The following is a 72089-nucleotide window of genomic DNA, read 5'->3' as shown; positions in this document are numbered from 1 at the left end:
GTGATCCCCTTCCGTTACAACCTGTATAACGTCTCTAAGGTACGTAAAAACAACAGCTTCAAAATAAATAAGCTATTTCAACAAAGCAAACGCAGCATGCAAATAAATAGCTGTACCAGCATAGTACAGGGGATGCCAAAGCGAACACAAAGGATTGCACGCGTCAGCGAGCGGACAACTTTGCCCTACGTGGAACTGCTACATCACCCTGTATATTGCCGTACAGACGTTCCTCAGTACACGTGTCGGGTTTAGCATTTTAGGTATTCTAGATATTCCCTAGTGCTAAACGCCCTTCGTGCGAAAAGTAATCACATAGATACTTACATAATATGCTGTATTTGTACATAGTAGTAATAGTAGTAGTATAACTTTATTGTACATAAAACACTTAAATAACATTTAATACTTAAAATCTATAATACAATAAGGGCGGCCTTATCGCTAAAAGCGATCTCTTCCAGGCAACCCTAAGAGCTAAGAGAGTCAATTTTGAATATAAATGAGGAAGTTGTACAAAAATATAAACACTAAAGACAAAAGAAATTTAAACCTACTTATTTTATTAATAAATACTTAAATACAAACATATAAATAAAATAAAAATATATATTGTATAAAATAGATACACATGATAATATTTATCATTTTATGGAATAGAAGAATGATAGTGTTCTTTAACCTGTCTTTTGAAAGCATACATAAGACACAATTTCAGAACTTTTGTCAACAAAGGCGTAAAAAGCTGCCATATAGATAAAAGCGATTTCTTTCAGACTACCAGTTGAACGGACCAGTGAAAATACACGAAAGTCGCAGAACAAAAGTTGTTGGGGATGACCCCGTTTTCGGCTTTCTATTCCACTATAACATCCCTATTATAATTTGCGTCAAAGTAAATTCCAAATTCAATATTTTACTGTCAAATGTGCACTTAATAAGTAGTCATCAAATGTTATTATAAGTACACCACTTATTTATACTCTCACGAACTCACAAGCAATGAAAAAGTTCCACTTTCAAAATTCATCAAATAGCATTTAATTTTAGAACATTTCAATTAAACGACACAATATTTATATTTTAAGTATGCAATAAACTACTGTTAAATATACTTCAATATAGCATTTCCGTTTATGAGTAATCTGGTGCTATCTCGCAGTAACTTCTTAATTTCTCGCGAGTGTAGTTGTAAAACACCACTAAACATCTGACCGCTACGGAATCCTTCAAATTCCCAGCTGTACCCTGAAAATAATTAAAACACAGGTCACGCCCCAATTACCAGGGTAACATAAAACAAGTGGCGTGCAAATGTTTCGAGAAGTCATTACTTCGTAATAACAAGACGGAATAGTCTAGATTTTATGGCTTCGGCGCAGAGTTTGAATGTTTTACACCCATGCCATGTAAAAACGGCTTTATTTCATTGTAGGCCAAGGGATACTTAGTAAAGCCCTTATAGTGGCCATGAAGCGGCAAACATAGCGTGGGAAGCATCAGGCTATATATGACGAAAAACTTAAGTTTCGGAGTGCTATGGTGCGAGAAACGACTCTATTTCGTAGTATAAAACGTGCCGACTGCACGACAGCTCTCGTTCGTTCGTTTTTCGTCAGTATAGAGTAGCCCTCCTGTAATGCTTCTATGATAAGCAGATGCACTCAATGACCAACTCTTTCACGCCAAAACTACTGAACGGATTTGAATGAATTTTGGCACAGTCACTTATATATATATATATATATATATATATATATATATATATATATAACTGTAAAGAAACACTGAAAATTGACTGTTCTATGAATTGGGGGGTAGGTACAAAATAATGTAAACATAGCATAAGACCTTATTCTAAATTTGTGTTTTACTACTGCCTAACCAGCCAAATAAAGAGCTTTTGAAGAAAATTACCATAAAAATTGTACAAATAAAGCCTCGGCCCAAGGGTTGTCCAATTTAATTTCCAACCTCATTTCAAATTAGTTATTTTGTTTCTAATGTTAATAAGGGTTGTAAAGACATTCTATCATTCTGCAGACTCGCAGAAAAAGTAAATAACGGTAGCGATTATGAAAATGCTTTCCAATTTAGCAATGTAAAAACATGAAAATCTCTGTTCGAAATTCGACTTTATGATAGGCCGCTTAAATCTAATTTTCCATACAGTTGCTCATATTATAGCAATTCTTTTAATGCTAGGAATCCTGTAGTGGATAACCACGGTCTTTATTATTATATAGGTATATAGTAAAGTAGTATCGATTTATTATTCTTCAATTCGTCTGTCTTTCATAGATCTGAAACTTTATGGACCAACCTATTTGCACATAATAATACAAAATGAGGGTGTCCGTTTACTGACAATATTATGCTAATATGCAACAACGCGGCTCTGGAGACTACAGGCCTCCACTACTAACGCATCATTTCTACTTCCCATTCAACTAAAACTGCCAAAACGGTATGAAAATTTAACGCCAACATAATACAGGGTGCTTTGGGTAATAGCGTGTGAAAGCCAGATGTTATGAGCGGAGATAAATGGCCTCTACAGGGGGAATTAAAAAGGAAAAATTTGCATATGCCCAAAACAGCGGGCTTCGCCCGTTTGTAATGTTTATTGTCGCGCCACTCGTATGTTATCGCGGCTGTGCAGAGCCGAGCGGCTGTGTTTTTGAACACCCTGTAGTGCTTTTCTAGGGTAACATAGAACTAAGTGATTCGTGATGTCTGATAGAATCTTTTTTTTCTTTAATTAAAAAAATATCCCGACGAATTAAGAACCTCCTCCTTTTTTTGAAGTCGGTTAATGAGTCAATTCAGCGCGAGCGGTGCGATTCTTAACTACACGCTTTTAAAGTAATGGGCTTAGTAGTTTCTTTGTATAGACTATTCCCATATTTTTTTTATTATACCTAATAATTTCAAGAAAGCTAAAAAAGCCCAGGATCGGGAACGGTGGTCAATTCATAAGGAGACCTTTGCCCAGCAGTGGGATACCCAGGCTACATAAAAAAAAAAAAAACTTTGTCATCAACGAGAAATCAGTAATGAGATGTTTTTGAGCAAGAGGAAATGTACCTCGATCGTTAATTATTTCCGGAATCGCAAAATTGGTTCCCTGAACTCACCATCGGCCGAATAAGTACCCACCATATTGGGGTTAGAGACCTACACAACAAGAGACTATTGTTATAATAATAATAATACTCGATTGCTACTTCAAAATAATTATAATGATTCCTGGAAGCCTGGTAGCCAATAAAGTAATGTAACATCGTGAAAATCTATACTGAGCCGCGAGTACAGGATTCGAAACCTCCGTTTATGTTGCGTATCGTCAAAAGTCACTGTCAAAATGTAAGGCAAATTTGTTACAGTGCCACAAACTTTTCTGTTCCGGTGACAGCTCACATAAATGTGTAAAATTCCTTAATTCTATAACATTTTATGTTTGCACGTGTTGTTAATTCGCTCTTGCGGTGTTAATAAACCCATCTAATCTTTTACAATATACAATTCATTAGTAAGTAATGAGATATGGATCAATTTAGTTCACTTTCACCGGAACAGATAAGTTTGTCGCACATAGTTCCAAAAGTGGCATTTGTTTTTATGTTTGTGTAGATTCGAAAATAGTATCGAATCCTGTGCTTAGACATAAACACATCATTAATTTACTCAGAAAATACACATAAAAATACAAAATAACAGAAATAGGTAGGAGAGTTACAGTAGAAAACAATAATGTAACATACAACAGTGAGGTTTTAATGATAACATTAAGATAATAATAATTGTGGTGTATTAGGGCAGCAAAATGGCTTTGACTCAGCATGTGCTGTATAGAAATTTATACAGAGCCGGTAATTTTGCGAAAACCAGCGAGTTGATCATTCAAAACAATCACAAATCGTTATCACTATATCCTTAATTTCAGAAACACTATTAAAAAAAACTAAGTACCTATGTGTGGTATTTTTTAAAATTTTATAATGGTTATCGATGATTATTTAATTATTATGACCGCATTATTTTATAAAGCTATATTTGTAGGTACAGTGAGCAAAATAGCACGAGGTATTATTTTTTTTATTTATTTTTATAAAAAAAACACAAAAAAACACGCACTCACGCTTTGTACTAATGTACTCCCTTGCGGGGTAGGCAGAGGTGCATTGCTGCACCCACTTTTCGCCAGAGTGTTATGTTAGTCCCAATGTAATAGGGGGCGGGCCTATTGCCATTTTACGGGCACATCCAAGACCCGAGAACAAATATCTGCGTTTAAACAAATATCTGCCCCAGTCGGGAATCGAACCCGGGACCATCGGCTCAGTACTGGAGCTCAATTCCGGAGGCAGGTCACTAAGCACTACGCCATTCGGTCGTCTCATTTTTATAAATACCCAAATAAATTATATTTATATTTTTCTGGTGACTCTTGTGACCACCGTCATTACCGACCTTCTCATATACGTAACCTTTTTGGACATCCTGTATACAGGTTAGAGTTTGATTAGCGACATTTCCGTTGCCAGGTTAAAGTCATACTGGGCCAATCAGAAAATGTGAGACGCGAAGTAGCATTTAATTTCTAGATCTGTTCTTAATGTATAATATACTAGCTGTTCCCGCGAGCTTTGCTCCGCCTTAAAAGTTTTCCCGTGGGAATTCCGGGATAAAAAGTAGCCCATGTTCTTTTCCAGGGTCTAGACCGTATGTATACCAAATTTCATTCAAATCCGTTCAGTAGTTTTGGCGTGAAAGAGTAACAGACAGACAGACACAGTAACTTTCGCATTTATAATATGTATATTAGTTAGGATTTTGCTGTCCATACACCAATAAAGGCAAGATCAGCCCAGCCAGACATTGAAGAAACAATTGCAAGAACAAGCGAAAAACAAAAGCAGAAAAAAATATCTGCTTGCTTCCCCGTTTCGTTTCAACTTTTTTGAATCATTTATTTCATGGATAATATGCAAAACGGAGAGAGGGCTCAGTGAAAATATGAAGATTTGTTACATTGTGTGCCCAATGATAACAAGGATTTATTGCAAAACACTCGACGCCGAAAAAGTATGGTGACTTTAAATTGTTTCGGTGTTAGCACGATTATTTGTCGTGACGTGACAGTGCCCGTATTGTTGGGAAAATAATTTTGACCAATGTCGTTGTTGGGGCGGTGGTAGCTCAGTCGGGTGAGCTGCGGGTTCGAATCCCGGTGCTGACAGTCATGTACCAACGAGTTCTTTAAATTTATGTACAACTAGCTGTTCCCGCGCGCTTCGCTTCGCCTTAAAATGTTTTCCCGTGGGAATTCCGGGATAAAAAGTAGCCTATCTTCTTTCCCAGGGTCTAAACCGTATGTATACCAAATTTCATTCAAATCCGTTCAGTAGTTTTGGCGTGAAAGAGTAAAAGACAGACAGCGCTTCGCTTCGCCTTAAAAAGTTTCCCCGTGGGAATTCCGGGATAAAAAGTAGCCTATCTTCTTTCCCAGGGTCTAGACCGTATGTATACCAAATTTCATTCAAATCCGTTCAGTAGTTTTGGCGTGAAAGAGTAAAAGACAGACAGCGCTTCGCTTCGCCTTAAAAAGTTTTCCCGTGGGAATTCCGGGATAAAAAGTAGCCTATGTTCTTTCCCAGGGTCTAGACCGTATGTATACCAAATTTCATTCAAATCCGTTCAGTAGTTTTGGCGTGAAAGAGTAACAGACAGACAGACAGACAGACAGACAGACAGACAGAAAGACACAGTTACTTTCGCATTTATAATATTAGTTAGGATGAATACCATCGCTCTTACGGTGAAGGAAAACATCGTGAGGAGACCTGCATATCTAGATTTAGCACATCTAGATATGTGAACCCACCAACCCGCATTGGACCAGCGTGGTGGGAAATGGTCCAAGCTTAGGAAGGTAGTTTAGACCTTGGGGATATGCACAAAGGTTCCATTCGAGAGAGCCAGGTGCAGGTACTGACAACCCCACAGAGAATAGAATAGAAATAGAATAATAGAGGTTTTTATTTTAACCGGGTAAAACCGGGAGAGGTTGTAAAATTATATATAATTTAAAATGAATTGAGTCTAGCCAACGGATTCCCCGCTTTTTTAAGGATAAGTAATAAGGCCGCCTTTTTGCACAGTTTATTTATAATGTTCTCATTTATTTTTAATTGTGTTACAGGAGGACTACGTGTGATTTAGTTTTGGGGAGAAAACGGTAAGTACATTTAATGCAACAGGATAGAGTTGTAGTTAGCGCGACAGTGCTCTGAACCTTCGTATTTCGTAAAGTTAGAGTAATCTGCCAGAGCCTTGATGATTTTTAACTTAAGTACTATTTGAGCTTACGAAAAACTAAGTTTGTAGCTAGCGGGTGAATTGAAAACACCTAATTAATTCCAAAGAATTTGTTGTTTATCAGATAACATCCTGTTAATAGCTGTTCACACAATGACATATTTCTGTTCCAACACCCTCACACACACACACAGACGTGCTTATTAAAAATAATGAACAGCAAACATTGTAGCACAACGGTGCGGAGAGCAAGACTATTTACTATCACTGTTGTGCATAAACAGTATCTAGTACACGTATTAATAAGAGCCAATGTTGACTGTGCGGCGCGCTTGCTCAGCTCTCGAACAGTCTCGTTCGCTGCATCTAGAGGATGTATAATATTTGCTGGACCGAACTCACGAACTAGTAGGCTCTCGCGATAGCTGGAACTCTGGGGGTTACTCTACATATGCCCACGACTGTAATCCCCGATCGTTAGGAGAGGCCTATGTCCAACAGTGGACTATAGAAGGCTGAGAGAGAGAGAGAGAGAGAGAGAGAGAGAGAGAGAAAGAGTAATCCCCGAAGGGGTTGTCAGAGGTGACAGAGTCTCTCTCAGAGACCTTAAGTTGTACATTTGTACTCACGTGATAGGCGGTGAGCCGTATCGGCGTTTTTGAATGAGTACAATGCACTTAGGGCACGCATCTAGGATCTAGGTGTGCAGATTTCCTCAGTATGTTACAAGTTCACCGTAAGAGATACGTAGTATGATTGTACTTAATACCTTTTTCAGGGTTAATTTTTACTGATTGTATATTAGACTGACGAAAAACGAACGAACGGGAGCTGTCGTGCAATCGGCACGTTTAATACAACGAGACAGAGTCGTGGCTCGCGCAGCAGCCCTTCGAATGTAATTTATATATTATAATAATATATATATATATAGAGTGACCCCCCTGTAACTACAGTTGCTGATATTGCAACGTAACTTTCGTCGTCGTTTGTCAGGGAGAGCTCGGACTTTGAGTGCCGACCATCTGAAAAAAGAGTGAAAATAATTTACATAATATGATTAAGGTGGACTTTAACCAAATTTATCAGTTCAGCCATTCAATTTTTTTTAAACTGAGCAGCCTGTATCTAAAAATTGATTGGTTTGTTACGTAATTATAATTTAAGTAAATGCGAATAAGTAAGCAAATAAAACTGTTACCTAAATGTTTTTTCGGGGTCTCGCTACCTTGTCTTTTTGTTCAAACAAGAAAATTAGGGTCAGAGACTGTAACATCGAAAATAAGGATAACAAGAGAACATTAATATTAATGTAGGCAACCCTGGCTGGCAAGTTAGTGAATTTATCAAACTCTGCCTTGTTGTGACAGGCTACTTAGCTTGGTCATTTTAATTTTCAACATTGTTTTCAACATGTTGTGGCACAATAAAAAAATAAATTAGTTACAGGTAAATAATATGGTACTGTATAAAATATATAGGTAGTATTATCTCGTAATGTTAGTCATAATTTATATGTATCGAGCGAGTGGTATAATATATATCTGATTTACTTTTGTCTAGCTTTTGTGATCACAAAAAAAAACACTTCCTAAATTAATAACTTAATGAAAAAGACTAATTACTATTATGTAAAGTAACTTCCCAGATTATCTAGTCAAACCACATAAAACCTGAGTGCGTAGGAATTCAGTTCGGGCCAACATTAAGTACGTTTACATAATGACGTAAAATTTACATTCACTTATTTGCATTTTATGCCTGTAATAAACCACAAGATACACCTCTATGGTCGTGTTAGGTAAATTAATGTCTCACTAACACTGTAAATTTGTTCACTTGAGTTTTTTAACGATAGATAAAAAAAAACATACAATTCGTTGCTAGGGGGCAATTTCCGTTTAGGGTGCTAGATAGAGAATCAGGTTCCCTGTATCTACCTGTACTGGTAACCTGGTGATTATGCGAAATTATTCGAACCTGAGTCTCTATGTAAGCACCCTTACACAATACTCCCTGGCATATGACAATGTAGAAATTAAATGAGAATATTGTATTTTAGCTCTATAGATAATATAAGTACTTGTCGCCTGTTTGAGATGATGTAGAAAACAGGAAAATTTAGCTAGTTTGAAATTTGATAAGAAATACCCAGCTAGGGAGCTGGTGTTGATGTCTATTTCAGTATTCTATAAGTTAATGTGAATAAAATATAATAGCTAAGTTGTTAATTAGTCCAACACTTCTATCAAACACATAATCCTAAGCACGACACGGTTTCACTCGCAGTACTCGCAGCGCGCCACTAAGGTCTAATATTCCATGCACAGTCGCACAGCTTTACCATCTACATACTTGGAACAACATAGTTGTAATGCAGGTAACTTTAGCCACCAAGTGGCAAGTTCGCTAGGTATGCGTCGCCGCTCGCACAGTCAATCTTACTTTGCCGCAAGGAGCATTATACGATGTCGTATATTGATGGTTTCGTATTTCGCTCAGTTTTCGAAGAGCGAATGAACCCATCAATCTACAGGGTTTTGCAAAAAGGCGAAACCTACATGTGCAGCATGGTATATCTAATCTAGGTTTCGGCTTAGTATACCCTTTTTGCAACACCCTGTATAATGCCTTTGATATTGGAATGAAAATGCTTGTTCGGTAACGTCTCTCTTAGTAAGAGTTAATGGAGATGTTAGAAGGACAGTGAAGCGGGTTTTTTAAATGGTAAAAGTAAAATATACTATTAAAGTATGCATGGATGTTCGGTACGCTTTCGCGGAAAAGCTGCCTAACCAATTTTGATGAAATTTGGCGAATATAATGCTGACACGCTGCATTAACTCATAAGCTAGTTTTTATCCTGGGATTTCCAGAAAAGGCAATAAGTATGTTATTTCTTTAACTCACACACGGCTATCCGACCAACAAAGCTAAACAGGAATTTGAAATGTCAGTATCGGACAGCTGATATATATTAATATATAAACACAATACTAATATTAAATTGAACACTCAAGACCGCCAGTACAAATATCTGCCTCGGCCGGGAATGGAACCTGGGACCTTTGGCATAGCAGTTGGGGACTCTAACTGCTATGTTAGAGTCAGAGTGTAACTACCATTACACCATTCGCATTACCAGTAGCATTCTACATATCTAAGTAATATTTCATAATACTAGTTAAGTAATAATGTTCCACCGGATTCGAACCTGCATCTCTGGTGTAAGAATCTCAATCAGGACTGAGCTATTTAGGTAATAATAATTGTGAGAGGTAAAAAAAAAACACCCTGTTTATAACTTACACTTATAAAATCGACCTACGTATGACCTTTTGTCTTACCCTATCAGAATGAAGTATAAGATGTAATAAATAAAGTACATTATCTAACATTGAGAGCCGAAACAGAAAGTTATAGTGTAAGTAAAATTAAAAGCAGTAAAATTACGCTTTCAGGTTAAATATATAAGCTCAAGTAAAATATTTTAAGTTATTTTTAACAAGTTCGTCTACTGGGACAGCAGCCTAAGCATTAATTCAAGTAATTTTTATTGATTTATTCACACACTACAAAACTAGAGTATTTGTTCGATAGTGTTCTGTGGGGTTACTGCCACCGAACATTAACAATTTAAGCAGCGTTGCTCGATTGCCAAATCTGACGACACTTGTATGGATCTGATAGATGTTTGACGGGAGAGCAACGCTGCTTAGGCCTGGGTCTCCTATTTTATGCTATATGCGGCGTCCGACTTTGGCGTAACGTAAACGCTTCGATCAACGTCCTACGACCTACCTACGGCGTCTACGCGCCAACGTCGGCGTGTGAGGGAGACCGCATCAGTACATTTCTATAGTGAGCATCGTGACGCGGCCTACGGCGTGACGCTGGACGCGACCTACGGCGTAAATAGGAGAGCCAGGCCTCATGGATTGTTAATTGCTATTGTGTCGGTGGTGGTACGGTAGCAGTTCTTCTTTCTGGGAAAGCTTTTAAGATGATTTTTTTTTGTTCATAGGCCAAAGCTCGAATACTTATCGGATGGTGTGTAGGCTGTAAGCGCCTCCTATCCCCACACGCAGGCATAAAAACGTAAACACGTTGGGGTCACTTTACGACCACATAAAAAGTTCATCATTTTTCGAATAGAAAGTAGGGTTGAGATAGTTTTCTTTCCACTTTATGTTTATGACTGATCCTTGTTAGTAGGAATACACTGTAGTTTTATTATGATTTTCTGAGTGCGACGGAAAATGAACTTTCCGCTACTACATCGGTCATATTCGTCAGAAAACTATAAGAAATGAGTTCCAAAATTATTGGAACAATTTGATAATTTGTAAAATAGTTATAATAAAAAACAATATCTGAGTCCATGCTACGCTAGGTGCTACGGGTTTGCTACGACGCGGCGTAGCAAATACTACGCGGTGGCGGCGTAGCACTTGTAAAAGTCAGTCGAACCTGTTTGTTTACTGACTGTATTACAATTTTAACGGGAACGTCTATGTTTAGAGTGTTATTTACATATATGAGGTACACGGCAATTAATACACTTAAAATTATAATTATACCTATTGCAATATTAGATAGATAGATAGAATATTCTTTATTTTTACACAATATTAATTACTCATAGTTTATATTTATAAAAAATATTTAATTCATCACATGGAGCGCCACAACACTCTGTCCTGGCGACTTTCCTCATCAAACAGGGATTGTCAAATTCAACGGTACCTATACTATACTAGGTATACGTAACCTGTATAAGAGGATATAACATAGAATTTGATCTTTACAATAGAATTCTGAAAACATACCGCCCTATCAGTTATCGAAGGGAATTTAATGACTAGAAAAGGTCTTTTAATGGCGGAAAGAACCGTTTTCTCAGAAAATATCCCCAATTTCATTTCAGTAGCTATTTTATAGGTCTTTAGGGCTATTGACGGTTAATGTCAAAGAAAAAGTAATAAATATAAGTTTTTTATAGTTGGATTTATGGAGTCACCGGAGTGATATTTATAAGTTTTTACTTTTACTTTACTTTACCACAGTTCCCGCAAAGCTGATAAATGGTAATTATTCAGCAGATATATCTCCTTCTTCTTAGGGCTATAGGTCGTCCCACAGATTTATTCATTAAAAAATAAACCATTTTTTTATCCCGCTGTGCCGTGAACGTATTAATGCTTCGAAAAGAAATAAATTATCAAGTTTTTTCAGTCATTTCGATAGTTCTCGCATTGCCATTGATTTATAGATTTCCCGTCCGTGCAAATACGGAAATTGCTTCAGTCTTTTATGTTCATAGACACAAAAAGGTGTTTTATGGATTTTTAAGCTGTCTGAGCATAATTAAAAAGTAAAGAGCCAAAAAGGCCAAGCTATCTTTAAGCCTCGTATTCACTAGGCGACAAATCTACGTGTCGCCGCGACGTCGCGCTCTGTTCTGCGACGTCGCACGCGATTAAACAGCGACATCTACGTGTCGCAGAACAGGTTCCATGTTTTGGCTCGCAAGACAGAACTTCCAGCGACATCAGTCTAGCGACCGCTGTTTCAGAGTGTGGACGCGTGCGCGACTTCTAGCACGCAGCACTAACTGCCACGACAACCTCGGGCGACATGTCGGCGGAGACTGCTGGTGTGGACAAGCAAAATGTATCACGACATGTTACCAAAATGTTCTGAGAACACGCACCGTAGATGTTCTGTAACAGTCTCAGAACTTGTGCCCTAGTAAATTCGAGGCTTTAAGATCGATAGAATAGAATATAATGGTACATCTTGCCCTTAATAGATTTAGAGCGTCTTTTACTCGTTGCAAAGCTAGCATTGTTGGATTCTAGTAGTGCCAATATGCGCCTACCCTAATTATGGCCTCTTTTCAGACAAACTAAATAAGTACCAAAATATCCTCATCTCCCTCATCTAGCCTCGTTGATTTTTATAACCTCACTTATCTGATAACTTGCTTGTCTTTCTCTGTGGCGTCACGATAAATTGATAAACGACTATTTAAGTTAAGCATCAATGTCTGGAAATTTCAATCGTGAATCCCAGCGCTTTTCTTTCAGCAGCCGGGCGGCTGTCTATTTCGGAAACCTTCAAAACCAAACAAAGCATCGACGTTGAGTTATCAAAGCCTTGGTCTTCTTTTATTTTATTTGAGACTGAAAATTATTATCTTTCTGCCTACAAAGGAGAGCCCGGAGCCGCCAAAGAATAAATAATAATTTATTAAGCAGCCAAACAATTTATTCGGCCAGAATTTGTGTTTGTTTATTATAGTTGATTGATCCTTTGTACCTATTAATTTGTCACTTTGTTTTGTCTGGTTCTTTGTTGAGGTTTTCATTGTTAACGGGTTGCTCATCATTTATTCTGATATTTCACTCTAAAGTTACAGTTAAAACGAGCTGTTATTTTATAAATGTTTAACACAAAGTTAGCCGGTAGTGGCTGGATGAGGAAGGCCGAGGACCGAGTGTCGTGGCGCTCCTTGAGAGACGGCCTATGTCCAGCAGTGGATGATTATTGGTTAATGATGAAACAAAAAGTGAGCTACATAATATGTAAAAGTGTTATTATCATCTTAGCTTGTCGTTGACAAAAACTATTATCCGACATCTAGTGTTGTCACATTGGAGACTGGTCTATAACTGTCAAACTCAAAACTTCTCCAAATCATTTGTCCTGAAATAGATTGTAACTTACCCTATTGAATCCTAAACTACGTGTTTACGCGTCCTAAATCTGCAACTGATTTTATAGTCATTCCATGGCCGAAACTAGCCTATATGGAAATGGCATGACAAATGATCACATTTCATGGTTTGCCAGTCACATTTGCTTGTCAAGCGCAGTTGGCACCAAATCGCCTGCAGATATGTGTTATTTTGACGGTAAGTGTGCTATTACTGCGGTAAGATATGGCCAGTTACCCTGTGAAGGGAAATTCAGCTGTTCCGAAACGGAGATTTATGATGCATTCGTAGATATATTGGTACCCAGCAGATAGGTAATGAGAGACTTTCTTGCAGCTCATTAAAAATCACTAAATCATAGTTGGCGTTCATGAGTACTGTGGATGAATGAAAATGAAATAATTGGCTTACATGTGTACTTTGGTATAGATTCCCACCATGCAGGAGTGATCAAAAATAAAGTTCGTGAAATTTACATATATTAGCGACCTTTTTAGGGTTCCGTAGCCAAAATGGCAAAAACGGAACCCTTATAGTTTCGTCATGTCCGTCTGTCCGTCTGTCCGTCTGTCCGTCTGTCACAGCCGATTTACTCGGAAACTATAAGTACTACAGTGATGAAATTTGATGGGAATATGTGTTGTATGAACCGCTACAAAAATATGACACTAAATAGTAAAAAAAAGAATTGGGGGTGGGGCCCCCCATACATGTAACTGAGGGATGAAATTTTTTTTTTCGATGTACATACCCGTGTGGGGTATCAATGGAAAGGTCTTTTAAAATGATATAAAGTTTTCTAAAAAACATTTTTCTTAAAGTGAACGGTTTTTGAGATATCAGCTCTCAAAGTCGTAAAAAGTATGTCCCCCCCCCCTCTATTTTTATAACTACGGGGTATAAAATTCTAAAAAAAATAGAGGTGATGCATGCTAATTAACTCTTTCAACGATTTTTGGTTTGATCAAAGTATCTCTTATAGTTTTTGAGATAGGTTGATTTAACTGTAATATTATATTTGCTGCTACGGAACCCTTTGTGCGCGAGCCCGACTCGCACTTGGCCGGTTTTTTTATAATTACATGGTATAGATTGTCAGCCCTACTTTTCCAAAACTCTTCCTTTAGAGAAATGTCGCAGACAAACATAAACTTATTATTTTATAGTTTTAATTCCGTCCTAACAGGTAATGTAAATTATTTCCCAACATTTAATTTATCCTGTTTATTAATTCTAGGCAGAAAGTGTTTACGGGTACGGGGCTTTTTCAGAGTTTTATAATCCAATTAAGATTAAAGAGTTGAGTATTAAAATTTTAACTCGACTGCAAACGAACTGAAAAGGGGAGGGTAGATAAGGTTTACGAGTGATCTCCGTTTCGGAGCTTAGGTGTATTTAAACTAGGATGGAGGAAGTTGAATAAAATTAAAAGCGTTATCTGTAATGGTAGTTAAATAAATAAAATACAACTGGGAATAGGTTCTCAAACTGTTAATAAGATTATACTTAGGTTTTTTTTTATGGTTTAAGCTTGTGTTTTGCTGCTGCACTCATTTTTTTTTGTGCGCCTATGTTTTAAAATAATAAGTTACATTAACACCTACATAAATTATAATAATTGAATCAGTAAACAGTTTTAGTTGAACGCATTTTCGGAAGGAAAAAGGGAACGTTTAAAATCATCTTCCTTGCAATTCATTGTTTCAAAACTCCACAATATTTCATTAAATTGACTTTCAAGAGTTATAATTATTAGTCTTATGACAGTTTAGAAATTTTCCTAATGCTTTTCAAGAAGTCGAAATTAATGAAATTTCTTAAGATATCCGATCCTTTGAATTTTGGCTTTTAAATAAACTTTGCACGTTGGTAAGGATGCCTCGGTCTATTGATATGAAATTTGATATAATACTTGGAAATTAGTTCGCTTTTGGTACCGAGTTTCTGGAAGTGGGAAACGATCCTGTTACAGTATTTTACCGTTTGTTTATTCGAAAACTAGCTTTACCCTCGTGCTTCGCTTATGCTTAAAACGATTTTCATGCAAAATCGAAACGGCTGTGAAAATGTCATAATATTTTATATCTATTCCTATTTCAAGAAAACTCAACTGACCTATGCTCATTAGGGACAACAATCACTGCATTTACCTCTACATACATACTCAAAAAATAATATCAAACAACAACGCAACAAACAATAATCTATCACACGCTTCACACTGAATTAATTAATGCCCTAATGCTAGTCTAATTTAGCAAAACGGGCGTTCTGACAGACAGAGAGACGCGGCACGTCACGGACACACGAGCGTGGAACAACGTAGAAGACCAACAGTGCTCCAGCCGGTTATTCCGAAAAGTGGATAACTTTCTAGAGTCTTCTTGAAAACCCTGAGTTAATGGGTAACCAAAAATAACACCCATTAAATATCAGGTATCAGTAGCTCAGCCGGGTATGCGCCCGCTTCTCACGACATGGGGCTTGAATTTCAGTATACCTAAAATGTAGGTATACCATCTCTCTAACGGAAAATATCGTGAAGAAACCTGCATAATATCTAGATTCTAGTTACGTGAACCCACCAACCCGCAGTGGACCATCGTAGTGGGAAATGGTCCAAGGGAATATGCACAAAGGTTCCGTTCGAGGGAGCCAGGTGAAAGTAGGAACTCACACCCTCACATAGAATAGAATACTTCATCATCATCATCATCAGCCATGCTATACAGTCCACTGCTGGACGTAGGCCTCTCCCAAAGCACGCCACTGGATGCGATTTTTAGCTTTCCGCATGCAATCATAACCAGCCACCTTTCGCAATTCCATGGCCCCATCTAGCCAGAGCGCGTCCCACACTACGTTTGCCTAGTCGCGGCCTCCACTCCAGAACACGGTTACCCCATGGGTCATCGGTTCTTCGACAGATGTGACCAGCCCACTGCCACTTAAGCTTACTAACTTGGTGAGCTATGTCGGTGACTTTAGTTCTCTGTCGGATTACTTCGTTCCGGATGCGAATAGAATACTTAGTACCTATAATATTCAAAGTTAAAACCTATGTATTTGCTTTGTGGTTACAACACTTTTATCGAACTACATAGAGAACGCTACAAGCACGCTTGATGCATCGTAACGTTAGTCTGATTTTAATGGCAATTGACAGTTACCCGATGTAGCGGCTAAAATACAGCCATTGGAATTAAATTCTACTCACATACCTACGTTACTAGAATACAATTCAACCATCATCATCATCAGATAATACTAATTTATGGATGCAGGCGTATCTTAAATACAATCTTTAGAACACATACAAGATAATGTACCTATGTATAATGTTTCAGATGCCAGTCACGTGATGTTTCACGTCAGGTGCCCGTTGTTTCAGGTTTGATTCCCGGCTGAGACGCAGCTTTACAAGCTCTGGCAAAAATAATATAGTAAGGCGAAACGGGGGAAATTAGGTGTTAAAAATGGGTATTGTTAGCCTACAATAAGGTATAATGTAAAAAATAGGTGACTCCTTAGATGGTCATTTAAAACTACATTACTTCCACGACTTTTAGAAATTCATTAAAAAACAACTCCCCCACGGTAAGCAATGAAGTTTAGAATGATCACCTAACTAAGGACTTACCTATTTTTGGCTAACAGTACCCATTTTTAACACCCTGTATATCATAATAATTATTCAACGTAACCATTTCCCATATTTGGCTGCCATTAGAATGTATATAAGTAATATTACAGCCGCCATATTTTTCCGCTCACGCATCGCAAAGTAGAAGTTAAAACCGACATTTATTTCTCATTTACATTTTCATTCGATCAAGCGCTCCTTTCCCAGGCACCGAGCAAACTTACTGTGGAATTATCCCTTCATCTTGAAAATCGAAAAGCGATTTAATCAAACTTATCAGTTTTCAAGTATCTTGCCGGAACTGGGTTCAAATGAATTATGACCATTTTGGGTCGTCTCCGATCATAAGTAATTTAAGTCCAGAGTGTCTATTCTCCTCCTTAATAGGCAGTCGCAAACAAACCGCAAACTTTAATTTTCCATTTAGACCTCAAATATAAATACGTGACGTTTTCGAGGATCCGTTAAAAAAATGTTTGTAGTATAGAATTTATGCGTTGAGTAGTTGATGTTCGGAAGTCAACGCTTTTAATAAAATACTCCTTTTTACCCGACTGCCGAAGGAGGAGGGTAATGTTTTCGAGTGTGTGTATGTATTTTATTCATGTTTGTTCAATTTTTGATGTTGAGAACTGGACAATATGAATTTTTTTTCTATAAAATGGCATGAGCGTCGCGTTTTAAAAAACGTTTCCAAGAAATAAATCCAGGGAATGAATCCAGTTTTACGGTTGCATAATGGTCGCACTACTGTGTTTGTGACTTGAGAATCGGGCTTCAGATTAGTCAAGTTTGATATTGACGTCATTCCAATATGGTAGAGGGCAACCTCACCCTTAGGGCGAATCCTACATATTTGTTTATTATGAAATTAAAGAAACTTTCGTGAAAGTTTGAGCTTACTAGCTTAGCATGGCCTAAGGGCTAAATTAATTTACTAATACCCTAACAGTTTTACTAATATGTGCATGTTTATATCTACGAATAATAATAGAGACCTTTTGAAGGCTGGCGGCCGCGTTGCCTCAATACATTACAATTAATGTTATAACTAATATTTGCTTATTATTTTTCTACAACTTATCCCTATTTGATCAAAAATTCTTCCACCAAAGTTTGTCTTGAAAAAAACGCTTTTATCGATAAGATCTACCTATTTTTTTGTATATAAGCTTTGTAACTTCTGTTCTTGTGTATGTACAAATAAAGTTCTATTCTAAATATTTAAAAAAACAATTAGTTCAAATCTACTGATCCATTTACCCGACTGCCGAAGGAGGAGGGTAATGTTTTCGAGTGTGTGTATGTATTTTATTCATGTTTGTTCAATTTTTGATGTTGAGAACTGGACAATATGAATTTTTTTTCTATAAAATGGCATGAGCGTCGCGTTTTAAAAAACGTTTCCAAGAAATAAATCCAGGGAATGAATCCAGTTTTACGGTTGCATAATGGTCGCACTACTGTGTTTGTGACTTGAGAATCGGGCTTCAGATTAGTCAAGTTTGATATTGACGTCATTCCAATATGGTAGAGGGCAACCTCACCCTTAGGGCGAATCCTACATATTTGTTTATTATGAAATTAAAGAAACTTTCGTGAAAGTTTGAGCTTACTAGCTTAGCATGGCCTAAGGGCTAAATTAATTTACTAATACCCTAACAGTTTTACTAATATGTGCATGTTTATATCTACGAATAATAATAGAGACCTTTTGAAGGCTGGCGGCCGCGTTGCCTCAATACATTACAATTAATGTTATAACTAATATTTGCTTATTATTTTTCTACAACTTATCCCTATTTGATCAAAAATTCTTCCACCAAAGTTTGTCTTGAAAAAAACGCTTTTATCGATAAGATCTACCTATTTTTTTGTATATAAGCTTTGTAACTTCTGTTCTTGTGTATGTACAAATAAAGTTCTATTCTAAATATTTAAAAAAACAATTAGTTCAAATCTACTGATCCAGTGCGTCGTTAACGAAAGACGCAAGGCGCATTCCGAAATGGGTTCATAAAGAGATACCCAAGTACAAAACACTTTAGAAAGTAAAAATGTGAGCAGCAAAAATATGAATGGGCAAAAAAGGCGTTCTTACTGAAAAAGTATCGTCGGAGCGGCGCAGTGGGATTATTCGCGTAGTTAACTCCGAATAGGATAAACGTGCGTGTAGCGGGATTAGCAACGCGGTAGGGTACGCAAAAAATATATCATATAAATGTTCCCGCGAGCTTCGTTTCGCCTTAAAAAGTTTTCTCGTGGGAATTCGGGATTAAAAAGTTACCTATGTTCTTTTTAGGGTCTCGACCATAATTATGTATACCAAATTTCATTCAAATCCGTTCAGTAGTTTTGGCATGAAAGAGTAACAGACAGACACAGTTACTTTCGAATTTATAATATTAGTTAGGATTTTATTTTTACCGCGCGGGCATGAAAGTAGACTTTTAGTTAATCTGCTGATGCAGTTTGGTGGGCCTAGTTGGATCTTCTTGAGTGTGTCGCATGTCGCCTATTTGCCCTAACTGGTCATACATACAACAACCATTCATCTTCGCACAGTAAATTTCATCCGTCAGTCGTCAGTCTTCTTTCATCCTTTATGGATGTGTCCAATCTCCAAACCATATCTGATACCTGTACCTATATATGTATATTGAATCATTTGTATAATTTTAAGTAAAATAAATCCTCCTTGGCAAAGGCCTTTACTAATAGAGAGTTTGAAATATTATGACAAATGGGTACTCAAAATCTTTCATTTCATTCATTGATTTGAGATTGACATAAAAAACAACAAAAATATCTTAGTTTACACAATGCGAGCTAGCGTACGAGTCAGCCTTCCGAGTAGCTGCACTGCAGTAACTCGCACTGTTTGGACGTAACTTACGAGTAACTCGTACGTGCGAGTTGGTCAGTAGCTCGCATCCGAGTTACTTCATAATTTTTTGTTTTCACTCGCCTGCTCGCCGGCAGCAACTCGCCCATGACAGCGGCTCGGCCGTCGCTCGCATCGTTTGGACGCGTTCGGCAGTAGCTCGCCAGTCCCAGCTGGACAGTAGCGTGATTTTGTGTACTACGCTGTGACTCGACTCGCACTGGGACTGGGTGTCGTGTAGACAGCAGAGGCAAGCCGAGCTACTAGCGTACGAGTACACAAACCGAGTAGCTGTCTACTGGCCAGGCAGCAGCTCGCACTGTGTCAACGAGCCATAAGTACTTACGGGTTACACAATAATAGACCTTGTACCTAATGCACACAAATACATCATCCGTATTTAAACGAATATGAAACCTGCCAGAACTCACTAATTATTAGTTTAGTAGCCATTTTATCTGCGTTTTAAACTTTATGCACAATATAATATACTTTATGGCGGTAAGCCCGTCTTTGTGTAGTTACTTACTTTTTCTAATTTCATATTTCTCTGTTTTAGTTTTTTTATAAGTACAAGTGTGTATACATAAATAAATACTTCTTACTTAATATATGTTGATACTGCTGACCGTACAAAGTTCTTTAATGAAAATTAATTATAGGGCCGAAGTGATATAACTCTGTGACGAGGCCCACATTACTCGCCGCGATTTGTATTAATGCTCTTCAGTCTCTTTACGGAACCAGTGTACGGCAATCTGGCGCGGAACCCTGATATATTCTAGTAGACTCCGACAACGCTAACTTTGCAATAGAAATAATACTTGAGGACAAAAAATTGTTGGTAAAAGTGACCCTAAAGTGTGTGAAATAAAATCATGGAAGTATAGTCATAGTACCTACATTGCCACAACTTGTTATTTTCTAACCTTTACCTTTAAGCATAATATAATAAATATAATTAAAGACAATTGATTCCACGAAGGAAAACCGTCAGTATTGTCTATACAATAGTGTTCACAATTAAGCAGACCGCCACTGTTGCCGAGTGGTTTGGTTAACTAGGATGAGAACGAAACTATGGATATGATTAAAAAACACTTCAGTACTTCAGTTGAAGGATTTTACAGGAAAACATTTACAAGTAAGGGCGAGGCCTCAATGCTGCGGTGTATCACCGCACTGTTGTTTTTCAACATATTTTTCAGGGTTATGTGATGAAAAATATATATGGAGTGACTCAGGGGTCATTCCGAACATCTTTTGATAAAAGACTTTGGGAATCTCTAATAAAGAAAAGTTTTCTTATTAATAAATCATTGCATGTAAGTATGTACCATCGCTCTTACGGTGTAGGAAAACATCGTGAGGAAACCTGCATATTTAGATATGTTTACCCACCAACCCGCAGTGGACCAGCGTGGTGGGAAATGGTCCAAGTTTAGGAAGACAGTTTAGACCTTGGGGATATGCACAAAGGTTCCACTCGAGAGAGCCAGGTGCAGCTCCCTTACACCCTCACAGAGAATAGTATAGAATAGAATAGAATCATAGCATGTAGGTAAGTATGTAAGTAAGTACTTCATTGGAAGGAGACCCGTGCCCCAACAGTGGGGACGTGATGGGTCGTGATGATGTAAGTATGCAGCAAATCACTTTCGTAGTTCCCCGATTCAGTTAGTCGCCGCCATCGAAAAGGCACTGATTTCGTTCGAACATTTGTAATGAGTTTGTGGTTTTGTTAACACTGGCGTGGCTAATTGTTTATTCGCCGAATATTTGCCTGTTTCGATGGCGCTCTTTGATGCTGGTTCAATGTGGCGTTTTCTATGTTGTAGGTACCTACTCGTGTGTACCTATGGTGAACTTGTTTTGACAACGATTTTCGGATTCAAAATGTATGGAATTTTACATTAATTACTTCGTTAATGATTACATCGCGATATGGCTCCTAAAATTTTGTTAAGTACCTAAGTGCCAATTTCTCCATAGTCGGTTATCTAACCGACAGGTACCTATTGATTTATTAATACGTCATCTCCATATAAAATACATGACAGATGTGTCAAAAGTCAACCACTACTCCCTGGTTATGCTCTAACCGACTATGGAAAATTGGCACTAAGACCTGGTTTCTCATGATTCTGTTAGTTACAGTCTAAATCACGGATTTTCTGACGACTTGTTTAAGGATTAATACCCTTGTTAATTGGATGAGTCCCATGATGATATGGCTAACAGACCATAAATCATAAATCAAGCATTATGTGAATCATTCAGTCACACTTCATTCAATATTCTGTCATATTCATTGAAATTGGTCTCTGTGATGTCAAACAACCTCAAACAACCAAACTTTTTGGTTTTGAGGTTGCCATGGTTACTATTTCTACCGAGGTTGCTTTTTGACGTGCGTCGTTGAAAATAATATTATTACGCCATGCCCTTTGAAAAACAATACAACGAACTAGATGGAGTGTCAGTGCAAAAGAAACGACTCAACAAATAACACCTCAATTTCTAAGTAAGATCTTATTTTAAAATATTTTGTTAGAAGATTTTTCACTTAATTCAATAGTTGTCATTAAGCTCGGGTTCGATTTCCAGGTAGGGCCATCAATTTTTGTTTCTATATTGCGGTTCCAAGTTAGGTTAAACTTTTATCTCGGTTTGACAATATATAAAACCCAGACAGTGTTTTGCTTCATTTTTTAGGTCACACGACATCTAGTTCGTATATTGTTTATCAAAGGCTCTGTTCATTTTTCCATCTTGAATTCTTGAAAGATGTGTCAAAAGTCAACAACTCGTTGTCTGGTTACCGGTCTTAACCAAGTCTTAACGGAACCGCCACAGCAGCATTAAGTTAATCAACCGATTAAAGGAGTTAACCTCTTGATTTAGCATGGTGGGACAGTCACTAACCTTAACAGTCTATCATGTAACCAAACCGAGATATTTTTAACCTAACCGAATGGTGTGAAATTAGGCCTAAATCAAACTTCGATAATTAATTTTGTAACCAGTTGTAACCTTCTCATCAAGGTCAAGTCCAAACATTCTCAATTTATCGACTGCAATTTAAATACCTATTGAGAACTGGTATTTTAACACTCAATGTCATGTCCCGTATGGTCTAGTGGCTAGGATACCTGGCTTTCACCCAGGAGGCTCGGGTTCGATTCCCGGTACGGGAAATTATTTTTGTTTATTTTAATATTTTACTTACTTTTCATATTTTAAATCGAATCTTTATTGTTTTTAACATGAATAAAACCCATTATTACTTTAAGAGCCTGTTTCAAAATGTCTGTATAATGGCTACCTGTAATTATTTATTAGACAGTAACAGCATGTCTAGTATCCCACACCACAGGTAGCCATTAATCAGACATTGTGAAACATGCCCTAAAAATACTTATATATATTTTACAACACGTCCTAGCACAGACAGATATGTACACGGTTCAAAATTATAACACATTTGGTCTTGGGTTTGGTTACCGGCAAATTATGTATTTTCTACATTATTACCTACTTAGTTGGGCTAAAATGTAGTCCCCTGCAATTAGCATTGTAAATAATGATCATAAATAATTAATAACATTTTAATTTAGGATTTAGGGATTAATTTTCAGACACGAGTAGGTGTTTTGTATGAAATTTATAGTAGGTATCTTTGGATCAAATTAAATCTCATGAATCATTTTATTGGTAATCTAAAGCCCCCAACATTTAACACTAAAAGTTGCATGACTTTTGAACACCTAAGTCTAAGAATGTGTCTAAGAACACTCGGGTTATTAGTATGAGTATCTATGACCCTAAAAAACAAACCTAACTTATAACACCCCTCTTTTAAAAATACTCGTACGTTGATCCTTGACTTAAACGGTAAGCATGAGTGCTGCACCCAAATTACGCCAGAGTTGAAATGGTATGTAATATTATACAAGAAAATTATAATGCATCGAGTACTACAAGTTTTGATGGCGTTGAACGTGTTAAAAGCCCCCGACAGCTAAGTCAATTTTGGTAAAATATGGCTAAGATATTAGCTAGGGCCCTAAAAACAAAACTGCGCTACCGCAGACAGATACCTACACTGACACGTTAAAATTACAACACCCCTCTTTTCCCGTCCGGGGTTAAAACCAATCATATATTATACATCCTTGCATCCTTTACAAGTTTACAGTAAGCATAAGTGCATTGCTGTACCCAAATTAATACTATATAAAAAAAATGTATCACAGAGTACCTATATACCTACTCGAATAATGCAAAAAATTACAACTCTAAAACCAAATAGAAGTTTGCGAGGCATACAACAGGTCACAGGTGCCTCTATACTAGGTTATCAGGTCATCATTGGAAATTGACATTGATTCACATTCATCGTTGACTTATCGATGAATTCCTAAGGGTGAGGCCACACGAGCGTAATTTTGTGAGTTGTGAGTCGTGCAATTTCGGTCGCAGAAATTCTGGCCAGCAGAAATTTTGTTGGGCTGCCAAACGGGCGCATTTTATTCATTAGCTTTCCAACGTTTATGGGTGAGGCCACACGAGCGTAATTTTGTGAGTTGCCTCGAGTTGTCGAATTCTGTCGGAATTGTGCATGTGAGTCGGCAGAGAACTCATTTTGCGTCGCCGTGTGAATCAAATAGGACTTTTCTATAAAACTGAACGCGGCAGATATTACGCGACCAAAAATGCGCGACTCACAACTCATAAAACTACGCTCGTGTGGCATCACCCTAACAGAGCCACCCCTCGTACCGGCACAACTTGATGGCTAGGATGGCACGTATTGAAATGTCTGTCAAATGACAAACGCACACGACGCTTTCAGTGTATTCTGCAATACGAGAAGACCTCGACGACCGAATGGCGTATTGGTTAGCGACCCTGACTACTGAGACGAAGGTCCCGGGTTCGATTCCCGGCTGGGGCAGATATTTGTTTAAACACAGATATTTGTTCTCGGGTCTTGGATGTGCCCGTAAAATGGCAATAGGCCCGCCCCCTATTACATTGGGACTAACATAACACTCTGGCGAAAAGTGGGTGCAGCAATGCACCTCTGCCTACCCCGCAAGGGAATACATTAGTACAAGGCGTGAGTGTGTGTGTGTGTGTGAGAAGACCTCTAACTACTGCGTATCGGAATCAAAATGGCTGAATATCGTGAAATCTACACTACAGTGCTGGTTTAAGGGTCGGCAATAGGGAATCGAGGGTTGGCATTGTCATAGAATTATATAGTAAATGATGCTCTACAGCCTTGAAAAAAATCACACAGGTAGCCGAAGAGTCTAGCTAGGTGCTGAATCATTCGAATTTAAGTAAATGCTTATGGATAACTGTAAATTAATTTCAGAAAACCAGTAAATCACACTCCCGTATTGTAACAACTGTGTCGTAATTATCAAGAATTTTCATATGATTCTTATCAAATTATAAAGATAAATACTTGGACTAGGCGATAAATACCTTGTTTTTAAATAAACACACACCTATTTTGTGTAAATTAATAACAAACTTGGGCAATTTTTTTCCCTCAAATCTTCATACAAATATCTATGGCGGCTTTCTGTGTTATAAAATCATAAACACAAGCGACGTTTGACTCAGTCGGCCGCTGGCCTCCAAAGAAGGGTCACGTCGGTTTAGGCAGCACTGACAGCTCGCGATCTTTTCGTGTACAGATACAAAATCTCTGCACATTGGTTGTCATTGCACTTTTTCAACTTTTATGACACCAACATAATTTGATTTGAAATTGAGGAAGCATAATTCTTACACTATATTCAATACATTAAATTAAATTAGATAGTGGGCAATATTCTCGCGTGACATTACAGTCTCGTAAAGGTCCGATGAGGAGCAGGAATATAGCGAATGGATCTAAGTGATGACAATACGTAGGAACATTAGGTTAGGATTCATCAAAAACACAGTCTCATGGTACTGGTTGAGGAATGGTCTCGTGAGGATCTGATGAGGGCAGTAACAAGGTGGTGACTGAATTTTATTTCAAAGATGTTAGCTAAAAGCATCGAGTTTGGGCTATTAAGTATGTTTTTCAGAGAGACAAAAAGATATTTTAGGCTTCCTCTGGATTAGTTAGGTTTACTGGGTTTACTAAATTCATTCGTAACGTAAAATTGATAATGACGCAATTTCTTCTATAGACAGTAGTTACTACTCGTAAAAAAACCAACGATAGATGGCGTAATTTGTAGAAGTACCTATCTAGTCACCCTGTCACGGGGTGACTTCGGTTGGTAACTCAGAAAAAATACTATATGTTATTGCATCAATAATAAAAAAATCAAGAAAATATTCAAAGTTTCCATCCTCGCACACAAATCACAAACTCATGCCCTGTTCTAGGAGCAGGGTCTACCCTAGTGCATTTTCATGACCACTTTTCGGTTATACCTTTTTTGGCCCAAGATTTATTTGCCTAATCTCGTATTGCATAGTAACGTTTGGTCAAAGTCTCGTTTCGCCGAAAATCGTATGGCATAAATCTCGATTAGTAAAAAGTTTTTTCGCATTATCTTGTTTAGCCTAATAATGGTATGGCCAAATCTTGAATAGCCTAATAATAGGTTTATACAAAGTAATAATATTTGTTTGGCTTTAACTTTGACGGAGCGTCTCTCTATAGCGCAAACTGGTGCCTTGTATTGTTTCCGCTGTTTGGAAAACGCTCCGCTCCGCTTCGCTGCGCTCCGCTTTGGTTTTGATGAACATATGCACCTAACACGCTCCTCCTCGCTTTGCTCGTCGTCGCACCTATCTTTAGGTTTCGATCTCATGGGGTTTGTAATAATTATTGTATGTGTATTATAAATGTATGTTGTATTGCTCGTTAACTTTCGATTTTTTAATCATTCAATATCGTGATTTTCGGGATGTATGAGAAAAAATACCACAATTTGTACATTTACTACATACTTAATATATTATTTATTAAGATAACATTAGGAGAAACAAGATTATACATAGGTATAGACGAACATACATTTGAGCAAACGAAACTTAGGTGTTTAAAGATTGTGCCTAAAGAGTTTTAGACGAAACGAGCCTTATGCCACATAATTCTTGGCAAAGTGATGGTTCGGCCAAAAAAGTTTAGACCATACGAGTTATGCGAAATGAGTTTTGGTCAATAAAGATTATGCGAGATGAGGGGAACCGCCACTTTTCACTTGTGTCCTACCGGTTTCTGTGCTCAGCGGAATAGCACCATTAACCATTATTATTCTGAGATATCATCACTTCTTATTCTGAGTTACCCAACATAAAAACACGCCATCTATTGAAATCATTTTTAATTAGGATTTTTCTATGGTGTGGTTCCCAAATTTAAGGGTAAAAGCAAAATAATTATATTTTAACCTTTTTTTAAACCTATTATATTAAAAGACCAATTCAACGATACCCTACCTACACCATCAAAATAACCGGAAAAAATATCAGCCCCAATTTACTTGTATGGGAGAGGGAGTACCCCAATATTTTTTTGGGGTACTCCCCATATCTATGCGAAATATCAGCTTGATATCTTTACCCGTTTCTGAGAAAAAGGGCGGTGACAGACAGTCAGTCAGACAGACGGACAACAAAGACATCTTATAACGGTTGCTTTTTTCCTTTTGAGGTACGAAACCCTAAAAATAAGAAAAAATATTATTCTGCTACCAAAAAATATACTTATAAAACATACAAACATACAATCGAAAAATATTACCCTCCTCCTTCGGCAGTCGGGTAAAAACAAGTGAGACAGGGGGTCATTCTGAACTTTTGTTCTACGAGTTTTAAAAATGAACAAAAAAAAAACCTTTTTCATAGAAACTTTGATGACACGTGACTTTTTACCATGGAAAACGAATATTTTTTTTCGCGAATTTGCAAAACTCGTAGAACAAAAGTTGTTCAGAATGACCCCTTGAGTTGAGTCATCCCCTTTCGGCTTAGCATACCCTTAGTATCTACACTTTAATACCTGTAGTTACCTTTCTACAAGTAAGTAAATACTACATTTGCTTAGAAAGCTAATCGGGTTCCGAGTATGGAGAAAAGTGGCACCCCTATTAATTTCTACTCTTTCCTTGTGCTTACCAGTGTAATTAAAAATTATACTTACCCTCAAATCACTACTTGAAAATAATTGTCAATAAAGTTGGCGAGTAAAAGTTTATGACCCACTGTGCAAACTTACATGTGTGCGTGTCACTGCGTGTGCTGTGTGAAGAGCATTGAAAACCCAAATTTGGCGGGGCACGTCACCCTGTACGGGCCCTTAAAAATAACGGGCTATCTTAAATATTTCAGAAATGGTTGAGTTTCGATAAGGCATTACTTATAGGGTTCAACCGAGTGCAAATACTTTCCTCTATCACCCATTTAAAGGAATACATCGACTTAGCAATTATCTTGTATACTTAACTTAAAATTTTGTTTTGTGTTATTTATTATAGAATTAGAGAGAGCTAGATTTCGCAGTTCAGAGATAGACGAGTCAAATCGTTTATGCTCAGGTGACTTTGTGATTCTGAAACCTTAAATTAAAATATACTACAGGTACTAAATACCTCTATAACCTTATCATCAAAAACGTTTACAAACGCTTTATGATACTCTTTGTTTCGGGTTTTCTTTTGTATAGCGGTTCAATGTCATGTGAAACCTTTGTTGTGTTTGATAAGCTCTTGAGGTATTTGTTTCTTTGTTACAATAATAATTATTACATTACTAGCATTTCCCGCGAGCGCCGCTTCGCCTTAAAAGGTATTACATCTAAATAAGTTGTTTAGTTTAAAAAAAATAATCATACCTAGGTTCATTTCACACATAGGTAGATACACACCGATGTGAAAAGCATTGCTTTACACCCATACTTTTTACTCATTGTACCTCCTGCAGGTTGACTGGCAGAAAATGATTTTAGCATTAAGTCCACCTGATTGTACATTATTACTGTATTAAATTGTGCAATAAAGTATAAATAAATAAATTGCTTTATACCTATTATGTAGTAATAACATCAGAATATATATTATGTACTTACTGTACACGTTTTCATTTATTTTACAAATTTCCATACGTTCTTATCCTCAGTCACCCCTCTGTTGGCTCACTTTACCTACTTACCTCTTTTAGAACATCCTGTATTTATTATTTACTGATTTTCTTTATATTAAAACTCATTCTTCCATTACCATACCATTGACAATAACAGCTGCACACACATTAAAATTTCAACAAAACGCCCAAGAAGTCTCGTACGAATGACTAACTCGAGCGCTCATGGGTAATAATTTATCCAACGCATTATCATACATCAAAAGTTTAACAAAAGCCATTTACATTTATAAAGCTCAAGTTCCTATTATTTTGTATGCTCTGCTAACAGTTTTAATCTTCAGTTCAACCCGTGTCTATCTGTAATGGGTAAATATTGCTCAGTCACATGGAAGGATTCAAATAAACAATGTTTGAACAGCATGTAGTTCGAATCAAATGAGATTTAGAATAAAAAAAACTGAATCAGCTGAAAAGAAATTAGACAAATTATAGATTCCATCATTCTCTATAAAAAATAGTCGGTAACGTGACTTTTTGTTTTTACAATGGATTTTTTTTTGCGAATTTCTAAACGTCGTAGCAAAAAAGTTTTTCAGAATGATCCCCCGAGTCACTCCCTTTTGGCTAACTGCTTTTGCAACTCCATGTGTATTGTGTATATTACATAATATAGATAGATAAATAGAGTACTCTATTAAATACAAAAGGTGGTCTTATTGCTTATGGTGACCCAGGGACACACTGTGTATACTATATAAAATTGTGGAACTCATGTTTTGGTGTGAAAGTAGACTGGACCAGGCTAACATAGCGCCGCAGTGATGTAAGAGTCGGCGACATCGCACAGTTACAGGCACACTCGTGCCCGCTGAGGCACAAGTGCATGAAACTACCTCCGCTATGAGGTTAGTCTCTGGGTGAGCGTAGGACGTAAATTGATACGTTTCGAATCTATTCGGCAAGCGACGGTGACATTGAGAACATCTGGCACGTTCCAGAGAATTTGATATTATTTTAAGATTAGCACACTATTAGCTGGGCTACGAGTCGTTACCATGCCCAATGCCCATGGTTTAATTACACCCAAAAGCAATGAAAATGTTCCACGTACCAATTTTTTCAACATATTTGAACACAAAGTTTGTAAAAGTATACTATTATGATGCGCTGTTAAATGTACTTCAAGATTGCAGACGGCGTCATAAGCAAGCATGTTCCGTTTCAGAGTAATTTGTTGATTTTCTCATTGGATCATTTTTATCGCTTGTGGGTGTATTAGGTGCTATAAATTTAATAACAGACAATCACAAAAAATATATTAAAATACCAAGTTAGATAGATATGTATGAGAACATAGAATATTCTTTATTTGTACACACACGCATAAAATAAACTTACATAACTTAATTACTAACACATATGTACAAAAATGGCGGCCTTATCGCTAAAAGCGATATACATATAGTATATATAATATTTCAGTAACGTGTAAAGTTACGTTCTCAGGCTGGCTTCTTGCTTTGTCGTGGGGAACATCTGCTGTAACTACACTTTCAGAACTACATTTAATGGCTGCAATTAAAGATACAAATGTTGGCTGCGATATTTTTGCTTCGACTCCGGATTCTGGTTCTGAACGATGTTTTAGTATAGATTTTTATACTTCTATTCTATTCTATTCTTTTCTCTGTGGGGGTGTAAGTACCTGCACCTGGCTCTTTCGACCTTTGTGCATATCCCCTAAGTCTAAACTGCCTTCCTAAGTTTGGACCATTTCCCACCTGGTCCAATGCGGGTTGGTAGGTTGACATATCTAGATTGATGTGCTATACTTCTATTATGTACACAGTGTTATAATAAATCGAATAAATATAATAATTCGCACAAAAAAATATTCTTCGTTGAAATTTAATTGGATTTAAACTTTATACAATAGAAAAGTGATATGAATAAGTAATAAGAACATAATATTTATTTTCCCAGTCTTTTCCAAGGCTCAGTGTTTAAAGTTCTTGGTGCTAAATTACCTACTAAATATCAAATTCAACTTCAATCCCTGAAGATCTTATTAAGAAATCTAGACTTGAGGCATTTATTTCCCATGACGGAGGCAAAAGAGTCTTATTAGAAAGGTTAATATTTAATCGTCAATATAGTATAATAAGTACCTATAATGTCAAAATAAAAAATAAAACAGTCAACAATGAAATTTACGTATTCTGTCGTAGAGTCGAATTCTGAACAAAGAATTAAGGTTTTGATAGCACTAAAATTACAATTTGCCTTCAGTTAAAGTTAGTTAAACATATTTTTTAGTTAAACACATTTATTTACAAAAGCACAATACAATTTACAGACACGTAGATTTGTCAAACCGTGAGGTTTATGGCAGAAAAGATTCAGAATCGACATAATTGTTATCAATTTCATACAACATTTATGTCTAAGCTGAGTTGTTAATTAATCTACTATACTACTTGATATTTAAATTCAATGGCAACAAAAAGTGTGGATGTAGCAAAGCGAGAATTGCTGAGATGAAACAAAGCACCCCCTGAGCATCGCGTCTCGGAATTATTTGACGAGAATGTAACGAGATTTTCTGCTGCTTAAAGCGATTTCGTAATGAAATATCTCAGATAGAATGATTCTGTTTCAGGCTACTTATTGCTTTGTTTAATACATAGGTACATAATATTATGTACTCGTGTTTTTCAATATATTATTATACCTATGTATTTTCTTAAAAGAGTAAGACCAAACTATAGAGTATTTGTACACTCGCCAGCAATGAAAAGGTTCCAGTGACATATGGAACGGCAATGACAGGTGGAAAAGGTGGAGATTTTGATAAAATCTATCTAGGAACTAGGACATTACCCAAAAAAAAAACGAAAATCGGTTCAGTCAGCCAGTACAGACACCCGCTATACACACCTCTTTTTTCTTCAGGGTTTTAATATATATTTAAAGTAACAACTATAAAAAGACTACGTATACATTACAGGAACTGCCGGTTGACAAAATACTAAACATACATACTTATTCCGTTCAAAACAAATTGCAAACGAATATCCGTATAGGTACTTAGTCACATAAATCTTACCGATATTATCGTCCAATAGCCTGACAGAACGGATGAGCTTGTCTCCAGACCAATAAATAATTGTATTGGAGCTTAGACAAGGTAAAAGGAGAAATGAATTACATATATAGAGGTACATACATGTGGCAATCGCGTAATGACCTTAATACCGTACGTAATTTTCCTTCAAGAATTTACTTCAATATTTAATTTACGCAGCTCGCTATCTTTGACATATTAGTTAGTGTTGTAGTAATTTGTTGTTTTATGTATGTGTGTCGGACCAGTAGCATTTCTCTTTAAACTGTTAAGTCATAGGACGACGCAGACCAGGGGGGTCACTCCCTAAATCGACGAACGAACGAGAATTTTACTGTCACGCAATACGCACGCTTAAAGCCGTGTCCAGACATGTATCATTTGCCCGATCCGTATCCGTATCGTCGTCGCGTATCATGATCGCATATGTGGACGGTTAATGATACGCCGTTATGATACGCGTCCCATGTCGTGTCGGTTTTTGTCCGATCATCAAAGGAATTATGACGTATTATGAAGATACGGAGACGGAGCCAATCGGAGGCGTCCACAACTTCATACGGCGCTTGATACAATACGCAGATACGGTATGGTGATCGGATACGGTGATAGGATCGGGTGAAGGATACATGTCTGGACACTGCTTAATGATGATGATGATTGGTCCGACCGATTTCGGCCATGGCGACCACTTCGACCCCTAGTTCTGTTGGCGCGCGTGCGCCCTAAGATGGCTTATATAGCCGATCTTTGCGGCGAACCCCCTTGCACAGTGTGGGCATGTGAGTACGCCGCCGACATAATTATAGTTGATGGCGGCAGGTGGACGAGCTTTTAGCTGGTCGCGTTTCGCGTCTAATTCAGCTTAACGCTGCAGCTCGAATTCGCGTACTCGCCTTGCCACCACCCTGCGCCATTCAGGCCGTTGTGCCGCCAAATCTTCCCAACGAGAGGGCTCAATGTTGCATCTTTTCATGTGCCGCTTCTGAACATCTTTATATCGGAGGAGTTGTCCGCCAGGTTTCCGCTTACCCTCCTCTAGTTCAGAATAAAAGATGCGCTTCGCCACTCTCTCCTCCGCCATACGCGATACGTGACCGCACCACCGAAGTTGTCGACGCATTAAATAGGCCTCAATGCCACCAACATTGGCCCGTCGCAGAACTTCGGTGTTACGCACTCGGTCAGACCATCGGATCTTTATGATGGATCGTAGGCATTTGAGGTGGAAACGATCTAAAGTGCGTATGTGGTTGCGATACAAACACCACGTCCCGGAGGAGTATAGGAGGTTTGGCAGCACAATCGCCATATACATGGATATTTTGGTAGCCAGCTTAAGATCATGTGAGCAGAAGACCTTGGAACGCAGTTTGCCAAATGCCGCGGCTGCAGCACTTATTCTGTTATTAATTTCGGCGTCAAGGTCACACTTGGATGTTAAAGTGCTCCCCAGATAACGAAACTTGTGCACCTGCTTCAGCTCATCTTCCCCAAGCTTTATCGATAGTGTCTCGTGACCGTTTGTGTCTAAGGTCATGACCTCAGTCTTTTTGACACTAATCTTTAGGCCGAACTTGCAGCAAGCTTGGTGGAATGAGGACATTAGCTGTTGTAACCCATCTGGGGATTCTGCTAAAAAGCACAAGTCGTCTGCATACATGATCTCTGTGATCAATGCGTGCGACACTTTAGTACGTGCTTTAAGTCTGCCTAAGTTGAAAAGGTTGCCTGTGCGAAAGCGGATCCGGACTCCCTCGGAGACCGTTTGTAAGACTTCTTTGACTACTACTGCAAAGTATAAGGCGAACAATGTTGGTGCAAGGACACACCCTTGTTTCACCCCACAGGTAACGGGGAAGAAATCTGATTGCTCACCATCTACTGCGACACAGCACTGCATATCGTCATGCAAGAGTCTTAGAAGTCTTACAAACTTCTCCGTACATCCCAGTTTCTCAAGCACTATCCACAGGGCTTCTCGAGGTACACTATCAAACGCTTTCTCCAAGTCGACAAAGCAGAGATACAGCTGACGCCCTTGCTCTCTACTTTTTTCCTGCAGTTGCCGGACGGAAAAGATAGCTTCGCAGGTACCTCGGTCAGGTCGGAAGCCAAACTGGGTTTCGGGCAAGATCTTTTCAGATAGTTGTTTCAAGCGGTTTAGGAGAACTCTGGCAAAGGCCTTTCCGGGGGCTGACAGAAGTGAAATACCACGGTAGGAGTTACAATCGGAACGATCACCCTTGTTCTTGTAGAGAGCAATTATGCGAGACACTTTGAAGTCATCCGGGACCCGCTCCTCCTCCCACATTCGAACAAACAGTTCCGAGATCAAGTCGTGTAGCTCCTCACCGCCGTACTTCAGCAGCTCTCCTGGTATAAGGTCAGCACCAACGGCCCGCTTGTTTTGCTGCTGTCTGATGGCTGTGACAATCTCATCGCGTGATAGGGGCTCGTCCAGCTCGGTAGCTAACGGAAGTTGAGGTAGTAAACCGATATTTCGTAGATCAGCTGATCGATCTACGTTAAGCAAGGTGTCAAAGTGCTCAGCCCAACGTTTTAGTACATCTTCTTTGCCTGTTAGTAGATGCGCGCCGACTAATGACCTTAAAGGAACTTTTGCACGACAAGATGTACCAATCAATTTACGTACCTCGCAATAAAACTCCCCGAGCTGATTTGTGTCAGCGAGCCATTGCATATGACAAGCTTTGTCACGCCACCACTTGTCTTTTAACTGTCGAGACAGCTTTCGTAGCTCAAGGTCACTGTTTTTGATCTCCGTAGCCGTTCTACCTCTCCTACTATGCTGTCGCAAAAGTTCTCGGTGTTTGTCAAATGCTGCCCTGAGAACCCCGTCATTCTCGTCAAACCAATCTTCATTACGACGGCTTGTCATACCTAAAGCAGCTGAGGCGGCTTCTATAAGATGGGTAGACAATGTTCCCCAGGCCGCACCAACGTCACCCGCCTTGATATCTGGCGACAGCCTTTCCGATAAGGTATCAGCAAAACGCTCTCGTACTTCGTGATCTTTTAGCCTTACCACGTTCAATGACGCAGGCTTTTTGACAGTAGATCTACGCGGACGATGAAGTCGGAGTCGCAGCTTGGTGACAATTAATCTGTGATCAGACCAGCAGTGTGCCCCACGCATCACGCGGGTAACTTCAACCTGGCTGATGTCTCTTTGCCTTACCATAGCATAATCAATCAAATGCCAGTGTTTGGATCTCGGGTGCATCCACGTTGTCTTGTACTTAGCAGCAAGTCTGAACATAGTGTTCGATATTGCCAGTTCGTGTTGAGCACAAAGACTGAGCAGCAACTGACCATTGCTGTTCATGTTGCCAACTCCGTGTCTACCCAGAACTCCAGGCCAAGCCTCATAGTCCCGACCAACTCTGGCATTGAAGTCACCTAGCAATAGAACCTGCTCTCTGGCGTTTATGCTGTCTAAGCATTGAGATAGCTCTTCATAGAATTTGTCCTTGACGTCATCAGACTTATCCAGCGTTGGAGCATAGACACTGATGACATTAAGGTAGTTGTTTCTGTCCAGTTTGAGGCGTAAAGTGGTAACGCGATCCGAGATATGTACTGGGTACTCCTCTAGTCGCTTTGCTATACAGTTCTTGACAGCAAATCCTACACCTGAACGTCGTGGTTCGGAGGCAGCGGTACCTTTCCAAAAGAAAGTGTAACCGCCACCACCTTCCACCAGCTCACCTTCATCGGCAAGATGTGTCTCGCTGAGAGCAGCTACATCTACGTTATAACGATGAAGTTCACGAGCTACTACGGCGGTTTTGCGTTCAGGGCAGGCGTTGCCGTCTCGATCTAGAAGCGTCCTCACGTTCCATGCGCCGAAAATCATGATAGGTGGTTTCATGCATTGATTTTTCTTGTTATTTCGACCACGTTATTAAAAGATGCAATGACAGCCGCGGTTACTACCACCTTCCAAGTGAGGCGAGCATTTTCTTAGGGCACCTTTTCTAGCCCCCTCCTCGGCTGAGCGAGGAAAGCAGTGCCTCCCTAAATAGGGCTGCTTTGTCGTCCCGGGTGCTGCCGAATCCACACTGTCACCCCAAATTTGCAATGTGAAAGCGACCACGGTGTGTACTCACACCCCCAGGACCGCCTATGTGCAGGACTCAGACAAAGCCCAGCTAGCATCACGCCAGACCTCTCTACTTCATCCCATCGCCATAGGTCTTTGCGTCAATCGGAGTCCATTGTACGGAAGCGGTCAAATGCGCAGGATATATTAAGGTGCGCAAACGTTCGCGCAAACGCAGGCGCACACACTCGTCCTTCCCCACCACTATCCAATGGAACGGAAAACCGTTACGACTGGAAGTGAAGTCGGATGATGTGTCTGGCCGACGGCAACTATGCGCCCTCTACCGTCGCCCTTTAGGCCTTCCACCTTGCCTTGCTGAGTCGCCGAGTCCGCCAAACCCTTCAGCATATCTGCATTGGGCTGCCTTCCTCACCGAAACAGACTTCATGCGCTGTGCGGGAGGGAACCGCATAACTTGACCACCGGGATGGCAAGCCCCTCGTCCAGTTTAGCCCGCGAGCCGACGCGGTGTACCGGGGTGTGGCCGCTGTGCGCATCACAGCTACTTGGAGCCACTGGAGAGAGTTTATGGGCCAAAACAAAATTTATCACATCTTTCCCACTTATATAGAAGCCGGCTGGAAAGGATCGATGCTTAATAACCCACTACACCCCATACACACTGCTTAATAAAAGAGGTAGAGCCATGGTACTCGCAGCGCTGCGAAGCTTCGGAAAAACAAAACTGCAGCGCTAATTGACAATTATCGTGAGTTACTTCGTCGATTTACTGACAGTTTTAATACTCTTTCTATCGATAGCTGACAGTTAATATTATACGACTTTGACACCTAGAATCTTCATAGAATGTAGCATTCTGTGAAAATAGAATGAAAGTAACTGTCAGCTATAGATAGAGTTATTGAAACTGGCAGTTAGATAGTGACCCGCCAGGCACGGATGTACCACTCTCTGTTTACCGGTAGTCTAAGTTTAAGCCCGCAACCTCCGCACCAACATAAGCCCTGAAAAAAGATAAAAAACACATAATTCCACGAACGATCACAAATACACGTTATGGAGAATTAGCAAAGGACGAATATTTTTAAAACGGATATTTATAGACCGGATATTTGTAAGCTTCTTGAAAAAGAATCTATTTTTGACTTTTTATGTAGGTATATACACAATTTATCTAAATACGAGAAAAATGTCGTTACTTAATTGATGATCCGTAACAAGGATTTTGAAGGATTACAAAGTAGCCAGTAAACTTTTAGGGTTTAATAGATACAATTATTAGCTAATTCCCCTGAAAGCATAATACAAATAGGCATTACCTATAATATTATGCTTTCAGCTGCCGCTACATGGGTTCATTATTGACGTTGATAAACGTCACTTTATCGCTATTCGCCATAAATATACGGCACTGTGACTGCCGAAACTGCCTAACTTTATGTAGGTACATATCTTTACAAAATGTATCACGAAAACGAAGGCTACTTAAAAAAGCACCGAACAAAATATTGACCACAAATACCTATGCTATATCAGAATAAAAAGAACCCGAGTCAACACCAGGAGGGTTACTCTATACTGACGAAAAACGAACGAACGAGAGCTGTCGTGCAATTAGCACGTTTAATACAACGAGATAAAGTATTGGTTAGTGCTACTAAGCTACGGAGCGCTGCGTTAGCCACGACTCCATTTCTTTATATTAAGAGTGCCGATTGCGTGACAATTCTCGTTCGTTCGTTCGTAAACTTAGAGAATGACCCCCCAGAACCGATCTTCGTCACATGCACGCCAGAAATACCCTTAGAATTCACCGGGCGATATATTAAAGTACCCTATTCCAAACCGCATTGAATCCGAATCGGAATTCATGAATCGGATGGCGCTCGCTTCACAATCGAATAATGGCGCGATATTGAAATCAGTGCATAGACTTCGTTAGCATTCCAACCACACACTCGGCGACGACAATTTGCGTGCGAACAATATTCGGCCGTGTGTCAGAGGTGTAAGGGGTGTGTAAGGCTTTGCAAACTACAAATGGGCTGATCAGAAGTGTTTTGTTTTATAATACAAAACATCATCTACGGAAAACCATCCGTAAGTATCTAATAAGATATTTTGTTAAATAAACTACGAATTACCAAGTGGCAATTTATGTAAATCAGTGACATAAAAATAATTTTAGTCATGTGTAATAATGAGATCTACGGATACACTACAGCAGCAAAATTATCAGTATTTGTGTCTTCAGAATCGACATCACTATGGGAATATCTTAAATTACGTACCAAAAGACTCTGCTACTGATTTTGCAAAGATAATATCAGCAAATATTAATAAATCTAAAATATCCATATAATATAATATAAAAATAACACTTCCGTAGTTCACAAATACCTACGAATAGGTTCTGGAGGTAAACACAAACAGTCATCTTGGGGACAAACACTGTTCAAGAAAACAACTGTGTTTGGTTCAACAATATGCTAGTCTATATTATGCAGCCTTAACAGAGCTGTGAGCTTAGACACTGTTTAGTTATGTCGTGTTGGGGGAAGACTAGGTATATTGCAGGGAAGCCATTAACCGGGGTTTAAAGGCATCTTATCTTGTAAGATCGGCTGTTGATAGACCTCAGACATACGTGCATTAGTAATGCTAAGAAATGGAGCTCTATGGTTTTACTCGCATTCAAAATAGAGCAAAATTTACAAAAGTATTAGAATGATAGAATTCAATGTTTGGTAAGAGAAGGAAGAGTGGTGTACATAATATCAACGGTAGTAAGAGTAGAAACTTTTAAGTAAGTAGATGTATAACTATAGTAACTTGTAACATACTTCAAATATTTTGACAAATTACCACCGGGTGGCCCAGTTGTTAGTGTATCTGACTACTGTACCGAGGGTCCAGGTCCCGGATTCAATTCCCAGTTGGTGTTGGTATTTGTATTAAGACGGACTTTTTGCTCTAGGATTTTTAAGGCCAACGACTTACTATATCAATAATAATAAGGCTTACATCGGTTTACCATGCCACTGCCAAATAAACTGAGTAAAATCAGTAAAAATCACCTTTAATATATCCGATTTGCAGCTTCGAAACATAATATCTTAAAATCAAATCCATAAATTTAATGTCAATCGACCGTGCAAAGTTGATCCAACAGAAAGAAAACTAAAAAACTTTATCACCTACGTCAGCGTTTTGTGTAACCTTTTGTCTTACCTGTGATTTTAAGTTGGTCCCGTAAGTTTCTAGTCAGACTTGTCTTTGCAGTGGGGGAAGTTTTAAGATCGACTCTAAGCTCGGATTCAGGCACTTGTGGCGAAACTTGGGACCAAGATTTATCAGTTCGGAAAAATGTTTCGAAAACTCTCTTTTATGCGAATGTGACGATGTGTGCATGTGAAAAACTTTTATTATAACGGAGAGATTGTTCTTGTAAGAGTTATTTGTTTAAGGTACCTACCTATTGAAGGAATATGAAAAAAGAAGGGTGATGTAAATTTTATTGTGTATATTTGTGGTATGAACCGATTGGTCCATAGTGTGATGTATGTAGGTGATATAGTAAGTTGACTGTAGTAATGTTTGTGAAAATGTATCTTTAGCTTTATTTTAATCTCCTTCGTGCCGGTCACAAAGAATAGAGCTAGACTAGGGTTTGTCACCGCGGTGTCCGGTCTAATTAAATTTATCGTTCAATCAAGTAGCTTCTATAATTATAGATACAATACTTTGCGAGTTGTAATTTTGTGTGGAACAGTATTATAACGTTTATTGCGTTAAGTATTAGTCTAGTAATCTTGGCAGCAATAGCAAAAAAAAATAAGGGGTATTAAAATTTGGTCGTTATCAGGTCATAAAGACTATCATCAATCATTTTAATATTTTAATTTACATTTATCTTATTATATTTTTACGAGCTACAGAACATAAATAATTAACCTAGGTAAATTATTAACCAATATGAATAGAATATGATTATCTACAATGACAGGAGAATGAATTTTAAAGTAGGTAAGGTATGTAAGTTGGTCAGTATTATAGAAGGTATAATATATTATATTATAGATGGTAATAACTTCTTATTTTATAACAATAACAATTAAGAAATAATACTGTCAGCCGCAACACTAATAGCTCTCCAAGCCTCTTCAATAGCTCTAGGTATCTCACTTTCAGGTACAAGAACATCGTCGTTCTCATCTTGTTTCAAATTTATATTGAAAGAATACAGCACACCGCTTCTCTGAGCAAAATCACTGCTGGTTCCCGAAATTCTTTCATCTGTCGTCACTGATCCCACTCCAGTGACGTACTCTGAACCGATACTTTTAGCCATATCACGACCGAGGAAATGATGAAGTCTGAATGCACCAGTAGCAGCTTTGTCAAACTGCCACGGATACGTGATGAATGGGCCATTATTTTGCAAGGAGAGGAACATGCGGAATCTATCGCCGTATTCTTCAAGTAGGTTTTTGACCATTTGGCTTTCGATTTCCGAGAAGGGTTCTATGCCAGAGTAGATGGGACTGCAAGGGCTCGAGCTGGAGCCAGAGACTAGCCAGTCGATGTCGAAGTTGCGGTTTATGTTTGCGCCAGGGCAAACAGATTGGAGGTGGCTTGATGTAGTGAGGGTTTTGGTCCAGTAGCGGAGCTGTAATGATCATTTTACATATGTTAGGTTGACTACTAAAGAAATAATTACCTAGTATGATGTTATGATTGTTAACTGGTTAGCCACAATAATAGCTAAGACCATTCCACACAAGTGGAATTGGTTTGTCTGATGATAGCATAATTATGATACATAATAATGGATATTATTTTAAATTAGGTCTACTTACATCAGTATGGGTGTATTCGTATCCATCAGGATTCAGTACAGGAATAACAATCCAGTCAAATGCATTCAACAGTTTGGCATTTTCTATTTCAAGTAATTTATTTATGGCGTTAATAGCAGCTGGTATCGTAATCCATTCCCTGGGAATGATTCCAGCTTCTATAATTATGACTGGTTTAGTATTTGTATCGTCATTTGTTATTTTTGCGTAAACTAATGGTCGATTTTGTGCTGTTTTTCCATACTCTATAACTTCAACGTTACTGTTTTGCTCCTGCACTGTGTTAAGGTATGAGAGGATCTGTAAATGTTTTTATTATTTTAATTTCTTACAAAAATACCTAATATAATATTATGCATGTATCTACAGAATGAATAAAATTTACCTGCTCATAACGGTAATAACCATCAAACGCAAAACTCCTTGAGAATTCCTTCTGACTACGATCCTTTCTCATGAGGTACCTAAAAAGTAAGTACATAAATCGGTAAATAAATTTAGCTGATCTAAAACAGACGCATTTCATAAATGATTTTGAAGTTACCGGATATACACATGATAGGATTTTATTAGTAACGTTAGTTATTAGTTCCTAGATAAATATACCAGAAATACTGATAAATTCAGAGTAGGTTGGTACTATAAATATCCTGTTTTTCTAACGGAATTTCAAAGTTGCTCCCTTAAATCAAAGCTGCTCAGTGCTCAGTACGTCAAAGAGGAATTAGGAAACCTGACCTCTCCATGGAGGGGCATTGAGCCAATGAGAAAATCGTGTTTACAAATGTGATATAAACCTGTTTCACAATGTCTGGATATTGGCTACCTGTGGTATAAAAGAAATGCTGTCACTCTCTGTAATTATGTAACATACAGTTACAGCATGTCATTTATTCCACAGGTAGCCATTATCCAGACATTGTGAAGCAAGCCCTTAAAGTCATAACACACATAAACGTAACGTAAACACCTTGCCGTCAACCGAGCGAGCTTGTAAGCGAGGCGATTACGTTACGATTCCCATTAGAGTGTGAATCATACAAAGAATACTGCACCCCGATCCGGAAAAAAACAGAGCTAACGTATAGAATCGAGTGCGAGTGTTCTCTTCGAAAGTGCTGTCAACCCGTCAACAACAAAATGGCGGTGAATAGATTTCCGAAAGTTTGACAGCTATCATTCCATAGGTCATTCTATTCGATAGGTAAAAAGTGCTTCGAAAGTGTTGTCAACTTGACAGCACTTTCGAATAGAATAAAACACTCGCACTCGATTCTATATGTTTCCGGATCGGGGTGCTGAACTGCTCGAGTTGATACGATCACTACCCTTTCCGAGTTGTTATGTGCGTTGTGACCTTAAATAGTAAGAAACATACTCTTGGACATCATGGACTTGAATATCCACGGGTATCCCAAAGCTGTTTAGCTGCTCTTCGAACCAGTCCACTTGAGCTGCAGGAACCAAAGCTCGACCAGTGATGTTGTGTGTAAAAGATGGGTATCTCAAGAAATCTACGTCATCTTTCTTCAAATGGCTGAGCGTCTCCTGTTGTTTTAGTGAAGTGAGTTTCACGTTGTAAATTTTTGATCTGAAATACAAATGATCATTTTATCTATTTTCACAATGTTTGTGACATGTGATCAGGGAACATATAGTACATAATATTCTCTAACGACAAGAATTATGTGATTTTCGTCTATCAGGTATCAGTAGTTTTGAATTAATATGGGGATTTAAATTAGGTATAAAATATGTAGGTACTTTACATACCCAGAATATAACTCATTTTTGGCACAAACACTAATAATCACTAGGGAACAAACTAAAAAATTATGCCAATACATGATGAAGTACGCTTGAATGATATTTCAAGAGTAAGGTATGTTTACAGCTGTTTAGGTAATTATCATTTCCTTCATTATCATTGGCTTAACTTAAAAATTCGCGTAATCTTAAGCCCGTGTCTTAATTTTAGTAGCTGATCACTACATGCGTTGAAGATCAATTAAATGAATGCTTATTATTATGATAATATTTATTTATTGTATAATTACCTACTATAAATAACTAATAATAACTAACATAAAGAATTAGCCTGCAAATTTATAATCGCGCACATTGATAATAAACTTTCATTCTATTCTGAAGGCAGAAAATATAACTTTAGTGCAGTCAGAACCTTTAATTCTTTATTTAAAATTTGACTCTATGGGTGGCTTGCACAACCAAGTTATTCAAAATTAGAAATAGTTTTTCTCTTGCTCTGACAGTATCATGTCAGACCAAGAGGTCATAGATTTAATTTTGATTAACTTTGTTGTGCAAGCCACCAATATGAGTTTCTCAGTAATTCTGTATTATTTAATTTATAATTTGACAGCACTAAAATTAGGATTTGTGCCTTTAGAATCGACATCTGTTAACGTATTTTATGTGTGGATTTCAGTGGGATTTACATTGAAGTAATAAATGGGATTTTAAAGCCCTCAGGAGTATAATTCTGATACTTTGTTATGTATGTAGAGTGTGCGCCACCACTAGTTACTCTTCAATGAAGGAATAACGGTTTAACCTTATATGTATAGGCTTCTTGTTTATATACATGTTCTTTCTTAAGTAGGTGGTAAATTTATTATTTATTATTATTATTTATTATCCCAGCGCTGACATGTACCAATGAGTTATTTTAACTTAAGTACAATGTATACCATCGCTCTTACGGTGAAGGAAAACATCGTGAGGAAACCTGCATACCTAGATCTAGCACATCTAGATATGTGAACCCACCAACCCGCAGTGGACCAGCGTGGTGGGAAATGGTCCAAGCTTAGGAAGGCAGTTTAGACCTTGGGGATATGCACAAAGGTTCCACTCGAGAGAGCCAGGTGCAGGTACTTACACCCCCACAGAGAATAGAATAGAATAAGTATTGTTATGCATTTCAGAATAATATATTAATAATAATATATAAGTAAATAATACTTTACCGGGATGATACATGAGATTTTGCGATGTTAGGTATCTTCGTAGAGTCTTTTATTACATAGGTATGGGTAAGCGACCAATAAAAAAAAATGTCGATTCTGAAGGAAATTCTTTAACGCTGTCAAGCTATACTCGTAAATTTTGCTAGCATAAAATGACATTTACGGAAACAATCATAGAGTCGAATTTTAAACAAATAAATTAAGGTTTTGACAGCTCTAAATTTAGAATTTCTGCCTTCATAAATATTTAATATCAAACAAAAAAAAACACAATATGATGATAATTTTTTACATTTTAATTTATCAAACCCATTTACAGCAGACCTTTCCTTGCCCTGTAAGAGTTGCGAGCGTACCTGGCGCCAACCTTAATTCCCTCCCACGTTTCAAACCCAGCCTGTTCAATAAACGCGGGGTCGACCAGGAACCCAAACAAGGTGCCAGGATCGAATCTCAACCCGGGCAACTCGTAAGTGTAGGAGAACGGCACTCCAACGGACATGGCGTAGTCAGCCGCACTACCAGAGGCTTCGTACAGCATCAAAGCAGTATTTCCGACAACGTAGTCGGGGTTGTAACTCTTCTTCACAGCATCAATGGCCTGAGCCATCTGGACTCCTATCAAATGGGTGTACAAAGCGTTGGCTGGGAGTGTTCCATTTCCGTAGCCGTAGAGGATCCAGCTGCCAAAACTGTGTATGTCAAGGAACAGTTCCATTCGGTCCTTGTGCTCTGCGATGATGTCCCGTATGACCTGAGTCTCAGGTTCGGAGAAGGGGCCAGCGCCGTGGAAGGTGTCACTGCAGACGTTGTCACTGGAGCCGGTCCCGAATATGACGTCGAAGTTCCTGTTCAGATCGACCCCCATGCAGAGCAGGCCGTAGTCCGTGGAGCGGTTCTTCCTCCAGTAACGGAACTGAAAATACAGAAATACTTAGACCATCTTCTTTCTTCAAAGCCTACTACCAAACACTTTTTCAACATCACGAAAGGTTAACTGGTAGAAAATACTGCTATCATTAAGTTCGCTTTTGTACCAATTTACTTTGTGCAATAAAGAATTTAATAATGATAATAAAATACTATAAGTTTTGACGAATTTAAAATATTACTTCGACAAATGTCGATTATAAAGAGCTCCATCTGTGCCACTGTTTGAGAGTCTCGAGTTGGAAGAGTTGGAAGTCCTCAAGCCGACGGTGATCAGAGGTCGGTTGCAGTAAGGACGATATAGCCGGGTGCATTCTGATTCTTGAATGCACAAAATGTTAATTGTTTATGTGGGGCTCCACAAACTATGGATTACTCTACATCATGACCGCTATTCGTCTGAGTTCAAATTTTAACGGTTGAGTTACTATTAAGAAGGAAGTTGATGAAATTACTTACAGTACCACTAATCCCGTGAGTGTGGACAAAGCCGTCAGGGTTGGCGACGGGCACGATGATCCAGTCGAAGTCATTGCGCATGTCCCTCTCAGTGACGTCGATGACAAGTCTGTGGATAGCGTACAAGCTGGCGGCCTGCGTGATCCACTCGCGAGCGTGGAGGAGAGACTGCATGTAGATCACTGGTTTGCTTTTATCCTGTAAAAAAATTAAAATACATACAGACGAATTGAGAACGTCCTCCTTTTTTCGAAGTCGGTTAAAAATGTAAAATTATAAGTGTGTATTATCTTTGTATAAATTTGAGTGCGTGTAAATCTACTACGGGCTGAGAAAAAACTTAGATAAGAGTAAGCATTTGAGGGAGCCAAAGGTTGCCTGGAAGAGATCGCTTTATTGAGTAATATCTACTGTATAAAATTTATGAATTCTATTCGATTAACATAAGTCAGTATATCTGTAATTTCACTATGTTCGAAGTTTATTAGTTGCAATATAACTGTTAATGTTGCAAAAAATATTACTAGATAGGTAGTATTATTACTGGGTAGCAATACAAGTCATATGTAGTTAGTTCCTACCTGGAAGTTGGTAGTGGATATCTTCAAATATTTCATCGGCCTGCGTTCGACGCTGCTTCCACCGTTCACAACAGTGACAGTGTCGGGATACGCCTCTCCCAGAACGTCCAGGTATTGATCAATCTAAAAATAGTGAAACAAAAAAATATTTAGATACGTACCTACTGTGCTACCACAAAAAACTTTAAACACTGTTTAACTAGTGTTTAAAACGAAAATTGACAGATTTTGTAGGCGTTTGACAGCGCTAAACACCTGTTAAATACTGTCTAAGTTTTTGTGGTAAGGCCCCTACAGTCCTACATAGATATCTCTAGAATATGTAGATGATGAGTAATTTTATGGTAATCATTTAGGACCACTTGCAGAAACATATTAAATCTCACATAAACGTCAGTCCATATAAAAATTTACACTAAATCGAGATTTAACACTAAATCTAGATTTAATATGTTTCTGCAAGTAGCCCTTAGAGGTAGTTGCAGTCTGACGGTCTTACGGTTTTTTATGAACTTTTCACTTACATCTTCCCAAGTGTAGACCCTGTCGAAAGACAGACCTGCTGCAGTAATATTAGCCCTCTGGCTTCTAGCTGATGTCAGCAATTTGTCTTCTAATTCCATGTATCTGGAATACACACATATTAATTGTAGTTAAGTAGTGCGGTTAAAATAGTATTAGGATATGTAGTTGAGCGAGACAGTTTACCATGAGATGTCCCCTGTGATAAGTCATTATTGGTTATTGTGGGGACCTCTAGTATTGAACGTATGATGAATACCTCTGCGTTCTATAAAGAGGCTGCGCAATTCCAAAATGCCATTTGAATCGCATGGTAGGTACCCTATGTATGCCTGAGTTCAGCACATGATCGAACGGTAAATGTTATGTTATTATCCACCTTATATTCTCAATCTCAGAAAACAAACTGAAGCAAACTAGGTATTTCTTACTCTTTAATGTTGTCCACTTGTACTTTGTGTTGGATGCCGGCAAACTTCAGTTTGTACTCGAACTCTCCCTTCATTTGTTTTGGGACTAGCACGGTGCCTGGCCGGGATGGGCCGGGGTGCGCCCAGATGTCCAGGTCTAGCTCTTTCTCCAACTGCTGCATCAGCTTGGCTTCCGCTCCATTCTTAACGCTGAATTCGTACACTGACGTCCTGTAAATCACAATTTATTGTTTATTTATGTGTGTAAGAAGGCTGGAACTATGAATTTATAGCGACAAGAAAGTTTTCAAGTAAGTACTAAGTATACATATATACTATATTTTAACTAATATGCTTGCACCAAAAAACAGGACCTTATAAAGGAAGAACCAAAACTTATTTTCACACATAGCTAAAAACAATCCTTTGGGTTAATTTCCCTCTGAGCCATGTAAGTATCTAGGTGTAGGTAAATTTCTATGTCATATGTTTCATATTTATATCTGTGAGAAACAGAAATGTAACTTACCCCTCATAACTTTCAAATTTCGCATAGGCAACGCCTAACAGTAGAACAAAAACCAGAGCGCGATGCATGGTGGCTCTCATATGTTTTGTAATGCCATGACTATGTTATATGCTGGTAATTGATAATAAAATTTATCACAAATGCTGTCAATAATATTTAATAATTACTCAAAGTTATCAAATTGTTAATCCGCCCTTCAAACCTGACCTGTTTTTCGCAATTAAAAATACTATGTAAGTTTGTTTACTTGAAAAAATGTTTATGTGTTTATTCAGTATGTATAATAAATTGATAGTATTGTCAATATCAAAAACACTCAATTTATCCTTCACCTCATCTACTTATCCATTAAGGCGACCTTCCTATTTCGTCCACTTATTACTTTGTTAAATTTCTCATAAGGACCACTCGAATAAGGAAAACAAACTTACAAACATACAACATTTTAATTTTAAAACAAAAGTCATAATAAATATGGCCGCACGGTAACAAATGTAACAATCTGCAGATTAGGTGAAATAAATAATGGATTATACAAACACATTTTATAATAATTATAGATAGGTACTATTGCAATGTTTTTAGTCCTAAGATAAACTGTATTATTTTATTAATGGTAACTAAGTGGAGATATAATTTTGTTTACATTTAAAATTTGATTCAAATATTTTGTTGGTACGCACTTTATTTGCAAGAATTGGTTTTGATAGACGACCGAATGGCGTAGTGGTTAGTGACCCTGCCTACTGAGCCGAAGGTCCCGGGTTCGATTCCCGGCTGGGCAGATATTTGTTTAAACACAGATATTTGTTCTCGGGTCTTGGATGTGCCCGTAAAATGGCAATAGGCCCGCCCCCTATTACATTGGGACTAACAAAACACTCTGGCGAAAAGTGGGTGCAGCAATGCACCTCTGCCTACCCCGCAAGGGAGTACATTAGTACAAGGCGTGAGTGTGTGTTTTTTTTTTGTTTTGATGTTTTATGATACCAGTCCCAAAATGGATTTTAATATCTCGGTCAGGACTAGGGCATGCAATACCGGAACTATTTTCAATACCGGTATTTAGTTCCGGTATTGCAACTCAATACCGGGATCCCGGTATTAATACCGGCATTAGATTTCCTTGTAATAAATGGCATATATTGTGATGAAAGGTCGTATAGGTCAAAATAAAACGAGAAAAAGCAATGAAATTCAGTTTTTTGTAATAGATTTTTACGAGAATTGAGTATTAGTTTAAATTTTACAATATTTTTTTTTTACATCCAGTGTCCGTTTACGCATGGACAACAGTAGATATCAAACGGCCGAAAACTGCATCAAACGGTTGGAAACAAGTGCGCTTTCACAGTATATAGGAATACTATATCTTAATCGCTTTATTGTAGCCTAAAAATGTCCGATTCCGGTATTACTTCAATACCGGTATTAACTTTCAATACCGGTATTGAAAAAAGCGTGAATTTTGTCCCTAATACCGGTATTGCGGTATTGCATGCCCTAGTCAGGACTAAGCACTCCTGCAGACTAACTGCATAAATCAAATGACGTTTTATACTTTTAAATAATTTGTATTTTATTATATCATAAGTCGCACTAGGTACTAACATACAGATAAACTATAAATTAATTTATTCAGTCCTACCAATTACAGACAGTATAAACTTCAACAATAACACATACTTATAAAATACCTAAAAGCCTTCAATGTTTAAACTTAAAAGTCCTACGTTTGGGCTTCGGCGCCAACGCATCCAAAGCCAGACCTTTCTTCTTCCTGTAACTCTGAAGAGCGTATCTCGCGCCAATTTTGATGCCCTCCCACGTCTCGTACCCAGCCTGGTCCACAAACGCAGGGTCTACAAGAAACCCAGCCATGCTACCATTGTGCTTGTACCCTGGCAACTCAAAAGTGAAAGTCAACGGAGAGCCATTGGCTAAAGCGTAGTCGGCAGCGCAGCCTGACGCAGGGTAAAGCAGCATCGCAGAATTGCCCACTGTGTAGGCGGGGTTCTCTCTAAGTTTGACCGCGTCTATGGCTGTAGCCATTTGCTGGGCAACTAGATTGGTCATGAATGCATTCGGTGGAAGCGCGCCGTTGCCGTATCCAAACAGTATCAGACTACCAAAGCTGTGTATGTCTAGAAACATCTCGACTCTGCCCTTGTATTTGTGGAGGATCTTCTTGGTGACTATCGTCTCTGGTTCGGAGAAGGCGTGTCTGCCGTGGAAGGTCTCGGAGCAGGGCGAGGAGCTCGAGGCGGTCCCCCAGTTCACGTCGTAGTTCCGGTTCAGGTCCACTCCGACGCAGACGTTGCCGATTTTGTAGCCTTTCGCCCGATTCTTTCTCCAGGATCTCGCCTGTAATTATGGGATAGATTAGCTATAGAACGTGAAAGTGTCCGATCATCCAGAGAATATATCCCATACTAGTTTATGGTGTTTGTACATTAGGTATGTATAAATATAATGTGATGGAATCGTTGCCATTCAGCATGCACGCTACACATCTATTGCTGGCATACTTGGCTAACTAATACCTGAACCTAAGAGTGGCACAACAAAACAGATAAGATACTCACAGTAAAAGTACTGTAAACAAATCCATCAGGGTTGGCAACAGGCATGATGATCCAGTCCACGTCGCTGACCAGGTTATGCTCCTCAGGGTTGACGACGAGTTTCTCAATGGCGTAGAGAGTGGCCGCTTGCGATAGCCACTCGCGAGCGTGCAGCAGTGACTGCACGTACACGATTGGTTTGCTTTCATCCTGCAATGAAACTGATTGGTTGATTTTTTCCCACGCCAATGCCACTGTGTATTCAAATAGTTTGGAATGTTAGTGATCTGTAGGTGAAGGTAAAGCGTCATGAGGGAACCTGCATCTCTGGTAACCCTAAGTGCGTGGTAGTCATAGCGAAATAACGTATACATATGCATACGTACTAGTTGATAAATTCACACAACTATTTAATATCCAATATTGTAGACCTTACAATCAGTATCTTTACGACTGGACCATTTTTATGAAAATGAGCATAACATACTAAGCTGAAACCCTGGATTAACACAAAGGCTACACGGAGACCCCTTTCAAGGCCTAGCTAAGCGTGAAAAGCTAATAAAAATTAATTAAATTTCAATACTTACCCGGAAATCAGTGGTCGATATGCGCAGGTAATGGATCGGTCTGTGCTCAAAACTGTGTCCTCCCTTCACCATCGTGGCCACTTTAGGGTACATACGGGATATTCGTTCTATGTAATTTTCGATCTGAAAATATTCGAAATATTCTTAAATATAGAGGCTCTTTGGTCATAAAAAACAATCAATTTGTTACTAGAAAGAAAGAAAGAAAGAAAAAGATTTTATTTGGTGCTGCACAAATACACCGAAAAATACAACAAAACAAAAACATATACAACAAAACATCATCAATTTGAATATAAAATTAATAAAACCAAAAAAGATAAAAAAAAAAAAAAATTACATAAAAATAAAACTAAACTAAATTCCTAAAAATAAAAATAACTTAAATATTGGCCAGCCTGTGTAGATGGTGCATCAGCGCAGCGCCAAAAAGGCCCCGAGCTCAGCAATTGCTGCAAGTACATAATGTACCTGCAGCGCTGATTTTCAGCAGTACAGTTTACTAAACTATCTAAGCAGTACAGTTCCCCAAAATTGATAATGCACATAGAAATCTTCGTCATTGTTCGGCAACGGTCGTATTCCCGAGCGTTAGAAAACTATTATGTATTTAGAGTGGTTAAGTGCATTTTCTTCATGAAAATTTTGTAGAATTATGTAATTGGTGCTAAAAGAGATAATTGATTTATCAGTAACGAAATTTGATTCTATAATTCTTAATATTCCATAATATTAAAATTTACTTCGAAAATGTTACAGTAGGTACTTTTCAAGTGTCTTACTGAAGCTGATGTAAAGATGGATGAAAGAAGGTTTGAATAACACAAGGTTTATATTATAAGGAGAAATGGATTTCAAACACAGGTTTACATAATTTTTAAAAAATCTCAGTTCAAAAGTATTTACAGCACTGATTATTTCACATTAATAAAAATGTTTACATTAAAATCTCAGTTCAAAAGTATTTACAGCGCTGATCATTCACAATAATATTACAATTACAAACTTGGCCTTTTGGGTGTGGCTTTATTGGCAAAGTGAAGTCTATCAATGTGACGTATATTTTATTCATAAATGTGCCTCATAATATGGCGTCGTCAAAAATAATTAAAGTTGAAATTAAATTCACATTTGAAAAAAATAACAAGAACGATGTGTAATTGCAGCTCTTTATAATTCCACAAAAGTAATACTGATCTTGACCTTGAGACCTTTGACTGATCGGTGACAGCCACCGACCGCCCAAATTGTTTTCGATTATGTGTCACATGATATTGGCTACTATTTCTTTCGAACAAGGATCAAAATGCAAGTGCTTTGTTTCGATTCAATGATTCGGGTTTTTCCGGGAATACGACAGTTTGCGAAGATTTGCATGCGCATTATTAATATGGGAGAACTGTACCTATATAGGCGCATGCAGATTCTGTTTTTATTGTTTACTTTATAATAATATGCAATAGTTTAAGGTTTTTCAACACACTTTTTCTCAAAATGTCTGTGTTGCAGAATTGAACTTTAAACCAATGTATTGCTGCCTTGCAGTATACGAACCGAAAGAGCCAGATATACCTACATTTAATGCCCATATTCGTTTCAAGTTCCTTTATTCAATTATCTTAATAACACGATACTTTACTGCAACACAGCGTATAGGTAATAATAATATATTTCAGAATAACATTGGCTACGTTTGACCACTAGAAACCTTTAAAGACATTGCTGTTGGAGTTTAGTTATTTGCTTGTAATGTAACGTACTTAGTAAACACATTCTTAACTGTCATACGTCAAATGTCATCTTTCACTTTGACAAGCTGTCAATCACATATAACTCTCTTCTCTCATGGTTGTAATGTACTTATGCCGCTTTTTAAATAAATCTAAGTGAATCTATAAAAGTTTGTTTGCTTTCCACCAAAATATCCAACATGGTAGCAGAGCGTGGTTGGTAAAAGTGGAAAGTACTTTTATTTTTCAGATTAAAATTTCAGAATTAAAATTTCCGAAATTACCACAAATACATAACCTCAATCATAATGACGACTTCATCAAACGGTTCCTATACGGTGGAAAAATTAAAAGGAACTGAAAATTATTCCACTTGGAAGTTTTCAATGAAGATGGTGCTCATTCATGAAGAATTGTGGGAATATGTGGAAAAGGAAACAAGTGATGACAAAAAGGGCAGTAAGGCATTGGCGCGAATTGCTTTATCAGTTCAACCATCTGTTATTCCGTACATACGAACAGCTAAAAGTGCCTACGAAGCTTGGAACAACTTGAAAGATACGTACGAAGGCAAAGGTCTGTGCAGAAAACTAGGCTTACTCAGGAGTTTGTTTGGAACAAAACTTGCAGACAGCAATTCCATGGATGACTACTTAAACAAAATTAAAGAAGTTGCACATCAGTTAAGTGAAATTGAATCCCCATTGGAGGATGAATTCATCGCTGTCATTATATTGAGTGGCCTTACTTCCGACTATGATCCGTTAATTATGGCTATCGAAAATTCAGGCCAAAAATTGACAACGGAACATGTATCTGCCAAATTACTACAGGAGACACAGAGAAGGCAAGATAAAGAAGATGGAGTGACTGCCCTCGTCACTCGGAAACAAATAAAGTGCTTCAGGTGCAAACGTCCAGGGCATTACTCACGTAACTGCACAGAAAAGAAGGCTTATCATGAAAAACAGACAACAAAGCATGAAAAACCTAAGTCGAAGGCTCTCGTCACAGCCTTGTCTGTAAAAGTTCACAGCAATGTGTGGTATATAGACTCAGGAGCCACTAACCATATGTGCAACAGTCGCGACATGATGGTGAGCTGCAATCCAAATAAAACTGTGGATGTGAGCGTGGCAAATGGTGAGAGGTTATCAACAGCTGGACTTGGTGAAGTTGAAATTAAATTAAAAGACTGTGTAAGAACAATAAGTGAAACTTACTATGTACCTAACTTAAGTACCAACCTATTGTCTGTTAGTGCGATGACGCGCAAGGGCTATGAAGTCACATTTAATCGTAATTCTTGTACAATTCGTGATGGTAATGAAGTTCTAGCTACTGGAACTCAGGTGAACGGTGTGTATCAACTTGACACTGTGTCGGACAACGCCAGTACTGCTGCTGGCAATGCAGCAAAGGTGGAGGAGTGCGAACTAGTGGCGGCAACAGCAGCTGCCTCGACACCCCAGGAGTTGTGGCACAGACGTCTTGGGCATCTGAATGCGAGAAGTATGAATCTTCTCCGTAAAGGTATGGCCGTAGGTGTTGATTATAAAGATACAGATTATAAACACTGTATACCGTGTATTGAGGGAAAACAGAGTAGACAACCATTCCCTAAACGCTCATTTAGTAGGGCAAGTGATGTCTTAGAACTGGTTCATACAGACCTGTGTGGGCCAATGCAGGTTCCATCTCTAAGTGGTTCCAAGTACACATTGAGTTTCATAGACGACTACACAAGGAAGCAGTATACTTACTTTCTGAAGTCTAAAGATGAGACTTTTAGGTATTTTCAGGAATTTAAACAGCTTGTGGAAAATGAAACTGGGAAGAAAATAAAGGTACTTAGGAGTGATAGAGGGGGAGAATATATGAGTTCTATTTTTCAGGAATTTCTCAAAGCCAATGGTATCAAGCATCAAAAGACAATACCGGATTCTCCACAGCAGAATGGTGTTGCAGAACGAGCCAACAGAACCATCATGGAGAAGGTGCGATGCATGCTGATGGATGCCGGATTGGGGATGAAATTCTGGGCCGAAGCGGTGAACACAGCCGTCTACCTAAAGAATAGAAGCCCGACTAAGGCTGTTCTTGGTGCGACCCCGGAGGAAAAATGGAGCAAGAAAAAGGTAAATCTAAACAATTTAAAAGTATTTGGATGCATTGCCTATGTGATGGTAAAGAATAGAAAGAAGTTAGATCAAAAGAGCAAACCGTACATATTTATGGGGTATAGTGAAGAATCAAAAGGATACCGGCTTATTGATCCTACTAATCCTAGAGATATTAAGCATTCTCGAGATGTTGTATTCTTGGAGGATAAGTTCTATGTTAAAGACATGTCGCATGATGATACTGTAGATCAACAATTATTTGTTGATATTAACTTGAATGAAAATGTAATTCCTCAATCGGAATCATCCACTGTAGATACTGATATATCTGACGACAGACAATCACAGAATATAAACAGAATTAGCACAATTACACTTGATGATTCCGAGAGTGAGGACAGCATAAATGAAGGGCCAGATGATCGCTTGGACACTACTTACGTTCCAGGGAGAGAATCGCTAGCTGAAGCCGAACTGACTTCAGACTCCAGCTATGATGATGTTGCTGAGTCTCCGCTTCGAGCCAACTTTGTCAGACTGGCTGACCATGATCCTGATGAACCGCAGACAGCAACTGAGGCATTGAATGGACCAGAAGCAGATGGTTGGCGTAAAGCGATGAAAGATGAGTATGATTCATTTATTAAGAATAAATGCTGGACTCTGACAGAACGAGACCCTGAACATAAACCTGTAAAATGTAAATGGGTATATAAGAAAAAGTATGGCCTGAATGGAGAGTTACTTAAATTTAAAGCTCGCTTAGTAGCTAAAGGTTATTCTCAACAATATGGTATAGATTACCAAGAAACATTCTCACCTGTCGTGAGATACTCGACAATTCGAATGCTGCTTGCATTGTCAGCAGAATACAACATGTCCATTGATCATCTTGATGTGAAGACCGCTTTTCTCAATGGGGAACTAGAGGAAACAGTCTACATGGAACAGCCGGAGGGTTTTGAAGTACCGGGGAGTGAAAACATGGTCTACAAGCTAAACAAAGCAGTGTACGGCCTAAAACAAGCTTCCAAATCCTGGTATGATAAAATCACTAAGGTATTATGTGATAAATTGGACTTCAGCCGTTTATCTTCGGAACCATGTGTATACTTCAAATATGACAAGAATGACAGTCGATCAATGATGATCATAGCTCTGTATGTGGACGATTTAATTGTGTTTACATCTCCAGAATTCCAAGGAAAGGAGGAAATAAAACGTAAATTGCAGAATGAATTTGATATCACAGATCTAGGGCCAGCCCAACACATCCTCGGAATGAAACTATCTAGAAAAGGTAATAATATTTCACTTGATCAGTCAAACTACATAGAAAAATTACTGAAGAAATACCGAATGGAGGAATGTAAGCCTGTGGGTACGCCCATGGAGACTGGTTTAAAATTAACCAAGGAGAGTCAAAGTAATGATACCTATGATTACAGAGGTTTGATTGGCTCACTGATGTATGTAGCTGTTAGTACGAGACCGGACATCAGTCATGCAGTGAGTTACCTCAGCCAATTCAACAACTGCTTTGGAGAAAGTCATTGGAAGGCCGCTAAAAGGATTTTAAGGTATTTAAAGGGAACTATCAATTTAGGTCTTACATTCTATAAAAGCGGGTTGGATATAACTGCTTACGCTGATGCAGACTGGGCATCAGATAATCATGATCGCAGGTCGTATACTGGGTATGTGTTCTGTATAGGTGACTCAATAGTATCTTGGGAAAGTCGCAAACAGCGCACTGTTGCTCTGTCAAGCACGGAGGCGGAGTACATGGCGTTGTCCGACACATGTAAAGAGTCTTTATTTATAAGGAAATTTATGTTAGAAATGTTTGGTATCACGCCTAAAATATGTATATTTAATGATAACCAATCTGCTATAAAACTGTGTAAAAACTTTATGTTTCACTCCAGAACCAAACATATAGACATACGTCACCATTTTATTAAAGAAATTGTTAACAATGGTATTGTGCAAGTGAGATATTTGTCAACAAATGATATGTTAGCTGATGTTTTAACTAAAGCACTTTGTAAGGAGAAACATTGCAAATTTGTGAACTTAATGTTAAAATAACTGTATTTCAAACTTGTAGTTGTTGGTTTTCTAGTATAAAATGTTTTAATATGTTGTGTTAACATGGGTCAGATTCATGCATTTAGTGTTCATGAAAAACTGTTCAGTAGTTATTTACTTTAAAATAAGACTGTTAGGATTAACTTATTTTGTTATGTACTTATGTAACACTTATGTAAGAGTTAGTTTAACTGTATAAGTACATAGTAGGTATTTTATATAGTGCATTTTATTTATGGTTGATGTGAAAGGTCTAAACTCATGTTAAATAGTTATGTATGTGTTTAAGGGCCAGTGTTGGAGTTTAGTTATTTGCTTGTAATGTAACGTACTTAGTAAACACATTCTTAACTGTCATACGTCAAATGTCATCTTTCACTTTGACAAGCTGTCAATCACATATAACTCTCTTCTCTCATGGTTGTAATGTACTTATGCCGCTTTTTAAATAAATCTAAGTGAATCTATAAAAGTTTGTTTGCTTTCCACCAAAATATCCAACAATTGCAAAGTTCGCAAGAAATATAAATTTCCTCTATAGAACTCACTTCGTCGAAATTGTAAATTCGGCCCAGAGGCAGCCCGGCGACTGTGTAGTTCATGTTGTTCTGACTCAACTTAGCCGCTTGAGTCAGAAGGAGGTCTTCTTGCTCCAACAGTCTGTCGACAAAATTGTACCTGTAGATTTTACATCTTAATAATTAATATCTAATATGTGGGGACATCTGTCACACGTCCTTAGGCAGAGCCTTATATACCTACACAGATATAAAGATAGGTACATAATATATTATTAACACCCAAGACCCGAGTAAAATTATCTGGTTATTTAACAAATATCTGACTATACCCGTCCGGAAATTGAACCCGGGACCTTCGGTACAGCAGTCAGAGCCACTAAACACTACACCATTCGGTTGTCAAATAAAATTATAATATTATGATGGTATAAAACTTACCCTCTAACATTTTTGACGGCGAGTTTATGCTTTATACCGGCTTTTTTGAGAGAACTTTCGAAGTCCCCTCTCCATGTCCTCTGGACCAACACATACCCCGGCCGGGTTGGCCCGGGGTGGGACCAGACGTCCAAGTAATACTTGTCCTCTAGTTCTCGAAGGCTTTTAACTTGCAACTCATTTTTTATCTCGAATTCATAGACAGACGCTCTGAAAAAATGATTGCTAGAATACCTATACAATAAGTAATTTAAAGTATATCGTGCGTTTATAATACTTTATAACGTTAAGAGATAATGCCTAAAAATTGTGTATAGCAATGTACCATTGGCTACTTTTCAAGTTTCAGCTTCTGTTGCTATATAAATCCTCGATGGGGTTACTGTAGATCTAGTTACTCTTACTTTTTAGTGAGAGTAACTAGATCACGGTGCTCCTTTTGGATCACACGCAATTAGGTTAGCACCGTGACGCTCTGGAACTTAATATTTAGTTATCTAGAGTGACCCTGCAGAAACTTACCCGTCATATATTTCATGCTTAGCAGATACCACAATAAGAATTACAATGAATCCTATTACTTGAATCATTTTGTTGAATTTAACCGGCAGTAGATAATAATTCTAATGAACGAAGTCTTTCCATGGTATTTTTACACAAGGTAGCACTTTACAGGGTGACACTGAATCCTAAACTGTTCTTATAGTGGTGTTCAGAAACAGCAAATGTTAAAGATCAGTTTTTCTTGAATATGAAACAAAGCTGCATCAAATTAACATAACAAAATATTAAAATGTTTAGGAAATCAGAGTAAAATTGTTATTAATAGTATAATTTCTTTTCCACATCAACAAAACTATGTTGTCAATTTGACGTTTTGGTGGCAAAACGTGGCCATAGATCTGAACGTGGCAGTGTAAATTAAAAATAAAGGCCTACCGTAAAGACTATAGACAAAATTTCTACAGAAAAAGTTTTCATGTGATTCAAATTCACAACACATTTATGCATGAGATCTCAGCGAATCAGAAAAGGGGGTCGTTTCGTGTCGTCATTTTGTAATTGGACCTATTTCATTACCCGTGAGTGTAATAAATACCTATATTGTATATTAGGTACCTATGTGATGTTTTTATTTGTAAAAGTTAGTAGCTAGAGATAATAAGATCTGTATTAATTATACTTAATTGAAAGTGTAGGAGTGTCTAGACAAGTTTTTACACCGGATTATTTCTAGATTTAACTAGACTTGTTAGTTGGTGTTTAAGGTAGACTAGACTTGTTAATCCGACATCAAGATACCTACTGTAACAACAATTAGTACGGCGTGAGTACATTGGGTTACTTTAGATTAACAAAAACAAACGAGATCTAACATTTAATCGGTACGTAATGTAACGTGATAGAGTCGTGTTTAGAAGTAGCGCTCCGAAACTAAAGTTAAGATTATTATGAAATAAATGCATTAAAAAAAACATAGTTTTTCGCAAGGTAGCGTGACCCACCCCCTAAGCGCATTCTAAATAACAGGGATCAATTTTATCAGTGTCGTTTCCGTTACCAGAACATAGCTTACGAGTACTCAGCATGGCTTAAAATAATATAAATAACTCGATCGAACTTGAGCCTTCCTGGCACGAAGCAACGAGTCACCCACTGAACTATCGGCGCTAAACCTTTCCTTTATTAAACTAGAGCAAAAGGCACGTCCCAAGAACACATTTATAAAGTTGTATTCTTTAACTAGATACTACAGCAACAACAAGTACACTCGCACGCAGAATACATAAAAGCAACAGGTTATTTGTACTGTCGCTATAAAAGTGGATTTAAAGTTTACACGGTTCTATCAGGTTTCTAAACGAGAATATACATAGTATTGAGTTGTAATTTTATAGATGCTGGGCTCTACGCTATACTGAATATTAAAATAAAGACTCACGCCATACAGGGTGTGATGACATGAAAAACGAAAAGGGAAAGCCTTGAAAAAGCATTACTATCCGCAGGAAATCATCCTCTCCCATATAGAAGCGCCATAACATGATTTATGCCTAGATGTTTCACGTGCAGCCATATAAAGTACCTAAGCCAATTCGGACGAAAACCCAACTCACGCAACCAGAACCCAACGTCATCCAACGATTAACGAAAACATATGTACCGATTAAAATCTCTCAACTTAAATTACGTAGAATCTCCCAATTAATCAAAGTAATTCGACAAGATTATTATTTCGCTGGCACTGATAGGAAGATACGCGATGATACGGTTATCGTATCTGAGTTTTATCAGATTCTCATTGGGAATAAAGCTGTAAACGCATTCAGAGTCAGGTAATGTTTATCATGAAGATCGTTGGGATTGTTCTGTTATTGGCGGTGGCTGTGTGTGCCAAACACGAGGAATACAATGGGTTCGTAAATAAATTTAATAATCTCATTATTATCTTCTTATTGTGACAACAATTAGAGATGGATGATTGGTCACCACAGGGAAATAATAATCCAATCAGTGGTTGACTGTCCTTGATGCGCCAGACGTAGTACCTATAGATGAGACTTCAATCGAAAAGGCTTGCTCGGTCGTGTATCCCCGCTTACATAGTATAAATCAGAGCGTTGTAAGTTTCAGATAATTATTTAGACAGCTTAAATGCGTACTAAATTATGAATTACTAGATGTTCCCGCGCGCTTCGCTTCGCCTTAAAAAGTTTTCCCGTGGGAATTCCGGGATAAAAAGTACCCTATGTTCTTTCCCAGGGTCTATACCATATGTATACCAAATTTCATTCAAATCCGTTCAGTAGTTTTGGCGTGAAAGAGTAACAGACAGACAGACAGACAGACACAGTTACTTTCGCATTTATAATATTAGTTAGGAAGTTAGGATAGTGTCAAACAAAACAAGTGTTTGTACTGAATGATCTAATCAATGGATCGAAGCCGTTGAAGAGTTGTGGTTGTACCTACACTGTGTCCTACGCTTTGTTTTGATGTGGTTGACGTATTAACAGTCGTCACTCCGGATCGATACGAGTCTATTGTAATTATTATAAGTTAACCTTTACATACATAATTCTTCTTGTCGATTTATTTGTTTGCAAAATTCGCTACATGTAAAAGTTTTGTATTGTCGAAATTCAGTCGGCAACTCTATTAATTGACTCCATTCCGTACAGGTGGACCTCCTACGCCGTGAGCCCTTCCACCTTCGACCAGCTGAAGGTGATCGGTCTACTGGTGGACCAGTACGAAGTGGACGTGTTCAGCTACCCGACGGTCCAGCGCGAGGGCCTGGTCCTCGTCAGGCCGGAGGTCAATGACGCTGTCGTGAAGACTCTTGAAGACAACCAGATCAGCTACAGTGTTCATGTTTCTGATATTAAGGCGTAAGTTTTTTTTGCTGTTGAAATAATATTTTATTTAGGAGATCAGAGTGTAGTTATCTTGTTTAGGTAGAAATTCAAGGACTATCTAGCAATGGCAGCTTCAGCAATGTTCAGTAATGAAACGAATTAATGCCTTTATTCATTCAAGACGGTTTGTAACTCTGACATAGTAGGTACTAAAGTGTATAGCTATACCTACGTATGAAGCTGACATTACCTACGAACCAAACAGAAAAAACAGTACACATGTTGTTTTTAAAATCACTTCCCAAAACATTAATGAATAACAAGTAATCTAGAGATCAATGTAGATTGGGTTTTCTACTTAATTATAAGTAAGTAGAATCGATAACATTTATCAAACACATCAAGTGTCGATTACGGAAATAGATAAAGTACTAATTACGATGACATATCACAGCATACCTACTCATCTAACCACTTTATCGTAATTTTTTGTTTGGTGTATATTATGTACTCGTATGTCTTTGACATATTTTGAGACAGATAGATATATAAATTCAAGTCTTGGATGTTAATATGTTCTTACATAATTACTTACCTGAATCCATCTCTGTATCTGTGTGTGAGATAATAACATAATTGTTATATAATTACGTTTTTTTGTCAATTAGAGTCCTAGACCAAGAAGATGCCGTGAACGCGAGGAGGAAGGCCGAGGCGAGGGGCCGCAGCGGAGGCAGGAGCCTGCCCTACGACGCTTACCAAGAGTTCCCAGTGGTAAGATTCAACTAATTCCTTTAGGTAGATACATAGGTAAGACTTTATTGCTCTCAAACAAAGAAATTTCAAAAGGACCACAACATAGACGGCAAAACGGAAAGCCTTATCACTATACTTTAATATCCGGTAGGAATAAAATACCCTTTTCCCCCTACTTTCAAACCGAAAATAATTCGTGAATTCATGTCATTTGTAAGATTTCATTTGTTTCTATGTAGGTAATTTCTGTATAAATCCTTAATAAATAGGCTAACCTTGCAATTTTAAACTCCATTTCAGATCGACGACTATCTTCAAGACATCGCGCGACGATACCCCAACTTGGTCAAACTGGTGACCCCGGCCAATTCCTTCGAAGGCCGTCCCATCAGGTACCTGAAGATTTCCACCACCAACTTCGAAGACACGAGGAAACCCGTCATCTTCCTCGAAGGTGGAATCCACGCTAGAGAGTGGATCTCTCCTCCTACTGTCACTTGGGCCATCCACAAGCTGGTCGAGAACAACACTGAGCCTGATCTGCTGAGGGACTTCGACTGGATCCTTCTGCCCGTTTCCAACCCTGATGGATACCAGTTCACGCACACTAACGTAAGTTTTGTTTATCTTTGGATTATTTGGAACGGCAATCATAAATTATTGTGTAGTTATAGACCTTTCTGTTCTCCTCGGAATATCAATGTTTCAACCTGTATAAAATTTTAACATCATCATCAGCCTATATCATCCACTGCTGAACATAGGCTTCTCCCAAAGAGCGCCACAACACTTGTTCCCCAGCCCTCCTCATCCAGCTAATATACCATATAGCATTTCATCCTTTTAAAGTTGTCTAACAAAACTTCTCGCGATTTATTACAGTCCCGTTTCTGGAGGAAGACTCGATCAACCGTCGGCCAGAACACCGCCCGCTGCCCCGGAGTGGACGGCAACCGCAACTACGACTTCCAGTGGAACACCGTCGGCACCAGCAGCAACCCTTGCTCTGACACCTACGCCGGCACCGCCCCCTTCTCCGAGATCGAGACCCGAGTCGTCCGCGACATCATCCATGAATACCTGCCTAGGATGAAACTCTTCCTTACCATGCACAGCTATGGAAGCATGATTCTGTACCCTTGGGGACACGATGGTTCCCTGTCTTCCAACGCCTTCGCTCTACACACCGTCGGCGTTGCTATGGCTGAGGACATTGACAAGGTGTCTCTTCCTAACTTCCCGTCTTACACTGTTGGAAACTCGGTCCTGGTGATCGGTTATGCCGCTGCAGGCGCCGCTGAAGACTACGCGCATCTTGCTGGAGTGCCGCTGTCTTACACGTATGAATTGCCCGGATTAAGAAGTGGCCTGAACGGCTTCAATTTGGACCCCATTTACATTCAACAAGTGGCTATTGAGACCTGGGCGGGTATCGTCGCCGGTGCCAGAAGAATTGCTCAAATGTAATTTAATGTCTGACTGATAGCAATAAATGTAAATAAAACTTAGATTAACTTATTTGAATACTTGAATACTGCATTATACCTTCTTACAACCATGGCGGCCAATCCTCGGGCCTCATTTTTTTTTCTCTGGCGCGTCTATTTTGTGTTTTACATAAAATACTTCACTTTCAATATGACATCGTTTCGGGGAAGTCGAGGTAGCCCAATCGCGGGCCAGGAAACTATGTACATATAAGATGGTTATAGTTTTAAGGTAAGTACATAAAGTAAAAAAGGTAAAGTAGGTACATAATATGTAAAAAAAAAGCACCTGCTAGTAACATCTTTGAGCTAAAGAGGTTCGTAAGTAAAAATATGTTTTCGATTTAAACATGTTACTCGGCGATTCCATTCCTCTAAGTTCCATTAAGTTTTACCCAGGAACACGCTAGGTGGAGTCTGCTAAGTGAGTGTAATATCGTTACATAATATTCTCGCTACGCTGGCTCTGTGAAAGGATTCCATTTAGAAGATTAAACTCTTCATGATCAAAACATGCAGTTGCAATGCATCCTGCTTGGGAAAATCTAAAACCAAGATAACCCACTAGACATTAAGCATTAAGTTTATGTCTAGTACGTTCACGTACGTTATCGTGGCTTGATGTGTGCTTGAAAGCCCCAGTCACTAAAACCCCTGAATTTTTAGACATTAGACTAAGCAAGAACCAACTTTATTTAAGAGCGTACGGTACCAAAAAGTTCACATTGGAGAATAAGAACATAAATATTTAAATTGTGTATTAATTGCACCGTAAGTGGATAATCCTACTATATCCGGGAAGCTTTATCACATCACATGTCATATTCTACTGGAACATTTCATAATTCACAAATTAATTGAAATCATACCATAACCTCCTCTATCTAGATATTGTCCTAACTTAAAATCGCAGAAGAAATACAGAATCCAGTAAGAATATTATTACCATTCTTCAAAAGTATACAAAAGCTTCAGTTATCCAATTTCCCAATACAAAGTCAGTTTCAGTATTAAGTGAGTTTTTCCTCCGATCGAGAAGTTTCAACTAACGGAAATAAAAAATATTGAAGATCTTGCGCTCTCAAGGACCTCCTTATACAAGAACTATTGAGAGCTGATAATACAACAATACTTAAACATTTTGAACTGTCAAAAGTTAAACTTTTAATAAAATCAATTAAAGGTTTCTCAAATGCGTTTACGCAGCCAATCATGAACTCGAATTTCAAACAAAAAATTAAATTTATATTGGACATGGCAAATTTTGGAATTTCTACATTTGGGGCCACTTGCACCAACACTTATTGAATCTAGATTTAGTTTAAGCCATAAATTTATATGGATTGACGTTTCTTATATCGAGATTAGACAGTTATATAGACAGTTATATCTAGATTTAATACTTTGGTGCATGTTACCCTAAGAATACCTACTCGATACAATGATGACTAATCTACCTTTTTTAATTCTTAATTTTTCTATAGCACAAACATAATATAGATAAGTTTACTAAGTTTACTTACAATATAAGTGTACAAAGGGTGGGGTTAATGCTCAATCATAATTATACTAAGTTCAAGTCCATTTAACTCACAGGTGGTACTCGTTAATCCACTGGAGCAGTCAATTCCGGTACTCGTGAGAATAACGGAGAATGAGCTGCTCCATATAATTCCCAATATCACCAGATACAGGTTACATTAAAAGTTGGACTTAATATTTTTTCAAATTACCGAGCCTTCCCCGGGGAAACGTTTAAAAACTCCTCTAAAACCCAGTTGAATATCCGTTGAACTTGCATCATTGGTCGAATTTAATAAAACTTAGTTCAGTCGCAGGAAAAATTGTTCAATGAAAGAAAATATTGTTCAATGGATTTTTGTTTAAAAAACTTTAATAATTGCAAAAGTTATTGAGCGGTATTCTTTGTTGACTTTCGGTTGGCCAACAGGTTTCTTTTTTAAAAATATCCAGCGTAAAATTTTAGGACTCAAGTTCCCTTTGGAACCCAACTATATAATAAAATAAATGATTAGAAATAAAAACAAATTTAAATCTTCATTTCCCACGGCCGATGTCAAAACTGAAATAAAATTCTTATATAAGAAATTTCAATCAAAAACGCTCGTAAAAACTTGGCACCCCAAGCCGTTTGACTTATTAAAGATTTTAGATTAGGTATTTTCTATTCCACAAGAATCATTTTCGCCCAAATCTTTAGAAATTGCCCGCGGAAGTATACCGTGTATGGACGAGGTAAATTTCTAACAGTAAGACATCTTAGATTAGAATAGAATAGAATAGAATACTACTTTATTGACTTAACAGTGACGGAGTGTCCATTCAAACCTTAATAGGTTTTAGAGCACTCTATGTATTTTTAAGAAATATTATAAATAAATGAACAATAAACAAACAAAAAAAAACAGGACACAAATAACGACACAGACAGCATGCAAATATCTTAAACCAAGAATAAATGATTAATTACTTGCAGTTACTATATTATACACGAACGAAGGAGATAGGTATCCCGAGTAGCCTTAGTGTTAATCCAGGTTGCCAGCTTTCTGCATGCAAAATTTCATAAAAATCAGTTCAGTAGGTTCGCGTTACAATATTATAAGTAGGTTTATTAATGTTGCATCAAGATATTCTACTGTCCCAGTTTTACGTAGGTGGAAAAATTGAATTGAATTATCGGATTCTCTTGAAGGGATTTAGTGAATGTCAAAAGAGCACCAATATCAGGGTTATATCGAAAATGCAGGAAAAATATTAATTAATTTTTTATCAATATTTAATATACAAAAAGTTATATCGGCAGAAAAAAAGGTTGCTATAAGTTTGATGTGTATATAGGAACCGATACCTTCGACTGATACCTTCGAAGCGTGTTTTGAAACTATACAAGGCCAGAACGCAGAGGGTGGGACTGCTCACGTATAGTTTCAAATTAAAATGGTGCCATGATTTACTTCAAAGTATACAAGTCCATTATGCACTAATCGCGTATATTTTCAAGTAAGTTGGGCCAAAATTATGGCTTGAAAATATACTGCAGCAGTTACCACTGCGTACTAATCGTGTATATTTTCAAGTGCCAAGCGGCAATGCGAGCACTTGAAACTATACGTGATTAGTTACCAGGTAGTAGGTTTTTATATTTAATACCGATAGATAGATAGGGTAGGCTGTAGGCTCCCCAAAACTTGATGAAAAATATGTCTCTAATAGGCCTATTGGGTAATATACTCACGAGCAATCAATAAGTCCAAGTTTCAAAATGTCAAACCCAAATTTATTTTAAGAGCTTACATTATATACAACCTTTAACCACCAATCAAAGGTTGGCTGGTAGAAATTGCTTTTTAGCAATAAGTCTGCCTTTGTTCTCTAATTATTAACTATATTTTAAAATGCTTCTGTGTAAAATTTGTTTTTTGTGGGCTATAAGGTGTATATAAATAAATAAAAAAATGACCCCAATTTTAAAACATTTAATTTAGAATTTTATTGGTCATCGCACTAAATAATTTAATTAACACGTGTTTCCATGCGATGGCCGAGTCAATATTTTTATATAAAACATTAAACATTTTTAAGATTGAGATGCGTGCGTGGATAAGACTTGGTATTATTACATGGATGTCACAACTTTTTACCGTAGAACAACTGAGTTACGTACGAGACTTGGTTTTTTTGACAAGTATTGTTTTTGATGGCATCAAAATTTACGTTTTTAGTTGGTTATAATAATATTTTGATGTTAAATGTTAAATGTACTTTAATATGGCCGACGGCGATTAAGTTAGTCTTTTCCGTTCAGGAGCTATCGTCACTGGAACTTTTTCATTTCTCGTAAGTCTAGTAGGTATTACTCTTAATTCATATAAATAATAGGATATTATTATTCTTACTTGCAAGTATAATAGCTATAAATATCAATTTATCAATCAAATTAGAGCTTGTTCATCTTTATTTATTAACATTCTATAGGTATGACAGGCAGAACAAGTAAATTGTAGTCATGTACATTTACCGAAATAGGTAAGTAAATCAGAATCAGCAAGTCGGTATAAATTATATGCGACAAGTACGCCAATCAAGCATATTTTCAAGAATGATTCAGTAAATCCCAACTAAAGTACTTATACGCGATTAGTACGCACAAATCGTGTATATTTTCAAGTAAAATATATAATTTTTTTTCACTTGAAACTATACTGTGCTAATCTCTAATCTTTAATCTCACGGAATTCTGACAGTTATCCATTTTTGACATGTCAGAGATCACAAACCTTTTTTGGCTGGGTACTTTTTTCAATACGAGTCTGAACATCAGTTGTATCCGGACAATTTTCTATATTATATTTTTAAATATTTAGAATGATGGTCTTTACGTTAGGCGCAAAAGAACCACGAAGACGCTTCTTTCTGGGAGAGAGAAAGTCAGACTCTTGTGCTCTGTCAGATGGGGCGGCTTCCTGGGAAGGGCCAGGTTGTGGCTCCATAACGTTTATAAAAATCAACAAACTATCACAACGCGAAAGGTCAACGATAAGAAACCGGCCAAGTGCCAGTTGGACTCGCGCACTGAGGGTTCCGTACAAGTCTACTTACCTGAGATATTTTTCCTTTTAATTTCATCATTATGTACATCTTTATGAAATATTAGCTTGATATCTTTAACCGTTACCTAACCTGAATTTAGTAGCAAGTGATGCCATGCTAAAGAATAAAATGAAGTAATTAAAATTAATTCGATACAATGGTCGTGAGTCGTGATTTTACTTAATATTATAAATGCGAAAGTTTGTGTGTATGTGTATGTATGTGTGTACCTTCACGTCAAAAAAAATGAACCGATTTTATGAAATTTGGAATGGAGTTAGCTGACACCCTGGATTAACACATAATAGCTGAAAGATTTTATTAAATAAAACAGAATAAAATGTGATCTACGACTAATAAACCTAAACTAAAATAGCTTATGTGTTAATCCAGGGAATTCCGCGATAAAAAGTAGCCTTTTTATCGCGGAATTCCCACGGGTAAACTAATTAAGTTGAAGCGAAGCTCGTGGCAACAGCTAGTATTGAAATATTTGTTATTTTTGTATTACCTACTTCACTTGAGCAAGTAAATATGTTTTTCTATGAAAACATTAAAAATAATATTGCCTTTAAATGAATCCAAATTTTACCTTTTTTCGGTGAAGAGCTTTTTTAGTGGTATCACTAATGAAATGTCAGAATTCCGCGGAATTAAAAATTAGAGTATAGTTCACTATGGGTGCGTTTTGGCCTTGTATAGTTTCAAAACACGCACCTTTGAATAGTATAAATCGATATAGGTTGCAATGCGGTTATTTTTAAACCCCAACACAAAAAGGTGTTATGAGTTTTACGTCTCTCCTCGACAGCAGCTCAGTCTAATGATAATAGTGATTAAAATAGTGAGATACCTAGGTACTTACATTTAATTGTGTTTATGATCAATTGAAAGGAAACATTATGTGCATTATTGATTCCTGAAATCTACATTAAGTATGTAAAGCTTTACTTCTGTACTGTCTCTGCTTTGTGACACAAGCAGCTTTTTGCATAGTAATAGCTGAATCACTAATTAGTATGCTAATGCATAGCTGCCGAATAGGCTAGAATCATCGTTTAGCAGTACTGCTCCAGGAGGGTCACTCTACAGGGTGTTGCAAAATTGGTATACTAAGCCGAAACCTACATGTGCAGCATGGTTTATCTAAGCCCGAAACTGAAATCAGAATTTGGAAATTCGCGAAAAAAAAAAAAATCATTTTCCATAGTAAAAAGTCACGTGACCAACAAAGTTTCTATGGAAAATGAATTTTTTTTTTCGCGAATTTTTTACTTCTGATTTCAGTTTCGGGCTTAGATATAACATGCTGCACATGTAGGTTTCGGCTTAGTATACCCTTTTTGCAACACCCTGTATAACGGAAAACTAAGTTTCGGAGTGACCACGACTCTATCTCGTTGCCTGACAGCTCTCGTTCGTTCGATTTTCGTTAGTATAGAGTGACCCCCCCTGTATGTGTAGAGTTGCTTTAATCAGTGGATTTCCCGAAGGAAGCACACTGAGCCCCTGTTTCACAATGTCTGGTTAGTCACTACCTGTCGGATAAAATGCATGCTGTCACTGTCTAAAAAATAATAACAGAGAGTGACAGCATGTATTTTATCCGTCAGGTAGCCACTAACCAGACATTGTGAAACAGACCCTGAGACTTCTGCACACAATATGTTTTACTGTAAATAATCTTTCGTTCACTCTGTATACAGGGTGTTGCAAAAAGGTCACTGCTCATGTAGGTTTCGGCTTAGCATACCGTTTTTGCAACACCCTGTATAGGTATCACGCAAGTAGTGGAATAGTTCAGGTTTATTATGCATCGCTCAGACTGAAAATTTTCATTTTCATGCGGCAGGCACGTCAGAGGAAAGTCGTTAGTTAGCGGAATCGGAGTTTCGGAATCGGTCGTTAGATCGTGCTTAATTTCCGTTCGGTAAAGAGGTGGTTATCGGTTTCCGTTTGTTTATAAATATTGTCAAACGATGCCACAAATGTAAATGGCACAGGGCAGCGGCGGCGTCAGCACTGCGACTTACAAATATCATTGACCCCCCAAAATTAAGAGGAGAATCTATATAAATATATAATATAATATATATATATATAATATGTGGGGACATCTCACACACGGCCATCCGATCCCAAGCTAGGCAGAGCCTGTGTTATGGGTATCGGACAGCTGATATATCTACACAAATACATAGATAGATAGATATTAAATATAAATATCAACACCCAAGACCCGAGTACTAAATATTTGTCTTTAAACAAATATCTGCCCCAGCCGGGAATCGAACCCGGGACTTTCGGCATAGCAGTCAGGGCCACTAACCACTACGCCATTCGACCGTCAAAATTATCAAATATTAAATATTGGTGTTTTTTTTTTTACTACGATGACAAATACAGATATACAAAAAACCCATCTCATGTAGCGGAGACTATATATGATAGGCCTTATAACTAACCATCTCTAAAAGGCAACCGTAGCTAGGAGTATCAAAGTATACATAGAGACGTAAACGCAGGTTAACAGTAAAACCCCCGTATTTTTTGGTAGAACTTTTAAAATTAATGAATGAAATATATCTACATATGTATATACTGATAAAACATAATAGGTACACAGTCGCAAGTTAGTACAGCAATTATTTTATCGGTTCCAAAGTTTTTTTTTGTAAACAATAGTTATGCCCTTAATAATTTCTTATTCGTCGCAATAATAATAAGCCAACTAGCTGCAATAACGAGTACCAATAAAGTAAAAGCGACGGATAAACCATGTTTAGTTTTCGTTCGCTGTTAAATGTACCTAAACCAATAATAACTAGCACCAGTAAACCTAACCTGCCTAAATCTCAGTTTTAAAATATATATTTAAAAAAACTTAGTTGTATGGTTATGGAGAGGCACTAGAAGAAGAAAAAGAAGATGAATGGTACTACGTAACATACAACCTCTGAACTTCAAAGCAAAGACGCAAAACACACGACCGGACGTCCTCACATCCGAAGCGGAAATTATTTTGGTTTGCTGTGGAAACTACTCAACTTTTATTAGTAGAGAGACTAGTGAAGAAATTGAATGTATTTCTAGGAAAATTACAAACATCTGAGGCAGCGTAGCAATGCGATGCTTTTGAATGCATACTAATAATAATAATAATCCAGCACTTTTGCACAGTTTTCCTAAGAAACTTAATTTCACATTTGCAAATGTTTTTGTTGCAAAGTTAGCATTGTCGGTCTATAACCCTGTTTAATTATGTGCAGCTGTCATTTGTAGTTCTTAACTATTTTAATTTTCCGATTGCGGGCGCCATGGCAGTTTTATGTAACCGCGAGAGATTTATCGAGCGTCCGTCTGTCATCCATTAATAACAAACGTTGTGACACATTCCACCGTTCAATTTTGTGCCGAAACAGAGGGTCTAATACAGGTTTGATAGTTTGTCGAAAACTATAGAAGTTTACGTTACGTCACTTAAAGAGGCGCCTGTAGCGGAAACTATAATTAAACTTATGACAGTTTTTTAATGTATGCAGTTGCAGATGACAGGAGAAAACGTAAACTTTTTTCGTTTTCGTAAATATCAAAACACGTACAAGAGGCTCGGGCACACCACACTACCACCACCGACACATTCATCATCATCATCATCATGTCCCCTATGCTGGGGCTCGAGTCTCCTACCAATGAAGAAAAGGTTTTAGGTCTAATCCACCAATTTGGCCTAGTACGGGTTTGTGGACAACCGACACATTACCAATGGACAACATTTCAAAAAACTTAAGATGCTATAAATTTAAAACAATTTCGAGATTTAGCTCTTAAAAGGCCATAAAAAATATTTCATTTTATTTTTATATTGTATTATTTTCGAGAAATTCATAAAATACTGATGACGTCATGTTTAAGATGCGATGCATTTTGATGATAATACCTAAAGGTGGTAAAAATATGGGGTAAAAAAATTAAATATTGTCCATTTACACTTGTCCAAAATTAATAATGCACATGCAGATCTTCACATCCGAATCATTAAATCGTAAGAGCCTTAAAAACAACACTTGCATTTTGCACATTGTTCGAAAGAAATAGGAGTCAATATCATGTGTCACATAATCGAAAACAACCGATCTGTCAAAGATTTCTATGCGCATTATCAATTTTGGAGCACTGTACAATCCATAAGCAGCGTCGCTCGCGATTCGACAATACTTACCGACATACCAACATTTACATGATTTAAAAGAAATCTTCAGGCTTTTTAAATTTTAAGTTATTTAACCAACATAAACGAGTTTACTTATTTTAAAACCCCGTTTTTTGGGTCATTTAAAATTATGCAACGGTTAACGGTTATTAATAACGTAATTGATTTATAACTTTGTGGTATTCGTGTAGTGAATTATGAAATACCTGTGTGAAATGTAGAAAAACTGGCATGGGAATTTGTCGGTAGTAAAATATTCAATCTACACTCACGGGCAATTAAAAGGTTCCACTGAGAAAAGCACCAAATTACTCCTAAACGGAAAAGGCTAGAAGGCTAGCTTAATGACGCCTTCTGAAATATTGAAGTACATTTAACAGAGTATCAGGATATAACCAACTAAAAACGGTAATATTTTTTTAAAATATAAATGAAAT

At 37.8% G+C, this 72089-nt stretch overlaps 4 protein-coding genes and 1 non-coding gene across 8 annotated transcripts; 2 read left to right on the top strand and 3 right to left on the bottom strand.

The window, feature by feature from the left end:
• Positions 1 to 22692: 22692 nt before the first annotated feature.
• On the top strand, positions 22693 to 22764 carry Trnae-uuc. Its single transcript has one exon. It is a non-coding gene; the product is annotated as a tRNA-Glu (tRNA).
• Positions 22765 to 39959: 17195 nt separating this feature from the next.
• LOC105385741 (carboxypeptidase B) lies at positions 39960 to 42735 on the bottom strand. The gene is made up of 5 exons (XM_011556168.3): positions 42519 to 42735; positions 42124 to 42336; positions 41131 to 41209; positions 40746 to 41045; positions 39960 to 40555 (listed from the first exon to the last, which is right to left on the bottom strand). Exons 1-5 carry the CDS (start codon positions 42590 to 42592, stop codon positions 40001 to 40003), a joined length of 1221 nt encoding a protein of 406 aa, XP_011554470.3. The 5' UTR covers positions 42593 to 42735; the 3' UTR covers positions 39960 to 40000.
• Positions 42736 to 44010: 1275 nt separating this feature from the next.
• On the bottom strand, positions 44011 to 47246 carry LOC105385740 (carboxypeptidase B). Its single transcript, XM_011556167.3, has 6 exons — positions 47167 to 47246; positions 46659 to 46868; positions 46230 to 46332; positions 45706 to 45828; positions 45125 to 45322; positions 44011 to 44651 (listed from the first exon to the last, which is right to left on the bottom strand). Exons 1-6 carry the CDS (start codon positions 47244 to 47246, stop codon positions 44049 to 44051), a joined length of 1317 nt encoding a protein of 438 aa, XP_011554469.3. The 3' UTR covers positions 44011 to 44048.
• A 1473-nt stretch (positions 47247 to 48719) lies between these two features.
• Positions 48720 to 59318, bottom strand: LOC125489441 (carboxypeptidase B-like). Of its 4 annotated transcripts, none has more exons than XM_048625322.1 (7): positions 58785 to 58975; positions 57746 to 57985; positions 57224 to 57433; positions 56813 to 56924; positions 50321 to 50443; positions 49752 to 49940; positions 48720 to 49530 (listed from the first exon to the last, which is right to left on the bottom strand). In XM_048625322.1, the coding sequence occupies exons 2-7, from the start codon at positions 57811 to 57813 to the stop codon at positions 48874 to 48876; spliced, it is 1359 nt and encodes a 452-aa protein (XP_048481279.1). In that variant the 5' UTR covers positions 57814 to 57985; positions 58785 to 58975; the 3' UTR covers positions 48720 to 48873. The 4 variants fall into 4 exon arrangements, with proteins under 4 accessions (XP_048481279.1, XP_048481278.1, XP_048481280.1 ...); XM_048625321.1 differs by having other exon boundaries at positions 58800 to 58975; XM_048625323.1 differs by lacking the exons at positions 57746 to 57985; positions 58785 to 58975 and adding an exon at positions 59166 to 59318.
• Positions 59319 to 59485: 167 nt separating this feature from the next.
• LOC105385738 (carboxypeptidase B) lies at positions 59486 to 62846 on the top strand. Its single transcript, XM_011556165.3, has 5 exons — positions 59486 to 59639; positions 60406 to 60615; positions 61251 to 61356; positions 61639 to 61950; positions 62221 to 62846. Exons 1-5 carry the CDS (start codon positions 59563 to 59565, stop codon positions 62803 to 62805), a joined length of 1290 nt encoding a protein of 429 aa, XP_011554467.3. The 5' UTR covers positions 59486 to 59562; the 3' UTR covers positions 62806 to 62846.
• The last annotated feature ends 9243 nt before the right edge of the window (positions 62847 to 72089 follow it).

The sequence above is a fragment of the Plutella xylostella genome, chromosome 14 (genome assembly GCF_932276165.1).
Source record: "Plutella xylostella chromosome 14, ilPluXylo3.1, whole genome shotgun sequence".
Taxonomy (NCBI): Eukaryota; Metazoa; Arthropoda; class Insecta; order Lepidoptera; family Plutellidae; genus Plutella; species Plutella xylostella.
This window is presented reverse-complemented; position numbering and strand designations above follow the sequence as displayed.

Bases quoted from the DNA above. Each gene is read 5' to 3' on its own strand.
- LOC105385738 (XM_011556165.3), top strand. From the start codon at position 59,563: ATGTTTATCATGAAGATCGTTGGGATTGTTCTGTTATTGGCGGTGGCT. The intron at 60,616-61,250 runs GTAAGTTTTTTT...TTTGTCAATTAG, and splicing joins CATGTTTCTGATATTAAGGC to AGTCCTAGACCAAGAAGATG. The intron at 61,357-61,638 runs GTAAGATTCAAC...ACTCCATTTCAG, and splicing joins CTTACCAAGAGTTCCCAGTG to ATCGACGACTATCTTCAAGA.
- LOC105385741 (XM_011556168.3), bottom strand. From the start codon at position 42,592: ATGTATTGGCATAATTTTTTAGTTTGTTCCCTAGTGATTATTAGTGTT. The intron at 41,046-41,130 runs GTAAATTTTATT...AAACATTTACAG, and splicing joins GTTATTACCGTTATGAGCAG to ATCCTCTCATACCTTAACAC. The intron at 40,556-40,745 runs GTAAGTAGACCT...TGATCATTACAG, and splicing joins ACGAATACACCCATACTGAT to CTCCGCTACTGGACCAAAAC.
- LOC105385740 (XM_011556167.3), bottom strand. From the start codon at position 47,246: ATGAGAGCCACCATGCATCGCGCTCTGGTTTTTGTTCTACTGTTAGGC. The intron at 46,869-47,166 runs GTAAGTTACATT...TGTGATTTACAG, and splicing joins AAATTTGAAAGTTATGAGGG to GACGTCAGTGTACGAATTCA. The intron at 45,829-46,229 runs GTAAGTGAAAAG...CACTATTTTTAG, and splicing joins GGGTCTACACTTGGGAAGAT to ATTGATCAATACCTGGACGT.
- LOC125489441 (XM_048625322.1), bottom strand. From the start codon at position 57,813: ATGATTCAAGTAATAGGATTCATTGTAATTCTTATTGTGGTATCTGCT. The intron at 50,444-56,812 runs GTGAGTTCTATA...GAATATTTTCAG, and splicing joins GAATTTACAATTTCGACGAA to ATCGAAAATTACATAGAACG. The intron at 49,531-49,751 runs GTGAGTATCTTA...CCATAATTACAG, and splicing joins TTGTTTACAGTACTTTTACT to GCGAGATCCTGGAGAAAGAA.